General features: G+C 35.3%; 1 pseudogene; it reads left to right on the top strand.

The window, feature by feature from the left end:
* The first annotated feature begins 34,786 nt into the window (after positions 1-34,786).
* Positions 34,787-47,368, top strand: LOC137768298 (mitochondrial inner membrane m-AAA protease component paraplegin pseudogene; annotated as a pseudogene).
* Positions 47,369-72,089: the final 24,721 nt, after the last annotated feature.

The following is a 72,089-nucleotide window of genomic DNA, read 5'->3' as shown; positions in this document are numbered from 1 at the left end:
AGAAGAAGAAGAGAGAGAGAAAGGACCCGAGAAAATATTTGAAGAGATTATAGTCAAAAACTTCCCTAACATGGGAAAGGAAATAGTCACCCAAGTCCAGGAAGCGCAGAGAGTCCCATACAGGATAAACACAAGCAGAAACATGCCGAGACACATAGTAATCAAATTGGCAAAAATTAAAGACAAAGAAAAATTATGGAAAGCAGCAAGGGAAAAACAACAAATAACATACAAGGGAACTCCCATAAGGTTAACAGCTGATTTCTCAGCAGAAACTCTACAAGCCAGAAGAGAGTGGCATGATATATTTAAAGTGATGAAAGGGAAGTACCTACAACCAAGATTACTCTACCCAGCAAAGATCTCATTCAGATTCGATGGAGAAATGAAAAGCTTTACAGACAAGCAAAAGCTAAGAGAATTCAGCACCACCAAACCAGCTGTACAACAAATGCTAAAGGAACTTCTCTAAGTGGGAAACACAAGAGAAGAAAAGGACCTACAAAAACAAACCCAAAACAATTAAGAAAATGATCATAGGAACATACATAATGATAATTACCTTAAACGTGAATGGATTAAATGCTCCAACCAAAAGACACAGGCTTGGTAAATGAATACAAAAACAAGACTCATATATCTGCTGTCTACAAGAGACCCACTGCATATCTAGGGACACATATAGGGTGAAAGTGAAGCGATAGAAAAAGATATTCCATGCAAATGGAAATCCAAAGAAAGCTGGAGTAGCAATACTCATATCAGATCAAATAGACTTTAAAATAAAGAATGTTACAAGAGACAAGGAAGGACACTACATAATGATCAAGGAATCAATCCAAGAAGAAGATATAACAATTATAAATATATATGCACTCAACATAGGAGCACCTCAATATATAAGGCAACTGCTAACAGCTATAAAAGAGGAAACTGACAGTAACACAATCATAGTGGGGGATTTTAACACCTCACTTACACCAATGCACAGATCATCCAAACAGAAAATTCATACGGAAACACAAGATTTAAATGACACAATAAACCAGATAGATTTAATTGATATTTATAGGACATTCCATCCAAAAACAGCAGATTACACTTTCTTCTCAAGTGCGCATGGAACATTCTCCAGGATAGATCACATCTTGGGTCACGAATCAAACCTCAGTAAATTTAAGAAAACTGAAATCATACCAAGCATCTTTTCTGACCACAACACTATGAGATTAGAAATGAATTACAGGGAAAAAAACATAAAAAAACACAAACACATGGAGGCTAAACAACATGTTACTAAATAATCAAGTGATCACTGAAGAAATCAAAGAGGAAATCAAAAAATACCTAGAGACAAATGCCAATGAAAACACGACGAACCAAAACCTATGGGATGCAGCAAAAGCAGTTCTAAGAGCGAAGTTTATAGCAATACAAGCCTACCTCAAGAAACAAGAAAAATCTCAAATAAACAATTTAACGTTACACCTAAAGGAACTAGAGAAAGAAGAACAAACAAAACCCAAAGTTAGCAGAAGGAAAGAAATCATAAAGATCAGAGCAGAAATAAATGAAATAGAAACAAAGAAAACAATAGCAAAGATCAATAAAACTAAAAGCTGGTTCTTTGAGAAGATAAACAAAATTGATAAACCATTAGCCAGACTCATCAAGAAAAAGAGGGAGAGGACTCAAATCAATAAAATTAGAAATGAAAAAGGAGAAGTTACAACAGACACCGCAGAAATACAAAGCATCCTAAGAGACTACTACAAGCAACTCTATGCCAATAAAATGGACCACCTGGAAGAAATGGACAAATTCTTAGAAAGCTATAAACTTCCAAGACTGAACCAGGAAGAAATAGAAAATATGAACAGACCAATCACAACTAATGAAATTGAAACTGGGATTAAAAATCTTCCAACAAAAAACTCCAGGACCAGATGGCTTCACAGGTGAATTCTACCAAACGTTTAGAGAAGAGCTAACACCCATCCTTCTCAAACTCTTCCAAAAAATTGCAGAGGAAGGAAAACTCCCAAACTCATTCTATGAGGCCACCATCACCCTGATACCAAAACCAGACAAAGATACTACAAAAAAAGAAAATTACAGACCAATATCACTGATGAATATAGATGCAAAAATCCTCAACAAAATACTAGCAAACAGAATCCAACAACACATTGAAAGGATCATATACCATGATCAAGTGGGATTTATCCCAGAGATGCAAGGATTCTTCAATATACACAAATCAATCAATATGATAAACCATATTAACAAATTGAAGAAGAAAAACCATATGATCATCTCAACAGATGCAGAAAAAGCTTTTGACAAAATTCAACACCCATTTATGATAAAAACTCTCCAGAAAGTGGGCATAGAGGGAACTTACTTCAACATAATAAGGGCCATATATGACAAACCCACAGCAAACATCATTCTCAATGGTGAAAAACTGAAAGCATTTCCTCTAATATCAGGAACAAGACAAGGATGTCCACTCTCACCACGTTTATTCAACATAGTTTTGTAAGTCCTAGCCACAGCAATCAGAGAAGAAAAAGAAATAAAAGGAATACAAATTGGAAAAGAAGAAGTAAAACTGTCACTGTTTGCAGATGACATGACACTATACATAGAGAATCCTAAAGATGCCACCAGAAAACTACTAGAGCTAATCAATGAATTTGGTAAAGTTGAAGGATACAAAATTAATGCACAGAAATCTCTTGCATTCCTATATACTAATGATGAAAAATCTGAAAGAGAAATTAAGGAAACATTCCCTATTACCATTGCAACAAAAGAATAAAATACCTAGGAATAAACCTACCTAGGGAGACAAAAGACCTGTATGCAGAAAACTATAAGATACTAATGAAAGAAATTAAAGATGATACCAACAGATGGAGAGATATACCATGTTCTTGGATTGGGAGTACCAACATTGTGAAAATGACTATACTACCCAAAGCAATCTACAGATTCAATGCAATCTGTATCAAATTACCAATGGCATTTTTTTTTTAATTTATTTTTGGCTGTGTTGGGTGTTCATTTCTGTCCGAGGGCTTTCCCTAGTTGGGGCAACCAGGGGCCGCTCTTCATCATGGTGCGCGGGCCTCACACTATCGCGGCTTCTCTTGTTGCGGAGCACAGGCTCCAGACGCGCAGGTTCAGTAGTTGCTCCGCGGCATGTGGGATCTTCCCAGACGAGGGCTCGAACCTGTGTCCCCTGCATTGGCAGGCAGATTCTCAAACACTGCGCCACCAGGGAAGCCCCACCAATGGCATTTTTTACAGAACTAGAACAAAAAATGACCCCGAATAGCCAAGGCAGTCTTGAGGGAAAAAAGCGGAGCTGGAGTAATCAGACTCCCTGACTTCAGACTATACTACAAAGCTACAGTAATCAAGACAATATGGTACTGGCACAAAAACAGAAATATAGATCAATGGAACAGGATAGAAAGCCCAGAGATAAACCCACGCACCTATGGTCAACTAATCTATGACAAAGGAGGCAAGGATATACGATGGAGAAAAGACAGTCTCTTCAATAAGTGGTGCTGGGAAAACTGGACAGCTACATGTAAAAGAATGAATTAGAACACTCCCTAACACCATACACAAAAATAAACTCAAAGTGGATCAAAGACCTAAATGTAAGGCCAGACATTATAAAACTCTTAGAGGAAAACATAGGCAGAACACTTTATGACATAAATCACAGCAAGATCCTTTTTGACCCAGCCCCTAGAGAAATGGAAATAAAAACAAAAATAAACAAATGGGGCCTAATGAAACTGAAAACTTTTGCACAGCAAAGGAAACATAAACAAGACAAAAAGACAACCCTCAGAATGGGAGAAAATATTTGCAAATGAAGCAACTGACAACGGATTAATCTCCAAAATACACAAGCAGCTCATGCAGCTCAACATCAAAAAACAAACAACCCAATCCAAAAATGGGTAGAAGACCTAAATAGACATTTCTCCATAGAAGACATACAGATGTCCAAGAAGCACATGAAAAGCTGCTGAACATCACTAATCATTAGAGAAATGCAAATAAAAACTACAATGAGGTATCACCTCATACCAGTCAGTATGGACATCATCAGAAAATCTACAAACAACAAATGCTGGAGAGGGTGTGGAGAAAAGGGAACCCTCCTGCACTGTTGGTGGGAATGTAAATTGATACAGCCACTATGGAGAACAGTATGGAGGTTTCTTAAAGGACTAAGAATAGAATTACCATATGACCCAGCAATCCCACTACTGGGCATATACCCAGAGAAAAAAAGACACATGCACCCCAATGTTCACTGCAGCACTATTTACAATAGCCAGGTCATGGAAGCAACCTAAATGCCCATCGACAGACGAATGGATAAAGAAGATGTGGTACATATATACAATGGAATATTACTCAGCCATAAAAAGGAAAGAAATTGGGTCATTTGTAGAGACGTGGATGCATCTAGAGACTGTCATACAGAGTGAAGTAAGTCAGAAAGAGAAAAACAAATATCGTATATTAACACATATATGTGGAACCTAGAAAATGGTACAGATGAACTGGTTTGCAGAGCAGAAATTGAGACACAGAAGTAGAGAACAAACATATGGACACCACGCGGGGAAAGTGGCCGGGGGTGGGGTGGTAGTGTGATGAATTGGGCAATTAGGATTGACATGTATACACTGATGTGTATAAAATGTATGACTAATAAGAAAATAAAGAAAGAAAAAAAGAAAAGAAAAAAAAAAACATGTGGTGCACAGGATTTAGTCTTCAGGCAATAGTTTGCCCTGGTGTAGTCTAATTGAGAAGACTTGCTCATGAATATAATAGAATAATACTTGAAGATTATTAGAAACAAATGGGGAAATATTTTTCAACAGAGAGTTTAGAAATTACAAATGTATTGTCAGTGGGTGTCAAAGAAATAATGTTTAGTACTTAGATATCTCTTTCTAACCCCAAAGGAATTATAATTACATACCCAAACTTTTTCACACACAGAAGGCAAACACAATTATTCTCTTTATATATACGTCCTCTTAAAGTTTCTGAAGCTGTCCTTCCATTCCTAACAATCTCATTGTACAAAATCCCACTTTTTCTGATAATGTAAAGAAATACATTGGTTAGTGCCAATCTAATATTTTGCCTAAGTGAATGACATCATCCTTTGATTTTAGCTAAATTATAAGAAGGCAGGATGCTTTAGGAGTCAAGAAAAGGCATAAGGGCAGCTTAGTAAGATAATAAATAATTTCACCTTATAACAATATGGAACTGAAGTGTTTGCAAGATGGAATAATTTAAAAGAATGAGGGTTAGATGAGTCTTTTTGTAAGTGACTTTGTCCTAATTCTGGCCAATTATTTGTAAAAGGAAACCTGCTGGAGACTACCTGGAAAGGATTTTCTCATTAAGAAAAAAAAAGAAGGAAGGAAGGAAGGAAGGAAGGGAGAAAGTATTCCTTCCATGTTTCTTCTGTAGCATGTTAACTTTTTCCTCTTGCAAATTTTTTCATAGTCCTAAAAACAGTGTTACATTTCCAGGCACCAATGAAGAAGGCAAATTGAAATGTGTTTGTGAGGAAAAGAGTGAGGAAAGCCTTCCCAGAGGGTCTTCAGTAGTTTTATACCTAAAATGTTACATAGATGTAATACATATCACAACTGCAGCATAAAGGAAGAATGGTAAGGGACCTATCTGGTTGTAAGGCTCTATTTTACTTGAAGTAAAATATTATCTCAAGTAGAATATAGAAGTTAGGTGTGTATATTGTAATCCACTACAGCAATGCATAAAAACCACAGAAGAAATATATGAAAAATTCAATAGATAAATTAAATGAAATACTAAAGTAATTTAAATAATCAAAAGAAGACAAGAAAGAAGAAACAAAAAAAAGATAGTACAAATAGAAAATTAATAATAAAAAGGTAGACTTATATTTAACCATATCAACGATTTTATTAAATGTAAGTGGTCTAACACACTTTATTAAAAGAGATTGTCATGTTGAATTATTTTAAAAGACCAGAATATATGCCGCCTTCAAATATAAGTACTTGAAATATAATGATAAGAGGTTCAAGGGAAAAAATAGGAAAAGATTCATCACGCAAGCCCTAATAAAAGGAAGCTGGAGTGGCTATATTAATATCTGAAAAGTTGGTTTCAAGAAAAAAAGGGAAATTAGCAGAAATAAAAAAGGATATTACATAATGATAAAACTGACAATTCATCAGAAAAATCTAATAATACTAAATGTGCCTACAGCTAACAACAGAGCTTCAAAATATGTGAGGCAGTAACGATTCATCTAAAAGGAGAAATAGGCAAAACCACAACTTCAGTTAGGGATTTCAATGCTCATTTCTCAGGAATCAATAGAACAGGTAGACAGAAAATCAGTAAGAATGTGGAAGACCTGAAGAAAACTATCAACCAACTTGTCATTTGTAGAACACTCCACCCCATATCAGAAAGAATACACATTCTTTTCAGGTACACATGGAACATTCACCAAGAAAGACCATATTTTGGATGAGAAAAAAAACTTTATTAAATTTAAAAGACTGAAGTTATATTCCTTGACCATAATGGAAATAAAAACAAAATTTTCAAAAACAGAAAGGTATATGTTAAAACTCAAGTACTTTGATAATAAACAATATACCTCTAAATAATCTGCAAGTCAAACAATAAGTCACAAGGAAAATTTAAAAAAAAATTTGTACTGAATAAAAATGAAAATACAATATATCAAAAATTGAGGGATGTAGATAAATAATTGCATAGAGGGAAATTTATACTGTAAACTCTATGTTAGAAAGAAGAAAGAAATCAAATCAATAACCTAAGCTTCCAACTTCAGAAACTAGATATAAAGAGCAAACAAAACTCAATTCATGAAGAAGGAAGGAAATAATAACTGTAAGGGCAGAAATTGATGAAATTTAAAACAAAAAAATCATAGGGAAAAGCTATTAAATCAAAAGCTGCTTGACTGAAAAGATCAATAGGATTAATAAAAGTGACAGGCCTCTAGTAAAAATGAGGAAAAAAAGATGACTCAATTAGCATCATCAGAAACAAAAGGGAGAATATTACAGACATTAATAGGATACTAAAAGAATACTATAAACCATCCTGTGAGTACACGTTCAACAAATTAGATAAACTGGACCAGTTCCTTGAAAGACACAAATTACAAAAATGATTTCAAGAAAATTTAAATAACTGGAATTATCCTCTATTGAACAAATTGAATTCATAGTTTAAAACCCTCTGAAAAAATAAAACTCCAGGGCTTCCCTGGTGGCGCAGTGGTTGAGAGTCTGCCTGCCAATGCAGGAGACACGGGTTCGAGCCCTGGTCTGGGAAGATCCCACATGCCGCGGAGCAACTGGGCCCGTGAGCCATAATTACTGAGCCTGCGTGTCTGGAGCCTGTGTCCGCAATAAGAGAGGCCGCGATAGTGAGAGGCCCGCGCACCGCGATGAAGAGTGGCCCCCGCTTGCCATAACTAGAGAAAGCCCTCGCACAGAAACGAAGACCCAACACAGCCCTAAATAACTAAAAATTAATAAAAAAAAAATGCAAACCTTTAAAAAAAAAAAAAAAGAAAAAGAAAATGGCTTCCACCTAGGAACAATGCACAACTTCATTTAAAAAAATAAAAAATAATAAAAAAAAATAAAACTCCAGGCACAGATTGCTTTATTAGTAAATTCTACCAATAATTTCAAAATGACACCAAGTCTACAAAATATCTTCCAGAAAACAGAAACAGAAAAGTCATTTCCCAAACCATTTTATAAGGCAACCATTACTTTAATATCAAAACTAGATAAAGACAGTAAATGAGAATAGTGCAGTCCAATATCCCTCATGAACACAAAAATCTTCTATAAAATATTAGCCAAATGAATGCAACAATATATAAAAAGAATGCTACATCATGATCATATGGGGTTTATCTCAAAAATGCAAAGTTGCTTCAACATTCAAAAATAAATCAGCATATTAAAATCACCATATTAACAGATTAAACAAGGAGAAGACACCTAACCATCTCAACAGAAATTGATAAAATTCAATATCCATTCATGATAAAAACTCCCTGGACATTAGGTATAGAAGGAAAATTCTGAACCTGATAAAGGGAATCTACAAATATCTAAATCTATCTTCATACTTAATGGTGAAAATTGCATGTTTTTTACCCAAGAGCAGGAATAAGGCAAGGATATCTATTCTTTTTATTGCTCCTCAACAGTGTATTAGTGGCTCTAGATAATGTGATAAGACCAAAAAAAAAAGTCAGTTTTCCCTAAATTGATCTAGAGATTTCACACCACCCAATTAAAATCTTGGCAGATTTTGTAAATATAATCAAACTAATTTTACAATTTATATGGGAAAACAAATGTATGAGAAAAGCCAAACTAATTTTCCAATAGAAAAGTCTGAGGCATCACATTACCCATTTTAAGACTGACTGCTGACCTACAGTTCTTAAAACATTGTGCCATTAGTGAAAAGATAGACACAGAAAGGACAGAACAGATAATGCTGAGTTACACCCACACAAATAGAATCAATTGATTTTTACCAAGCTGCACAGACAATTTAATAGAGAAAGGATACTTTTTCAACAAATGATACTGGAACAATTGAATATCCATATGAATGGATCCAAACAAAAGAACTTCAACCTATATATTTCATTCAGTACAAAATATTTACTTCAAAATGGAACAAAAGCTTAAATATAAAACATAAAACTAAAAATTCTTAAAAGAAAACATAGGAGAAATCTTTATAACCTTGGATTAGGCAAAGAGTTCCTAAATAAGACAACAAAAGCATGATTTGTAAAAAGAAATCATTGGTAAGTTGGATTTCATTGATATTTAAAGTGTTTTCCCCGCAAAAGATTTAAAATTCTAGCCACGTATTGGGACAAAAATATCCAAATCAAATATCTGACAAAGGACTTGTATCTAGAATATATAAACTCAACAATAAAAAAATTAAAATTAAATGGGTGAGAGACCTAAATAGATTCTTTACAAAGATATAGAGAATTGCAAATTTAAAAATATGAGGAACCACTACACCCTATTAGAATAGCTAATTTTTTTTTTTTTTAAGTAACAGAGAAAACAGAAAAAAGTTAACAATAATATGGGCTGCTGAGGATGCCTTTTGTTGGTGGGAATGTAAATTGATACAACCATCCTGGAATAAATACAGTTGTACCATTTTTATTAAGTTAAATATACACTTATATGACTCAGCAATCCACTTTTAGGTATTTATCCTAGAATAATGTTCATGGAATATTTATCAGTTTTGAGATATTTTTGTTTGTCATACTTGTGGGTGTTACTGGCATCTAGTTGGTAGAGGCCAGGGATGCTGCAAAACATCCTACAATCCCCAGGACAGTCCCCTATAACAAAGAATTATCCAGTACAAAGTATATCAGTGCTGAGGTTGAGAAACCCTGTCCTAGAAAAATGAAAGGTTTGTTACACAAAAACCTGCATACGAATAGCATTATTCATTATTGCTCCAAAACAGGAAACAACCCAAATATCTTAAAATTGGTGATTGTAAGAATCACAAATTGTGATTCATCCATACAATAAAATACTACTTAGAATAAAAAAGAATGAACTATTTATACATGAAACAACATGAATGAATTTCAAATGCATTATGCTAAGTGAAAACGTCAGTCTCAAGATTATATAATGTATGATGCTATTTATATGACATTCTCTTAAATAAAAACTAAAGGGGCAGGGAAGTATCAGTGGTTGCCAGGGGTTAGCAATGGAGGAAGTGTTTGACTATGAAGGACAGTATGAGGGGTAACAGAATGGCCCTGTATCCCTTCTTTGGTGGTGGTTATACCAATCTATGAATATGTTAAAATTCATAGAAGTGCATAATGAAAAAAAAAGAAATTTACTGTATGTAAATTTTTTAAACAATTAAAAAAGCAGACAAATCTTAAGAAAGAAACTGACAAAAGTGGATATTATATACATATATTTTAAATTATTACACTTCTTAATGAGATATTGTGTTAAAAGAATATACACTGGAGCAATGATACCTGGGTTCAAATTCCAGCTCTGCCACTTAGCCCTATGATCTTGGACAATTAGCCTAACCTTTCTGAATGTTAGTATCCTCATCTGCAGAGTGTGAATAATAATAGTTTCTACCTCACAGATTTGTTATGAGTTAATATGCAATTACATACTAAAAATATTGCTTGATGGACCATAAATACACTAGGAAAATTAGCAATTTTTTATTATAAATGACACAAAATTTATAGGGTACATACTCTTACATCAATTGTTGTTTAACCTGGAAGAATTTGAAAGACATGCTTAATAAGTTAATAATTTTAATACATTTTAATCAAATTTAAATCAAGAAAATACTATGTTGGAAATTATTAAATATGTTACATCTTATAATTTTCTGTCTTAATTATTCCAGGTTGATAGACTTTCATGAAATCCACCAATGTCTGCATTTTCCACTTACTACATCAAGAATATCTTTCCATTTCAGTAGTTTGTATCTAAAACATCCTTTGAAAGGCCTGATTTTTTTCACATAGACATTGTATAATTTATTTAACTGACACCCCACTTCTGAACATTTAGATCATTTTCAGGTTTTCAAAAACCATATTTTTTCTCTATAGAATTAATTTTCTACTAAGTTGGAGCTTTTGGCTGTTGCTTCCCCAAGACATTGTATCAACATCTTTTTAAAAAATCAAAGCTCTATCATTTTGTAGTTGCCAGTTATTAAATATCCTTAGCAAGAATTCCCATTCCACCTTTAAAAACAGTATGAGAAGATAATGTGGTAAGTAATTTCGAGAATACAAATTTATGTTTTCAAGACCATAAACAAGGCAAATAAACAAGGCAACTTGCCCCAGTTCTACCCTCTCTGAAGAATAAATTTGTAACTTCATCTTAAAAAGCAATCTCAGGCTCTATGTTCCACTCATTCACCTCTGATTCACAGGTCCCAGCCTAGACAGCCATGGAGGATAAGTCAGTTACCTGCTCTGAAAGTGGACTCTTCTTTGCCAGAGACAGCATGACTTTTATTATTTGCAGTGGCCCAGGTCAGGTTTCCACCATGAATCTTTAGAACATGTCAAAACAATCTGAGCTAGATTGATGCAGCCACTGTGGAGAGCAGTATGGAGTTTCCTTAAAAAACTAAAAATAGACTTACCATATGATCTAGCAATCCCACTCCTGGGCATATATCCAGAGGAAACTCTAATTTGAAAAGATACATGCACACCAATGTTCATAACAGCACTATTTACAATAGCCAAGACATGGAAGCGACCTAAATGTCTATTGACATATGAATGAATGGATAAAGAGGATGTGGTACATATATACAATGGAATATTACTCACCCATAAAGAAAGAATGAAATAATTCCATTTGCAGCAACATGGATGGGCCTAGAGATTATCATATTAAGTGAAGTAAGTCAGACAGAGAAAGACAAATATCACATTGTATCACATGATATCACATGATATGTGGAATCTAAAACAATGGTACAAATGAACTTACTTACTAAACAGAATTAGACTCACAGATATAGAAAACAAACTCATGATTACCAAAGGGGAGATCGGGGAGTGGGAGAGATAAATTAGGAGTTTAGGATTAACATATACACATTGCTATATATAAAATAGGTAAACAACAAGGACCTGCTGTATAGCACAGGGAACTATACTCAGTATCTTGTAATAGCCTATATTGGAAAAGAATCTGAAAAAGAATACATATACATGTATATATATGTACAACTGAGTCACTTTCCTGTGCACTTGAAACACAACATTGTAAATTAACTATACGTCAATTATATATATATATATATATATAAACAATTTGAGCTATACCTCATTGGTTTAGAGAATATGAGTTTTTAAGGTGTCTGAATTGCACACTTCCTAATTGTGTTATCTAAGAAGGGAAACAAAACACCTTGTCCAACAATATATATTTTCCTCACTAGACTAAAAGCTCTTCAAACCAGGATTTGTATCCTACTCATTTCATACTCCCGAAACATGCATAATGCTCAAATGTTATTAAAAATTGCCTAGTGGAGGTATTTTTAAATTAAAGGTATATGTACATGTGTTAGATGCTTAGATTTACTGAAAGCAAGATGGTATAAAAATCTTCTAAACCTTAAACTTTGCTGTATGAAAATGTGATCATATAACCATATAAAGAAAGAATTGTTCAAATAAGCCACAAACTCTTCCATTTTTCTCATCTGTAGTTGAAATGTGATATCATTATTGCCCTTAAAATGAAGTATATATATCAAATATATATATATCAAAACTTCCACAAACAAGTACTAAACAGCAAGGAAAATATATTAACTTGAGGGAGTTAGTATATTTATATATAGGTTATCAATCATCCACATTAAGGGAAATTTCTACTTTCTCAGTTACAGAATTTCTAATTATCTTATTTGCTTTTGTGCAATTTTGAAATTTGTAACTTAGGGATTATGTAAACTCTACTATCTGACATTAATTACTTGTACTCAAGGTGATGGCCCCAGCTGCTAATTTAGTTAAATAGCTATTAAAAAATTTAAAAGGAAACCAGATGGATAATTATAACTCTTCTGTTGGAAAAACACTTATTATTTTTGATAGTTTATGTAGCTTCCCCAAATTCTCATTAGAGAATACTAATCATTCTAGGTTAATCTGGCAATCAAAAATAAATATTTTAAGTCTTTTTTTTTAATTTGTCAGGTGATCATATGTTAGGGACAATCATGAAAACTGAGCAGGAACATGTTGGGAAGCATAACACCATAAATTTACAGCTGGGCTTATGTTGGCTGAGAGATTGATGACCTGCTTGTTAATGTGGGAGAAATATACATAGGGCATATTGAGTTACTATAGTGTGGGTAGTTTGATGTGCTGTGATGTGTTATGTTAGAACCACTCTGACCTCTGCTCAGTGATGCATTAAAAATGTAAAGTATTGTACTTCCTTAGAAAGTAGACTCAATGCACTGCAACCCCATGCTGGTTGTTACCCAAAGCAAGCATGGTTAAATTATACACATCTCTTGGTTTTAAAGGAAGGAAAAAATAGGAGGAGGAGACACATTTCTCATGGATTAGCATCTTCTGATCTATTTTTGCAACTAACCTAATACAAATTCAGTAGATCATTTTTTTCAGGGTTGAAAAGAAAAATCTTTTATGTCCGTGCTTTTAATGTTGAACAGATCTGAAAAAAAAGTGCTAGCAAATCAAGGGTCTCTTTAAATATAAATGTTTCACATCATATGAGCATACAAATTATGTTTATTGCAAAAGTAACTTTGAGATTCTTCCCAAGGATTTTTAAAGCACCTCTTTTATATCTGTATTCTTCAACATAAACATACCCACAGACTCTGTGACATGTGTTTGTTCCTATACTAAGTTCCTAATGGTTCTGAATCATGTAAGTTCTGGGTAAAGATCCTGTCTCCATCTCCCATAGTATTTACATAGTCATGTATTTAAAACAGCAGATTCTAAATAAATGGTGAAAGCACAATGACTGTAAAAATGAAGAAATAACGTGAGTAACTTGAATTCTATCATTCTACGTAACCACTTGAGTTTTTACTTACATTTAAATTTTTTAGGTAAAATAGACTGTGTACATGAAAGGGGTAATGTGCTTTGGGGAGTAGCAATAAAGTATGTATTTCAAATAATATAAAATATTTTATTGAATTTGAATAATATTTTTAAAGTTCAAATGTTATTCTCTTTAAAATTGATGTTTGATTTTGAATTAAAAGATGATTTAAAATTATTAGTGATTGTTACAAGATTATTATTGATATACTTTTGTTATGGAAATATAGGAGGTATTTAAAAATTATCTGCTTGGGTATCAATTATGCAATGTATGCTTTTGTTTAATCAAAAGGGGAGAAGAAGCTGGGGTGGAAAATGTAGAAGGTGTTATAGTACCTAACAGTTTCTATCACATCAGAACATTTCCATTTCTTTAGTATTTTTTTAAATACTAAAGTTGCTTCTTTTTCCTCTTTTTTCATGATTAAAGCATCTCATTCAGACTGAAATTATTATTTATGAGGCTTGATTAAAAATGTTTTATTTTTCAGATGCACTTGTTTCAGGGCTTGGGAAATAATAAATTCCTCCTGGTTTGAGTTATTAACATTGAACCATGTCTTCAAATTGACACTTAGACTAGACTATAAAGGACACATTTTTAGAATGTCTGTAAGTTGTGCTTTTTGGAAGCCAACAGAATGTAAAACCTTGCTTACATAAAATTCAATTTACTGTATATTTAAAATATAAATAGTATTATATATTTCCATACATGAACCCCTGAGGCTGAAGTTTCTATTGAACTTTTGACTTGTCTTTGAAATTTGAGAGGAGCCATTAAGAAACTGATATTGGGCTTCCCTGGTGGCGCAGAGGTTGAGAATCTGCCTGCCAATGCAGGGGACACAGGTTCGAGCCCTGGTCTGGGAAGATCCCACATGCCGGGGAGCAACTGGGCCCGTGAGCCACAACTACTGAGCCTGCGCGTCTGGAGCCTGTGCTCCGCAACAGGAGAGGCCGCGATAGTGAGAGGCCCGCGCACCGCGATGAAGAGTGGCCCCCGCTTGCCGCAACTAGAGAAAGCCCTCGCACAGAAATGAAGACCCAACACAGCTAAAATAAATAAATTTAAAAAAAAAAAAAAAAAAAGAAACTGATATTGAATCATTCATTATGGAAAAACTCAGTAAATTTAAAAAATGAATTAAAAATATCAACTCAATAAATGTAACTGTTAATTGGAATTTGTTTATCTAACATGTTATTAACTAAAATGACATGTCTTGTGGAATCCTGTGATTTTCTGGGTTACTTCTCATAGGAGGTTGGTGGTGGTTGTAATTGGAAGTTTTATAGGAAGCAGAGAAGAACACTAGAAATTGACTGGAGAATAGAAAATAAATCAGACTCATGAGAGATAAAAAATCAAGAAAATAATTGAAATAAAATAAAATAAATTATAAAATAAAGAATTAAGATTTGTTTCTAAATAAAAAACAGATCAGGCATAGAACAATGAATACAGTATTAAATTGTTAAAATGAGATTGATGTTAAGAGTCCCATTATATTGCTGATGTCAAACAAAGAATATTTATGTAAAGCTCTAGTCTTTTATGGTAACCAGAGTTAAAAACACACACACAAATATTGCTATTTGGGAGTAGTACTTCTAAGAATATAATGATCCATCTTTCCATGACCTTGACTATCATGTTAACTTTAAAGTTTTATTCTGGGGCTTAGTAAAATGAGCCACACATTTCCCCACATCAACGTGGGCTTGCCTCTCCTCCATTCCTTTCTTTTCCTTGGTTTTAGACTCCCTCATTTGTGATCAATTTTTCTTCTTCATTATTCCTGTTTCTTACCTCGTCTTTTGGTCTAAGTTGGTTACCTAAGCATTCCTCTCCACTCCCTACTTCAGGTGATATGGAATATTTGAGTTTTCAGGAACAAATGAGTAACCTTTGCGTGACAATGTAACTAATAGTAGAATAGCTCTGTGTTTGCTTTCAAGTTAGCTATTCAATGTTGGTTATTCATTTACAAGTTCTCTTCCAGAGTAAAGCACTTGGAAAGAACTGGTTCAGAATGTAGTCTTTGTTTTCAAGTCTTCCTTTTATCTTGGTTTGTTGCCTATGTCCTCATGCCTGAAGCAGTCACTCTGTTCTTATATGTCAAACTGTTACAATTACCTTCACATTCTACTGGAAAAGTCATCACTCACAAACTCCCACCCAGTGTCTCTGTATCACTGGGAATGAAGCATAGTTGATATGATTTCCCACCAATTCAGCACTAAAGTCAGAAATATAATGCATGGCTTAAAAGTCTCAGGCTTGCAGCCACTTCCATTGAAGGATACAAGTTCAAGGACTAAGTATACATGCGTGCAATGATGTTGTGAATATATGGAGCCCTGAAGATTTAAACAGGCAAGGCAAAGAAAAATAGAACACATATTATAAAAATGTGCTGGAAGAGAGATATAACAACCTGTTGTGACAAATCTGGAAGGAGTTATCTATTTACTGATTCAGCTACTAAACATTTTTCACTAAAGATTAAAAAATATGTGGGCAACATTAAACCACAGTTTGAGATTATTAACAATATTGTTACATAATGAATACATAAAACATTCCAGACTTTCGTTTTTCAAAAAAATGTGTCTTTTAAAAATATCAAAATAATATAAAAGCAATATAATATTACTTGGAAGGAAAAAAAAAAAGAAAAAAAAATCATCCATACGTTCTCTTATGGGTTATGTCCCCTCAAAATTCGTAAGTTGAAATCCTAATTGTCAGTCCCTTACAATGTGACTTTATTTGGAAATAGAGTCCTTGCAGATGTAGTTATAGTAAAATGGGATCATGAGAGTGGGTCCTAATCCAATCTTACTGGTGTTATTAAAAAAAAAACAAAATTTGGACACAGGGGCATGCACACGGGGAGAATATCACATGAAGAGGCATAGGTGGAAGATGGCCATCTATAAGCCAAGGTGAGAGAGCAGAAACAGGTCCTTCCCTCATAGTTGTCAGAATGAACCAACGCTACTGACACTTTGATCTCAGACATCTAGCCTCCAAAACTATAAGACAATAAGCTTCTGGTGTTTAAGCCACCTAGGTTGTGGTACTTTCTACAGCAGCCCTAGCAAACTAATGTATCTTCATTACCCAGACATAATTTCTGTAAACATTTGTTATAAATTCTTTAATCTGTGACCTCTTTATGTTTGTTTGTCAGTACGTATTTTCTTCCACATAAAAATAAATTGTGAACAAATATTTTTAGGCTACAGCAGTGAGTTTTTGTGTCCTAGTATTAAGTCTATCATCTTCCCTCCACTGGTAATGATACACCAATTTTAGTGCTAAGCTAAACGATAACATTTCCCAGTCTCCTTCGTACAAAGGGATATTAGCCAAAAGACTGTGTGAGACTGTCAAGAACTGCAAAGTTTCTGAGATTTTAAACTTCCTGCAAGCAAGCAAGTTAGCCTACTATAGTCTCTTAGAAGCTAGCTGAAGATATGAGATTCCTGCGTCAGAGATAAAGGACTTTATTTCTCACAGCAACAGTAGTGGTCAGAATACCAGTATTTTCTTGTCCGAGAAAATAGTTTTCCGAGAGCCAATTCTAAGCCCTTCCCCAGGGCTACAAGAAGAGGGCCAGACAATACTGCCACTGGTGGAGCTGAAATTTTCATTAACAGTCAGTAAGCCTAAATACTTCTGCCTAGGAAGGAGACACTATCTGTTTCTTCTGAGCCTGCTTTCTTAAAAACATTCTTAAAAAGAGAGACTAGCAGCTATGTTCTGAGGTGCAGTCATGTTCTGAGCCTGGCAGCCATGTTCATAGAATGACAGCAGGAAGAGAGGAAACTGAAGTCCACACCAGTACTGGTCTGTCTGTTCCCAGGGTTCTTTTATGAATAAGAAAGTTTAATTTCTATAACTAAATCCCTGTTCTTTTAGCATTTTCTGTTTCATGATCCAAACCTAGTTCTAACTGATATCCAGTCAATAAAACTTGTATTTAAAACATCATTTTTCGTAATTGTAAAGGAATTCATCATATAGTTATATCATCATTTATTTATCTAATCCCTTTTTACTGTGCCCCCTTATTCTGCCTTCATTTTTCTTTTACTCCAATAAAAAGAAGCTTTGATGCACTTCGTTATCATTAAAATTATTTCCTTAAGATTGGTTAAGACTTTTCTTTTTTGTTGTGGGTTTTGTTTAGTATATTTTTATTTTATGTAAATATGTGCATATGTAGACAAAACAACAAAATCTTAAGTTTATAAAATCAAATCACCATACCCATCTCTGCCTTTTCTCTTCTCTCTCTACATATATACAAAATACCAGCACAAAATTTAAGTCTTAAGAGGTAACAGCACTTGAACATTTCTATTCACAGTTCTTCTGAAGTTAAACTGTATAGCTCTAAATGGCATGCTTTTATTATATCATAGTTGACTAAATTTAACCCATATCCGATGAGATCCTTCACTGAATTTAAAGTTATTTTACTTTATTTACTCTTCTCCTCTTTCCCTTCTTTTTCCAAATTTGGTTACATGCATGTATATTTGTCTTATTTTTTTTTAATTTAATAGATCTTTATTGGAGTATAATTGCTTCATAATACTGTGTTAGTTTCTGTTGCACAACAAAGCGAATCAGTCATATGCATACAGATGTCCCCATAGCCCCTCCCTCTTGAGCCTCCCTCTCATCCTCCCCATCCCACCCCTCTAGGTCATCGCAAAGCACCTAGCCGATCTCCCTGTGCTATGCTGCTGCTTCCCACCATCCAACTATTTTACATTTGGTAGTGTATATATGTCGATGCTACTCTCACTTCGCCCCAGCTTCCCCCTCCCACCCCATGTCCTCAAGTCCATTCTCTATGTCTACCTCTTTATTCCTGCCCTGCAACTAGGTTCATCAGTACCATTTTTTTTTTTTTTTTAGATTCCATATATATGCATTAGCATACGGTATTTGTTTTTCTCTTTCTGACTTACTTCACTCTGTAGGACAGACTCTAGGTCCATCCACCTCACTACAAATAACTCAATTTTGTTTCTTTTTATGGCTGAGTAATATTCCGTTGTATATATGTGCCACATCTTCTTTATCCATTCATCTGTGGATAGACATTTAGGTTGGTTCCATGTCCTGGCTATTGTAAATAGTGCTGCAATGAACATTGTGGTACATGTCTCTTTTTGAATTATGGTTTTCTCAGAGTATTGCCAATTGCTAATGCCCATAAAACCAACTTCTTTTATCTACCCAATAGATGGGCTTTTCTACTAACAACAGACAAGCTTAATCAACAAAGAGAGGTAAATGAGCCTATTTGGATAGAATTAATGTTGATAGGTCTTCTTATCGAAGTTGAATAATAGAGTTGTATTTATTAATTTAAGACTATGTTAGTGTATTTGATAATGCAGAAAAGACCAGGTCATATCCCCTGAGTAGCTTCTATCTTAGTAATTCACAGTGCTTTTACTGCTTCAGATAATGATTCAGGATGTTAGTGTATTAAATGTAATGTATCTTGATAGATATGCTGCATAGAAGGCATAGAAAATTTATTTTAAGGGTTAATATCCATAGGCATAATTCATATACATAACATTTTTTCTTTTTGTCTTTTTTAAAATGGTGAATTCAGGCCTCTTGCTCCTTATAGTTTCCCTGCACACAGCTCTGCTTGTAACTAGCAGATGAATAACAGAAATAGCAGCTCTATGTGTGTGTGTGCCTGTGTATGTAAGTGTATGTTTTACATGCCTGTACTAACGGCTGCACAAATGCATTTAGGCATGGAGAGATAATTATCTGGGAAAGAGATCAAGAAAAATAATAATTATGTGCTACATTTGCTGATATGCTAGCAATAATACTGTAGAGAGAAACAAACTAGGTCTGAGAACAAATGGCAATTTTCTTCTGTCTGTGTATCAATAATACAGTCTTAGTCATAATTCACTAGTAACAACTATACCATACCTAACACCTAATAAAAGAGAGACTCTCTAATAAGATACTAGTTCAATTTGTTCACCACAATTTAAACTAAATGCAGTAGAGTTAAGGTCATCTTATGCAGAAGACATTGCCTTGGTGTAATTCAACTCTTTATTACTGATAATGAACCAAAGCTGAATAAAAAGCTGAAATAGAACCTAGAAATGTTTAGGAAGAATAATTTGGCAAAACAAAATTACTGGTAATAAAGATCATCACCAGTGCCTAAGAAATTCAGGTAAAGGTATAAACAACAGTTCAGATAAGTTTGATCATTTAATTTGGGAAACATATAATTGAGGCTTCTATGTGGCCAAAGAGTAGAGTCACAATAGAGGCAGGAATCAAAATCAACAAAAGACAAACAGTGAGATAGATATTGCTTGCTTTTTGGTTAATTTGCATTGAAGTGGTCCTCCTATGGGTTAGGCAGTCTGACGCTTTGGAAGGCCTGGTGAAGCCTTTCTTCTGAAACTGAAAGGGCCAGATCCATGTTCTCATAAACCCTTGGCAGCTCAGACATAGGCATGTGACTCAGCCTGAGCTTGGGATCTCTGCTTTACCAGTTAGATTCACCTGCCCTAGACAACACTTCTGGTGGCAGTAAACATAGCCAGACACCAGTGACCACAGTGGCAGCTCCACTGAATTCCAACAACTCAGCAGGGTATGTCCAGTGGTCCACGCACCAGAGGCAATTTTCTAACCAGACTGAGCGCAAGATGTGATGGCGGCTTTCTTCCTGGCTGCCTGGTTTCCCTTTCATCCTGCTATTTTTTCTCAGTCCAGTTTAGCAGCCTTCCTGCTGGTTCTGGAAGGTACCAGGTATCTTTCCAATAATTCATTTTTCTGTTAAACTAATCAAAGGTGGTTTCACTTGTTTGAAATTAATAGCCCTTGCTTAATTACATTAATGATATTCATTCACACGATTCTAATCCTCATTAGTAATCCTGATGATTTTTTTGAAAATCCAATGCTTTATACAGTCTAAATTAGTCTAATCGTTTGATAGACATATCAGAAGTTTTAAAGTACACCTGAAATCTACAGAGCATTAGTGTATGAATACATCAGGTATTTACAGAGAAGGTGAACTTAACCTAAATAATTGGGAGAATTTTTATATTACTAAATTCTTCAGAATAAGACCTTAAGAAATTGCTGCTAATAGAAGTTCCTTAATTTGGGAAAGAAAAATAAATCATTCATTTTGTTCATTTTTATTCTCAAGATATATAAATATGCATATCAAGAATATATTACGTATATGTGACATTATATGCAGGTCATTGAGAATATGTGAAACAAACTACGGAGAGAATAAGGTGAAATATTCTCAATCTTTTTTCTAACCCAATATCAGAACCTGACTATTCTTATTAATAATAATTACTGACTAAAAGTAAGACTTTTTGTTGATGTCTATTTGATATAGTTGTTTGATATAATAAATATGGATCTGTTACAATATAGAATCATTTTTTTATTACCCCAGTAATGTATGAACATACATCCCTGGCATTAGCTCATTCCATTACCTTGACCTTAGTTCTGGCCCCCCTTATCCCTGGTTTCTAACCCAGATAACCTTAGCCTTAACATATCCATGATACCAAGAAATGGCAATCACTGAGATCAGAGAGCATGTTTAAGGACAGGACTGAGGAAGTCTATATCACACGTTACTTAGTAATTTTAAAAGCTTAACATTTAACTTTTGTTAATGTTTAGTGAAAACAGCTGTGTCAAAATTGCAGTGTGACATATACGTTGGCTCACGATTGTGGTAATTGGAGAATGGGAGGCAAGGAAACCTACTGGACCGTATCAGCATTTTAGGAGTAGAAGATGTGTTGTTTGTTCTCCATTCAAACAACTGTGACTAAAGCATTCCAAGAATGGGTAATAACATGAACAATGAAATAGAGCCAGCTCTGAATGTTGTGTGCATGTATTTATGTGTTTGCTGAATTTCAAGGTCTGAAATGTCTAGATGTAAGAAGATTGATCTGAATGGGAATGCTTATATAAATTACATTAGAAACCTTGCCCCTATACTATGGACTGAATTGTGTGCCCCTAAAATTCATATGTTGGAAACTTAACCCCCAATGTGGTGGGATTTGGAGATGGGGCTTTTGGGATATGATTAGGTTTAGATGAGGCTATAAGGGTGGGGCCCTCATGATGGGATTAGTGCTCTTTTAAAAAGAGATACCAGAGAGCTTGCTGGCTCTCTCCACCATCTGAGGACACAGTGATATGCAGGCCATCTGCAAGCCAAAAGAGTCCTCACAGAACCCAACCATGCTGTCACCCTGATGTTGGTCTTCCCAGCCTCCAGAACTGTGAGAAATTAATTTTTGTTGTTTAAGCCACTCAGTCTATGGCATTTTATTATGGAAGCCCAAGCTGAATGAGACACCCTACATGCTAGAATTTTAACTCTATTATGGAACTTATAACAATTCTATCACTGATTAAACATTCATCTTTTTTTTTCATAACACTATTGTGTTTGTTTGGAAGGGGTTAAAGAAGACCCCAAGATCCTTGTTTTCAAAAACCTTAGAACTTGGAGAAAAATTACATGTACATGTGAGCAGCTGTAGAGCAACTCTGAAGATATAGAAACAAGTATATAAAGGGCATATATAATAAATGCTAAATGCAAAGGGATGGAAGGAGCATCACGGGCCGGGGTCAGTCCAGCTTCCTGGAAGAAATTTGGCCAAATAGCTGTACAACTCTAAGGAGATAGTTTAAAGTTTTTGGACCTCACTCACCACATCTGTGAATGAGGAGCTTAGTTTACATACATTTCAGTCTGTTTCCAGTTCTCATGATCTGTGAAATCATGATTCTGAGCTTAACTCCACTGGAATGGAAGCCACATATTGGCAAAGAGCAAGTACCTCTTTCTTGAAAGGCAAGCACAAACTTCACTAGTTAGACATTTGTTCAATAGATTTTACAAGACAGGTCTCAGAGGAGATTTGAGGAAATGGACCTACAACTGTACATTTGTTTGTTGGCCAGACTGACTAAATCAGTCAGCTAATTTGGAGTCTTCTTACTTACACAATTACACATACTTAATATAAACTGTCATTTATTAAGTATCTATCATATACCAAGAATCCTACATATTTTGTCGCTGACCTTTACTACAGCTACTAAGACAAGTACAGCTACACTCATTTTATAGCTGAAGAAACTGAGGCTCAGAAAATTTAACATAACTAGAAGTACAGAACTGGGAATTAAGGACAAACCTGTCTGGTTCTGATGCACATTATCTTTCCACTTGTTATAACACAGAGCTCTCTAACATTTAGTAACAGTTTATCGAGGCCCTGTTCTAAGGGTTTTACAGGTTTTAATTCATTCACTTCAACAACCCCATGGACAGGTACACTTTTTATCCTTGTATAATAGATGAAAAATCTGAGGAACAGAGAGGCTAAGTAACTTGTGAGTGATTACACAGCTAGCAAGAGGCCGAGTTGGGATATCTCTGTCATGACTTCTCACCTATATAATGCAATGTAAATGCCAGCCAGATGGGTATGCTCATCACTAATAATACTAGCTGGGGAAAATAATCCATTTTATCACATCTTAGTTATTTCTTAACTACTGGGTAAAATGAATAAAATTGTGCACAGTAAAGAGTCTGACCAAATATTAGATAAACCTTTCAATCTACCAAGAATCAAAGCAATTACTTGTGGAGAAAGCCTAATCAATTTTCTTATCAGGCTTATATTACTGCTAATAAACATAGCCAAAATTTTGTTTGCAGTTACTACATAGCTCGAGATTGTAGTTAAATTCAAATTTTAACTGCAATTACCCTATAGTAGCAGGGGGTATTTTTGGCAAGTAAATTATATTTTATGTAGCTATTATTGTCCCATATGAGATTAGTCAAAGAAAATTCTCATTTTATTACATGAAAGAGCCAATGACAGTGTTGGAATGTTTTTAGATAAGAATGAAATAAGAAGAAAGGAAAATCTTTAATCTTGCCTTTAGAAATAAATAAATCTATCTTGAATGAAAAATAGTATTATGCATCAATAGGAGAAATATGAAGTTTCCCTTAATGAAATAAGCAAAAAAGAGATATGTATGGGACTCATCCCTAAAGAACTTTCCTCTTTATTTAGGTCCATAAAACAGAAAGATTACTTTCTTTCTACATCCCAGATGCAGATGTCAGGATAATGATATTCTCTGTGACTTTTATTGAAAACACTACTGGATTTTTACTGTAATGTCTTTGTGGCTAAAATTTTATAAAACTATTCAGGAATCTAGGTCTAGGAACTTCTTTTCATTGTCAAGTTACTAACAAATTCCTGAAGAGATTTTCATTCAAGTTTTGCAATTCAAGTAAAGGAATATATGATTGAAATAACATAAATACAGAAGAGAGGAGGGGTAAGGAAGAGGAAAGTGAAGAGGGAAAAGGATTATAAATGCTCATGTAGCTAGAAAATCATGCCAATTACCAACTGCTTAGAAGACAGGCTCTAGGTCAGCGTTTGGCAAACGTTTTTCTGTAAAGAGTAAAGTACTAAATATTTTAGGCTTTATGAGCTATATAGTCTTTCTCCCAACTATTCAACTCTGCCATTTGGTGAGAAAAGAGTTATAAAAATGTAAACAAATTGATGTGGACATGTTCCAATAAAACTTTATTTACAAAAACAGGTGGAGAGCCAATTTGGCCCTCAGGGTCTACTTTAAATCATGCTAAGATTATATCTTAATGCTAAGATTATATCTCAGTGCTTTCTGACAGAACTTTCCACTTTGAAGGAAACGTTCTACATCCTTGCTGCCCAATTTGGTAGGCACTAGTCACAAGTGGCTATTGAGCACTTGAGATGTGGCTAGTGAGAGTGAAGAAAATTAAATTTTACTTAACTTTAATTATTTTGCATTAAGTAGTCATGCAACTAGTGACTACATTTTGGACTTCACAGCACACTTCTTTCTTTTTAATCTGAGAATGCAACTTCAGAATTTCCTTTCATTGTTAATAAACAAAGAGAAACTTTTGATATTTTGAAGATTTTCAGAATGCAAAATTTGGAAAGGTGGAAAAACTTTTCACTATAAATATAGAAAAATTAAACTAAAAAGGCTAATCTCACTTTATAATATATAATATGCATATACATAAATATAAATATACAACAGGTATCTGTATTTATAGAATAAAGTCTCCCTTGTCTCAAGAGAAATTGTGAGAAAGATACAGAAATCAGGAAAATATGGATAAAATAAATAAAACATATTTGATTTTGCTTCTTTTATATCTTCTGATTAATGGATAAACAAATGGATTTGATGTCATTCTAGACAGGAGTTTTGAAAATGTATGTGGTGTCATTATATTATGAAGCATTTTTCTAAAAGAATGTCAGTGTTATTCGATGAAAAGAACCGAAGCTTTGTAATCAAAAGTTGTGAGTTCAAGACTCAGTTTCATCACTTACTAACTGAATAACATTTTCAAATTACTTCAGTTCTTTAAGTCACAGTTTCCTTAATAATAAAATTGGGATAAAAATATCACCTACCATAACAAGTTGTGGTGGAGTTTGTGGGATTTAAATAATATGTACTCAGTACATAGATAAAAAACTCGTACACAGGTGGCTGCTTTTATTATACTTGGTAAGATAAAAGGATAAATATATATTCTACATGCACTCTGCCTGAAAATGTCTGAAATTAGTCATTCTCAACTCTCTCACCAGTGACTTAATTCTGCAATTAGCAATCTCTGTGTTTGCTTCTTAAGAAACAGTTATTGTATCAAATAAATTCAGGGAAAAATGCTTCTTTAGTCCTAGATTTTTGAAATCTCTTGTAGTAAACTCTCTTTAGCTGGTGATAGATGGAAAGAAGGAGGAGGAGCTTCTTAAGAGACAGAAAATCCACTGCAGCCCAAAGTAAGTTGGTTAGGAAATGGCTTTAAAAAAAAACCTGATTCTGCTTTACATTTATAGAGCAGGTCCACTGTCATCTGAAAGAAAGGTTAATGTTTATGAGTGGACGTTTCTGTCCCATTCATGAGTGCTCTGCCTTCATCTTGGGGACCTAATCACCTCCCCAAGACCCCACCTCCTAATTAACATCACCTCCTAATTAACATTGGGCATTAGGTTTTCAACATATGAATGGGGAGATGGGTGCAGGGCACACAAGTTCACACCATAGCATTATTCAAAAAAAAAAAAAAAACTGGCTAATTTATTCTAATTGTTCAAATTCTAGATAATTTATTCTAAGGAATCTGCACAACAGGTTATTTCACATCTAGATTTGAATACTGAGAATATAATTTCTTGCTAATTGGAAGTTATTAAATCCCACTGCAATCAAGAAATGCAGCTATCCTACAGAAATCTTTACAATGGTATTATTATTCTATAGACACAAATGGTTATTACTAGTCGGTAGATTACCTGTAATATACTTATATATTCTTTGTTCCTTTACTGCATCAAGTGAAAGGATTGTGTAGTGAGTCAGCTTACCACCAATACTGATTGTCAAAGCTCTTTCCTTACAAAGGAATGAAACACACACAGAACGATAATAGAAAAATATTAAAAGATATCAACTTGAAGTCAAAATGCAGGAAGGACAGCCATGTCTTATGCAGAAAGCATGGGAGACAATAACACATTTCCTCTTTCTCTCTTCTGGGCTATATAGATTTTCCATTTCTGATGCTCTCAGCCCGTTAACGCTATTCACTTATCAACAGTATGGTTTTCCTACCCAATTAATAGTTTCTCATCCCCATAATTCAACTTGCAACTGGTTTTCCTTTGCCAGAGCACCAAACTGACAATGTTCATGACCATTCAACTTCAGAATCCACCATCAACTTATTCAAAATTCTTGGAAAAGAAACAAATTCTCTCTTTCACCTGTAGTTTGATGAGTTTATTTGAGTCAGGTGCTCACCCTCAGACCAATCAGCTACAGCCTAGAAAAACTGTATGTGGTACAAATCTAACAAACCAGACTCACTCTGGGCAGGCATGAAAAAACATACATGCTACAAAGGACATGGACTCTTTGTTCATCAGCAACTGAACATCTGAAAGATGAATAACCATACATATCAGGCTTGTATGAATGAATCTGGAGTATAAGGGACTTATATTCAGTTAAAATACAATTCTAGAGATAGAATTTCTGTAATATATTCTGAAAGAAAGAAAAACGGTGAAATTCAATCTAAAAATCAGAATAATAGTTTTATAATTGTTTTTTTGCTTATCTAAAAGAAGGACATAAATGATTGAGTAAAATCACACGAATGCTATAAAATTCTAAGATTTATATAAATTTTATTTGAGGCATCTTCTAAAATATAAATTATTTTATTTGGAAGAAAACTGTCCTAATATAAATCTAGCTAGAATAAATATAATTCGAGGTAAGTCTGTGTGTAACAGTTATTTCATAAAATAATTTTCCAAGTCTACAAATTAAATATGAAAATAGCTGTCATTTTGATCGATTTTTTAATTAACCATTACATACAATGCCATACATTTCTTCAGTTCCATAGATGTAGCACAGAATCATAATTAAGAATTTAGTTCATTTTCTTTCTATAAAATTTTTTTACTACAAAAACTAGAATGCAATTAGGCTATTAGGTCTAAAGTGACTGCATGTGGATTATGGAAGCAGCAGTTTTGAAGGGAACAGTTTATGGGATAATTTAAACTGTCTCATAATGTAGGAATTATGACAGCTGGTATATATACATATGTCCTTCCCAAATACTGTTTCACAAAGAAAAATGCATATAAATTGAAATATTATTGGAGTTATATACTCAATGGTTAATACATTGTGAAATTTTTATAATAAATACAATGTATGGCTTTGCTTCACTCATGAAAATGAACTTGTTTCAGAAAACACTACACTGAATTGTTTAAACAGAGGAAATGATCACTGACTGACAAATAAAATTTCTTATACTTTAAAAGGATAAAAAAGGAAAAAGTAATCTACTTTCCATTATTTATTATATTTATGGAGTTCTGAAGAGTTTATGTTTAAATAAATAATATTTTAATACACTGAAGAATTATTTAATTTCTATGAATGAATTTCACTCATTCATCTATACTATACTGAGACCAAACAGTATGCTAATGCTATCTCATAGCTCACTGAGCATGTGTTTAAAAGATGTTGGGAATACAAAGTCCATATTTGGCATACACACTAGGGCGCTTCTGTTTGTTACATTACCTTGGAGACTGACATCACTTGCTATGTCAGATACTATTGCCATTAGGAGAAAGCCACCTGAATATTAGCTTCCAATTATTTATTTATTTATTTATTTTTAAACGTGATTATTTATTTATGTATGTATGTATGTATGTATGTATGTATGTATGTATGGCTGTGTTGGGTCTTCATTTCTGTGCGAGGGCTTTCTCTAGTTACGGCAAGTGGGGGCCGCTCTTCATCACGGTGCGCGGGCCTCTCACTATCGCGGCCTCTCTTGTTGCGGAGCACCAGCTCCAGACGCGCAGGCTCAGTAATTGTGGCTCACGGTCCTAGCTGCTCTGTGGCATGTGGGATCTTCCCAGACCAGGGCTCGAACCCGAGTCCCCTGCATTGGCAGGCAGATTCTCAACCACTGCACCACCAGGGAAGCCCCCCAATTATTTTTTAAATTATTTGCTGTGAACATGCAAGTTTCAAAAAGTTAAAGAGAACTGGTTTTAAAAAACAAGATAAGCAAGTTAAATTTTTCAAGTTACTTTCAAATAAATAAATAAATAAACAAATGAGTTTCAAAACTAAATGAGCTATATATTCACATTCTTCCACTTAGTCTCTCAACAAAGGAGAAATTTCCTTCCTCTTGCTAATGAAAATTCCACACTTCCTTTAAAATACAGTTCATTCAACATCTACCTCAAAATCCTGACTATTCAAGTCTATGTTGATATTTCCTTTTTAGAATTCCTAGATGATTTGTGCTGAAATATATTTACACATTTTCCTTTCATTTTTCTTTAATTGGTAATGTAGTCCTGTTTCCTTCACTAAAATTTTCTCAATAACATTAAGTTGTTGTTTTGACTTATATAAACTTCTTGCGTAGATAACTAGTGCCTGATTTAATGAGCTGGGAGTGACTTAATTGCCTAATATCCCCAAGAAAGATTGTATGTAATATAAAAGCCAACTGTAGCTTATGTAAGTGGCTTTTAAAGTTGTTGTTTTTAATGCCAACTCTTAGAAAGCAATAAATGTTCCTAGTAATCCTGTATATACAGACATTTTTACATAAATATTAGTGGGAATGTAAATTTGTGCAGCCACTATGGAAAACAGTATGGAGATTCCTCAAAAAAAATTAAAAATAGAACTACGATACTAGCCAAGACATGGAAACAAACTAAATGTCCATCAACAGATGAATGAAGATGTGAAACACACACACACACACACACACACATGCACACACACACACACACATACACACACAAAGAGGAATACCACTCAGCCATGAAAAATAATGAAATCTTGCCATTTGTGACAAAATGGATGGGTCTAGAGGTCATTATGCTAAGTGAAATAAGTCAGATAGAGAAAGACAAATACTGTATGATTTCACTTATATGTGGAATCTAAAAAACAAAACAAATGAACAAACATAACTAAACAGAAACAGAATCAAAGATACAGAGAACAAACTAGTGGTTGCCAGAGGGAAGGTGGGGGGAAGAGAGAAATAGATGATGGAGGTTCGGAGGTACAAACTTCCAGTTACAAAATAAATGATAAATGAGTCAAAGGTATGAAAAGTACAGTGTGGAGAACATAGTCAATAGTTATGTAATATCTCTGTATGGTGACACATGGTAAATAGACTTATCGCGGTGAACATTTTGAAATGTATAGAAATACCGAATCACTACGTTGTATACCAGGAACTAACATAACATAATGTTGTAGGTCAATTATACTTCAAAAACAAACGAACAAACAAAATCACAGAAAAAGAGATCAGATTTGTAGTTACCAGAGGCAGGGATTAGGGGGAGAGGGAATTGGATGAAGGCAGTCAAAAGGTTCAATCTTCCAGTCGTGAGATAAATAAGTACTAGGTGTGTACTGTACAACATAACTATAATTAACATTGCTGTATATTATATATGAAAGTTGGTAAGTAAATCCTAAGAGTTCTCATCACAGGCAAAAAGTTTTTCTATTTATTTAATTTTGTGTCTGTACGAGATGATAGATGTTCACTAAATTTACTGTAGTTATGATTTCATGATGTATGTAAGTCAAATCATTATGCCATATACACTAAACTTATATAGTGCTGTATAGCAATTATATCTCAATAAAACAGAGAAAAAATATATAACTGGAACAAAAGGTTTTCATAATAATACTTACCCTAACTATATGCAGTACAATCTGATATTGTCTATTCTCTGTTTATTTAAAAATAATCTCAGTCACAAAACATTACCTTGATTTCATGACCCACTAATGGATTTATCAGACCCAAAATTTAAAAACATTGCATGAACTAATTCTCAGTGAGTAAGTTCACATGATAGAAGCATCAGTGCAAAAGTTTGTTTGAGTTTTGTGCTGGTTTTTCTCTGTGTTATTCCAAAGTATTATTGTTGGCATTTTGGGAAGGATAGTCTTTTGTTATAATGGAAGTCTCCCCTGCATCCTGGGATATTTACTACTCATGACCCCTACCCACTAAATGCTAGAGGAACCCCTCAACTACTGACAACCAAAAGCACCCCACACATTTCTAAGGTTTGGAGAGGAGCAGTGCTGTGGTGTTGACACTGGTTAGGAACTCATGAAAACAGCGCTTAGTATGAAATTCAGTCAAGCCAATAATATTGGGGAATATGTTATTAGTGGGTAATTATAGCAATCAAATAAAAACTAAATCAATTCATTATTTACTGACAAATAATTAAGTTCAAGAGCCTGTAAAACCCTGTTTGTTCTTCACTTTCAAGAACTGAGAAAAGTTTGGATCTCAGATCAAGCACTTAACTAACCCTTAAATTCCTCACCTGTAGTGTAAGAATAGCATGAAATTAACAGTGTTGTTATGAAAATTACATGAGTAGTCTACGTGCCAGTGCCTGGCCCATGGTAGGTGCTCAATATACTTACATTTACAGAATGAAATAAGGAAGAAAAAAGCACACACATGAAAGAAAATATGTAATCAATGCTGTTAGGCTGAACAGTGTTTTGAGTAACAAGTGGTATCAGTACTCAAAGCATCTTCCCTTGTACAGCAGCAGTCATGTGAGCAGGAGGAAATAAATTTTTTTTGGAAAATTTTTTGCCAAAAATATGTGGAAAGGACTACTTCTATTTTCTTCATTCATTGTTAAAGAATATGGCTAGAAAAAGTACCTTGCTTGCCTCTTGCATCAGAAGTTTATTCAAATGAGTATTAACATTAAAAAGTATAATATCCCTAAATTCTCATTTTGGCCTCATGGAAAAATAAAGAAAACAATAATGAACTTTTTAAGAAAATTATTTGGAACTATTTCTTTCTTTTTAAAAATGTTCTATAAAACTCAAATTCACACATATGTGATATGGACATATGACTTAGTTAAATAAAAAAAAACCTCAAATACAAATTGTGTAAAGTTATTTATGTCGGGTTGTAAAAAATAATTCAACGAAGTGTGGTTCACAGAAGAAATTATTTTTCATAATTTCAAATGATCTATGGTTTAATCCCTCTGAAATTTGTAGACAGCTGAATTTGTTCATATATTAGGAGCACACCATCTTATTTACTTATTTAGGATGTCTCTAGGAAATATAAGTAGTAGTAGAAAATAACAAGAAAAGTACACAGTCCAATATATCTCCTAAAATTACTATCTAAGCCTCTGAACAAAGAAATATTTGTAAAGTTCCTAACAATGATCAAAACTTTTGAATCAATGAACTCTCCCTCTATGGATTTTTTTTTTTACTACATTACTTTGTTGAATAAAATGTTTCCAACCACCTCTAACCACCAAACAGTTTTAAAATGTTTTGCACTTTATTTGGATATAAAAGGTATGTACATGTTACACCAACAAAGAATACTTTCTTGACTCAAAACGTAGTTTTTTTATTTCCAGGAGATTAATGAGGCCTGTGTTCAAGCAAAGTATTTCTAATACTTGGAACTGAGATCATCTCAGATAAAATCATTCCCAATAAGACATTACTTTTACTCCTCTGGAAGAATTTTTCCACTGATTTATCATTTTTAATCACATCAGTGTTCCACTGATTACAGATCATTCAATAGAGCTTCAAGCTCTATACTCTTAATGTGTTGTAAAAACAGGACCTTCTCTCCACTCCATTTGGGGAATGTCAGAGCCAGAAATTGAGAGTGGTTTCACAAATCTCAACCTCCCCATCAGGTTTCAGGGCCTCTCAGATAAAGGACAGATTTAAATGGATCCTAAGGTTTTTAAAAAGTAAATAAATATTTGTCTCTCATTTGTGAAGCTATTTCATTCTACTGTCACACAAACATAAGAAAACAAAAACAATCACCAACAAACTAGGTAAATCTTGTTTTGTGCTAAGAAACTCTATAAATGTGATTTATATTGAGCCAAATATTTACCTACATATTTTTTCTTTTCTATTTAACACACAGAAAACTTTGTGCAGAATAAATGAAAAGCTCATAATTGCCTACTGTGTAACAGAAACAGACATAAAATTTTTAAAAATACAAAGACAAGTTAGAGTATTATTGAAAATGTATCTAGATACATACATCTTCAGCAGATAAAAATTAGTAAAAATACATATTTTAACATTGTATATTTTTCATTAATTTTTTTTTTATTTCTTAACATTTTCTAGAATGAGAGTACAGGTGTCTTATAGAATTTGGGGATTGTCTTGAAGCACAGCCAGGGGAAGTGGAGTGGTGGCAGAAAGGATGACAAGGCAGTGGGGTAGTATAAAGGTCAGAGTACTTTGGTCAGGCAAAATGATCCCACTTGGGAGGGGAAAGCTGATCTAGTGCTCCTGGGAGACACAATGATATATTGATATGTCCCCAGAGCACCCTGCTATAATTGTCAGAGTCGTGTGAGAGAGCCTCAAGGGACACTTTTGCTTTATCTTCCTACGGCATGGACACATTTATTGAATCCTCTCTTCTTTTTTATTTTTATTAAATGGAGAAGTGCTGCTGAAACTCTTAGGTCAGAGCAAAATAGAGGGAATCTATACTTCTGGTAGATCATTGGTAGGTATAATCAAAATTCTTGAATTTTTATAGTTAAAAAAATGAGCAGGGCTTCCCTGGTGGCGCAGTGGTTGAGAATCTGCCTGCCAATGCAGGGGACACCAGTTCGAGCCCTGGTCTGGGAAGATCCCACATGCTGCGGAGCAGCTGGGCCCGTGAGCCACAATTACTGAGCCTGCGCGTCTGGAGAGTGTGCTCCCTAACAAGAGAGGCCGCGATAGTGAGAGGCCCGTGCACCGTGATGAAGAGTGGCCCCCGCTTGTCCACAACTAGAGAAAGCCTTCGCACAGAAACGAAGACCCAACACAGCCATAAATAAATGGATAAATAAATAAATAAATAAATAAAAATTAAAATTAAAAAATGAGCAAAAGCACGAACAGCAGATACACTACATCCCTGGTTGCAGCCACACATTTTATCTCTCCTTTTGTCTAACCAGGGACCTGTGGGATTGAGAGATTGTACATCAATTCCCAAGCAAGGGAATTTTTGTCTTGAAAACGTAGAAACATTCCTAGTTTTACTTTATGTTTGTTAACACCTAGTGCTGAAAAGAGGTAATGCTTTCACGGTCTCAGACAAGGTAGGAGACAGAATAACACATCCTTTTGAGCGTCAATAGAATTCTGGTTTATAGTTAATGGAAGAGAACTGAACTGTTTAAGGCTCAAAAATAATTTGTCAAGCGGAAGTCTTTTTTTTCTCACAAATACATCATAGAACATCATACTTTCAAGGAAATCTCCTAACTTTAAAAGAACCACAATCACTCTCCAGTGCATAAAAGACTACACAATGAGTTCTTGTTCAGCATAAGGACCTGAGGAAAATGTATGCTAATCAGACCTCAAATGAATAGCACTGGAACAGAATCATTCAAAATACTCTCTCCTCAAAGACTACAAACTCTACCTTCTTCTTTTACCTTCTCATCCCTCAAGTTTCATCCCTCAATTAACAGACCCTCTCTATCCATGCTCCACAAACACCTGCAAATCAACAAGAGAAACTCTTTCTTTTGTATTTTTACCTTGATGAAGAACACTCCTATGCACTTTACTCCATGCAAAACTTGGAAGTTCATCCTAATTCCTTTATTTTTTTTAATATCTCCTAACTGTAATGTTTCCAACTTTTGTGGATTCTAGCTCCAAAATATTTTTGGAATCCTTTATTTCTGTCAATCTGCCCTGTAACTACCTTACTTCAGGCTCCTAGGACCCATCTTTTTACCTCTGAATAACTCAAAAACATCTCCTATCTCAAAGAATCACCTTCAGTGTAACCCAGTAGTTCCCCAAATTTACATAGAACCAAAATTATTTAACAGAGTTTGTTAAAATGCATATTCTCAGACCCTGCCTCTTACCTCACCTCTTGAGATTGTGACTGAGTGAAGTATGGGAATCTGCATTTTTAATATGGGGCTAGATGGTCCCAACACAAGAATAGACTGGAAGCAAACAGACTGAAAGGGTAGTAACTGCCAAAGAAGCCATGAGCCTGAATTAGAAAAGCCTGTGACTCTTTGGGAATTAAAGTAACCTGTGGTTCCTCAAACTTCAATGAGCAGGAAGTGAGCTAAGAAAGTTACATAGCCTCAGTTTAGAACTGGTCAAAGAGGATAATGAAAAATAAAGAAGAGGAACAAAACAGCTCTCCCAGGAGAAGCATACCCTACCTAAAGAACCTCCTGACCTCCAGAGTAAGTAAGAGGCCTTCACAGTAAGCTCAGAGAAGCTATAGATTTTTTACTGTTTTTTGACTTCCATTCTTCTCTTTCAAGTGGGACTATTTTTGTGTGGGTGTGGTTTTCTGGCCATGCTCTACCATCATATATTGGGTGTGTATGGGTTCAATAAAGTGTGTCCTCTTAGTTTTAGGTCTCAAGGCCAAAAGGAGCCACAAAGAATCCCAATGCAGTAATTGCTGCTTATCAACTGTGGATTCTGGACTCTGAGCTGCATTTATTCACTGAGTATTACCTTTGGTTGTCTCCTAAGAAAATCAGTTCTGCTAAATACATTTCTATCCACAGATTCCTTGAGTAACTTTGAACTCCAATTTGAGAATCACTGGAAAAGATAAAAAGATTAGTTTAGAGAGCTCCCAAACCTCTTTTCAAGCCTTATCTTCTTACTGGTGCAGATATGCCCTGTGCTCTAGCCAAGCTAAACTGCTCATTGTGGGCTCTGGGGTTTTACTGGCTGTGTTTTTCAGAATTCGTGGTGGCAAAGATAATTTTTTTCAAAAAGATAACTAGTTTAAGCACAGAGCAAAATTATCCAATAGACGTTTAGGTTCATATACCTAAAGGAAGGCTGGAGAGTGAGACTTAGATCGCAGGCATCAACAAAGGAATTCTGGATGGCTCACCCACAAGAATTACGATGAATCCAACCAGTAGAAATAATTAGATTGGTCCAGAGAATCCAGAAAAATGATTTAAAAAAAAGCTTTCTGAGCAAAGATGCATAGAAGGCCACAAATATATACATATATTTTTTTAAAGGAGAGAATTAAAGAAAGAGAAGCTGAGAAACTGGCATTCTTAGTGAAGTTAGAGAACAGATTTAGTGGGTGTATGGATATGGGAAACAAACGAGGAAGTTTTGATTACACATGCCAAGTACAGAGTTTGAGTTGTTGGATGTGGATGTGCTGATGAGGTTCAGAGTGGGGCTCTATTACTGGGTGGTCAATCTAGAATAAAGATAAGTAAAGGTCAGGGTTATTGAGGAGAGTAAGATGACGTGGACTTGAAGAGTTGCATTGATAGCCAACATCAATTTGGAAATCATGAGAATGAGGTCAGTTGAAGTTAGTTGGAAAATACACATATGAATACTCAACTGAAGTTATCCACAGAGATACAAGTGATTTATCTGGGGTTGAATGGTAACACTGATTATATAAAGAAGGTTGTAGACTCAAAGTGTATAGCATCTGAATAAAAATAAAAGGGAGACTTGGTATTCTGGTTCAAAAGTGGTGCTGGGAAGGAAACAGCACAATATCTTCGTTTAGGCTTTCAGATGAGTAGGAAAAAAAACAATTCAATTCAACCCTATCATCACATGATGAAGAGCCTTTTCTAGAGACATGATAAAGTGGGTAGGGCAATAGGTATCTGGAGTAAACCCTATCATCATTATTGTGTCAATTATTGATCAAAGACATACTAAGTACTACACTTTGTATGTTATTTTTATTGTAAAAGTCATTTTTAAAAAATTAAAATCAAATGAGGTATGTCAAGTAAAATATAAATGTTGCCCAATCCTCTTCTTACCACCACCAACACCAAACACACATATGTAAACCCCCAGGAATCTTCACGGTTAATGATTTTGTGTGTTGTTTGGATTTTATAAAGCACCAGCTTTGTGCTTATTTTGTTTTAGCAGCAGAATTACTGCCCCTTTATACTTTATATATACTAAATATTGTACAAGATGTGAACAGTTTATCACTCAACCATGGACAGAAAAACAGTGGTACTTTGAGGAGTTCAATTAATGCTTGAAAAATAAGCATTCCAGGGGATCTCCCTGGTGGCGCAGTGGTTAAGAATCCTCCTGCCAATGCAGGGGACACGGGTTCGAGCCCTGGTCTGGGATGATCCCACATGCCGCGGAGCAACTAAGCCCATGCGCCACAGCTACTGAGCCTGCGCTCTACAGCCCGTGAGCCACAAATACTGAGCCTGCATGCCACAACTACTGAAGCCCACGCGCCTAGAGCCCGTGTTCCACAACAAAGAGAAGCCACCGCAATGAGAAGCCCCCACACTGCAACAAAGAGTAGACACCGCTCGCCGCAACTACAGAAAGCCCGTGCACAGCAACAAAGACCCAAAGTAGCCAAAAGTAAATAAATAAATTTATTTTAAAAAATAAATAAATAAAATTAAATAAAAATAAAAATAAGCATTCCAAGGAAAAGTATTAGAAAAAAATCCACCAAGTGTTGATACAGGTTATCTTGGGGAACTAGGATAAAAAGATCAAAGTTTTCTTTAAATTTTTAAAGTAATGCATTTATATGAAATTTGAACTCAAGATATGTTTATTGATTTTGTTTTCATAAAAAGATTTTAATATTAAACAATGTTAATAAAAACTGAAATTGTGATTCAGAAAATTGGAAGTAATTAATTGTATATTTTCAAAAATGTTTGGCAGCTAATGCATCTTCTTGATTTTTACACTGGCTCAAGTATATCCTTTGAACTGCTACAGAAAGAATTATTCTGACACTTGTTAAATAATAAGGAAGAATTTATTCAAGACTATTGCTATAGGTGTCAAAATTATTGCAAAAGGGGGGAGAGTTTAAGCTCAACTCTAAGTACAGCAGGGACAGGTGGGGATTTATAGCCAATGAACCGCAGTTGGGGAAGGTGGTATCAGCGGACGGAAAATGACTAAGAGAAGACATCAAGGGTAGAGGGGATTTCTGCTAAACCTACTTAACAGGATTCATCGTGAAAGCAGGCCAGGGTGATCAGATATTAAGAGTAGGGATTCTCTCTACAATGACTTAGCAGGATTCTTGCTACAACTGAGCTAGGAGGGCTTGAGGACAAGGCCCAAGGACAAAGCAGAGTCTAAAAAAGGGCTCAGAGGAGTCTGACTAACGTTTGGTTAAGGAGTGAGTTTTTGTCAGAACCACAGCACTATATTGTAGCTATAATTTTAATTGGTACCTAGTTTAAAAGCAAAGGGTTTAAACTACAAACTTCTCATACTGTAGGCCTGATAATAACTTTAATGATGATTAATAAACTTGCATATTTCTTTGAGCCTAATTTGATGTTTAGCAGCAGCTATTTTATTACTTGTACCATTTTACTGCTTTTTTAACCCCTCAATGTAGGACAAAGTATAAAAAAGCCTCAGTATTGTATTTTGTTGTTAACAAGCTACTAAATTTGTGTTTCCCATATAATGTTGCTATACTTGCTGTTTGCTTGGAAAATCATAGCAGTAATTTATTCTTAACAAGTCATTAAATTTATGTTCTCCATGGCCAACTTGAGGCAAGAATGGTAAATAATATAAGCTTTATCCAAAAACTTAATTAAAATTAACACTTCAAATTATTTTTTGGTTTTGTTAAATGTACTAAGTCATTTTCTGAAATTTGTTCCTATCGACTCTTAGTGATTTATTTGGTACAAACGCTAAATCAAAGCTTAATATCTACACACAGTAAATCACCTAGGAAATGACAAAACTATTCTGAAGTGACTAATCTCATTTTCTAGGTACTAGCAAAATACAAAACAAGAAAAATTACACAAGCAATTCTCAGACTAAACTTCCTATATTTACATCACTTTAATAGGGATATATATCATACTTGAGCTCAGTGTTATTAACATAGATGAAGCAAACCAGAAACAGTTTGGTAACCCATTCTTATGATATGGTGTTGTACATGTTTAGATTGGCTTTTATGTTAAAAGACTGAGCCTTTAATCAGACAATGTTAAAAAATTTTGTCTTTTGCTTTTCTTAGGTATAACTGCAATTTACCTTTAATTAAAATACATTAAATTGCAAGTCCCATGCATCAAAATTGAAAATCAGTAAATACTGGCATAACACCACGAATATATTTATAGTATGATACTTGTGAATTTGTAAAACACTTTTAACTATCACCTATCTTTCAAATTAATGATTAATTCCATTTTGCTAAAGGGCTTCCCAGAAAAGAAGAAAATCGATTGTATAGTTTTAACTTAGTGGCCATCCAAGTGCTAAGATTACTTATATTTTTATTTAGCATTTAGTGCTCAATACCCATTCATTAGGCAAATTAATATGGCTTTTCTAATACTTTGAAACTGATGATCTGGAAGTGAGAACTTCACTTTAAACAAATTAACTCTAAACCCCTATAATTAATGCTCCTTATTCTTACTTTATCAGGATTGTTTTTCTCACTTCTATCTCTATTCCAATGGGACAAGAACAACAGATCATGCACATGATATTTCACTTACCCTTTGGGAAGATAAAGAGAGTGTCGATGTGGTAAATACGGGAAGTGGAAGATTTACCAATGTGAGTTTTCAGTGTAATAATTAAAGCATTTATTAGATGGAAAGTTAGAAAACTGGCAGGACCTGAGGAGTCATTATACCGGACAACCACTGGAAAATTGAAAAAGCAAGTTGAATAAATAACATTTTGGCTTTTCTCTCATTTTCTCCTCAATTTACAGGTGTATGGCATTTTTAAAACATGGTTCCTAAATTGTAATTTTAAATACAATATGAACCTGGTACATACAGCCAGGAAAAATTGTAAAAGACTTTAAAATGGGCAAAAATGAGTAGTAGATGTCCTAACTTGGCCCTCCAGGTTATCTTCACCAATTCATAGCATTGCATATTATTATTTTCCATATGCAAATGAATTATCAAGTGACAGGACAATTGACTTCCCTTCCTTCTTGTGGAAAAAAGCCAATTTTGCATCTATTTGTAAATTCATTTTGGCATTCTTGCTTTACCTATATGTGCAGTACTTTGAATTCTCCTTTGAACTACCCTTTGTAACATCTTACACGTCCCCTATTAATAAATGAGTTAAATAAAATATTTGGTACACATTCATTTCATATTTCTATGAGAGCAATGATTTTATCTGGTAAAAATATCTTTCACAAGACTCAAGTACAGTATTTACAGATGTAGCCAACATACAGTCAGTTACCCTTATGAATTTTCTCAAAAATGCCAAATGGGGATACTCAGCATAACAAACTTTCTTAAAAGTCTACTTTCTCTTTCTTACATTCATACACACAAACACACACAGTAGGAGAGAGAGAGAAACAACTGTCATCACCTCCCAATTAATTCTTCATCCACTCTCCAAACTCTCCTATCTCCATCCATTATTTCTTGTCTCACTCTTCTTTCCCTCTCCTTTTAGGTTATATTCTTTTATCTGTACTTTACTATGTATTTTAAACATGGGGTCTTTGTTTCTCACACTACTACACCTCACTTTTTAACCAGAGTTTTCCAGGACAAAAGTCCTCCAGTTAATCTAGTAGACAATTCTCTTATGTTGAAATCAGAGAGGGGATGCTATGCCTACCCAAGCGTGAATTATTATACACTTTTATGTCATAGAGATGACAAAAAGTGTGGAAAATGCATAGAATATGAAAGTAGTTATAGTCTTATGTTATGGTTGTCAAGGGCAGGGACACTCACAAGAGAACAAAGGGGCTTGTCATGGGAATTTAAAATCCAATGAGGTATATACAAGTCCTGCTGTATTCACAAAATCCTTTTGATCACATTAAGAGTTTTGGAACAACACGGACAAGAAAATTAAGTAGTTTTGGTGAACTTCTGTCACCCTTGCAAATTCTATTATATTCTACTTGGTGTGCACATATAATAACAGAGCAAGGCAGCGCCTGTTTTCTTTTTTCTTTTCTGTAAATCCACTATCTTATGTGCCTACTGCTTACTTAATCATACTAAATTACTCAAGTCTCTCCAAAATTAAGAATGCACTACTTTCATAGATAAAGTTTTTTAAGTGCCATGTGCTCTGTTTTGAATATACTCTTTCTAGTCAATCAATCCTCTTCCATAAGAAGTACACGTCAAGTCCAAGCAATACTTTTATTCTGAAAACTCACATCATGCAGATATTTAACTGATTGTACAGATATTTCTCCTGTTGTAAACCTTCCACATCCTCCCACCCCCTTCCCCATGGTCTATTAGGCAATGTCTAGACAAGGAGGTTATTTTGCTCAGTTAGCTCTGGATGTTTGGAGTGCAAAATAATAATCTTCACAGAAGGAAAGAAAGCTTAATATATGAAGGAAAAATCTCTAGTGAAGCTAAGCTAATCCTATTTGATGGCTAGTTTCTAGCATTTACTTCCTGAACTTGATATTGCTTCTCTTTATATAAATATGTTCTACCTGTGTATGTTTTAGTGATCTTCCCATAACCAAAGGCTGTGTTTAATAGCTAGTCATCAAGCGGAAACATAAATCTTTCTTTAGTGTATATGTGTGTGTGTAGCCATGTACATCTGTATGTCAGCGGTGGGGGTAGAGGAAAGAGAACAGAGCGGATTTGTGTGGCAGGAAACAGACTAGTATAAATACGCATTGCTGTGTGGTTAACATAGTTTACATAAATGAGAACAAAATAACTGTAACATTCGCCTCTAAGATCTGTGAAATCACATGGGTCTGAGGAATACAGAATGGTGGAGAGCATGCTACAATGAGACTCTCAAAAGTTAGATTTCAATTTTCCTTAAGTAACTTAAAAGGACCTTGCTCTAATAATTTGGAAACACATCAAGAGTTCAAATAATGAGTTCACATTATTTTCATTTGCAGTATCCTTTAAAGGGGCCTTCCTGACTATGGGCTATCACACCTTACATTCATTCTTACCATCCTCTCTTGAGTTTTGGATTATCTTTCTTACTGCCACACACACACCCTGTATGAAATTCAAGTAACTCTAAATGTGTCATCCACTAGGAATCCTTCTCCTGCACTCCACTAGACTTAATGGCTTGGCCACTACAACTGAACACATCACATGTGCATTATATTTAGTAATGCAGGTGTCTTTCTTACTAGACTGTTAGCTACTTAAGAGCAAAGAGTGTGTGTTATTTATGTTGATATATCAACCCTTTCATGACCTTTCATCCTGTAATTGTGTAAGTAAAATTTCACTAAAATGCCTAAAGAACATTTAAAGTAATTTATCACATTTAAAATAATTCCAACTTTTTATATCTCCATTACTGATTCACACCTTTAATGGTCTCCAAAATAGTACTTTTTCTTAAAGTACATGTATGTGAATCCCTGACCAGCTTTTTCTAGAAATACATTTTAACTGTCTATATTGTTGGAGAATGAGAACAGAATGAGAATACCTGGCAATACTCAAATTTAGGGACATAGTTTTAAACTCTAGATCCTACAGAAGAGCAGCCCTCTCTTTTTGGAAAGAGAGACTGAGGATGAATAGTTAGTAGAGTGACTTTTGACGCTTCTTTCACTGTATTATTGGCAAGTCATTTGTTGCCATTATAGGAATTGCACCTGAAAGAATAGAGCACTTAAGAAAAGTATAATTTATGTTGTTGATGTTTTCCCTTTTACTGTTGCTTCTTATTCTCAAGCAGCTCTAGATCACTTTCAAGATGGGAGAAGCAATCTTATTCTTTTTTTTTTTTTTTTTTGGAGCCCTCCTCCACAACAACTAGGAAGTCCTTTACACAGAGTAGATGCTCAATCCATACTATTGCTCTAAATTCCTCCTAATCTTTTCCCATAGCCTCTCATTCTGGCTTGCTCTTTTATCATCCTAAAGAAATAAACTTTTCAGATCTACACTGTAAGGCCCAGTGGCCACCCTTGCCAAATTACTCGGCATATCCTGTCATACATAGTTCCTAGAGATAAATATCTCTGCTAAACTTGTGTATATTACTGACACACTGGAACATGGCTCCTTTCACCAACATTGGGAGGAAATCAAGAGACTGAACAAATGAATTAAGATACTATTATATTTACGCAAAATAGAAATCAAATTAATAATGTACTAGTAAAATAAGAAAAGATATTTGATCTGCCTTTTTTTACATGTAAAAATATTTTTTTAATCAATCTCAGGTTGTCCTTAAATTGATCCAGAAAATTAAGTAAGAAATTAGTCAGATATTCATGATACAGAATGATATTAACTTATGGTAGTTCTATTCCTGTTGCACCTATATAAGGAAATTTTTAAAGTTAGTAATACATTTCTCTTACCAAAACAGGCATAGGATGTTGTAAATCAACTGTACTTCAATAAAATAAATCAGAAAAAAAAAGGCCTAGGACAAACTCCTTTAAACAAATTGCTCATTTCAGACACTTCATTAATTAGAAATGTCATGTTTGATTATAAAAATTATGGTTTTGTTACCAAAAAAATTCCCCAAATCCATTGAGACTAAAATAAGAGCAACTTGAACATATGGATTTTTATATTCACTTTAACACGTTTGTTGAAAAAAACATTAGAACTACAAACAGTATACTTAACAAACTGGGGAAAAAAATGGAAATGGTTAATTCCAAATGGGAGATGTGAAAATCTATGGTATGCGGGAAAAGGATGGGAATAAATGAAAGGATGACAAAAGTTCACTGGAAAAATACAATTTAAAGAGAGGATGAAAATATAAAACTAAGGAGGGGGGTCTAAAAATAGTATAGATAGAGATACGATAAGGTATCGGAAATTTGAGATCAGAAGTCTACGTACCTAAAGTGTGGAGAAATGGAACACTTGTAGATCATTGGTGGGGATGTAAACTGGTACAATCATAGAAAACAGTATGCACTCTTTTTCCACTACAAGAAGCTACAACTTGAAATACATTCTATTATAAAACATGCATTTTACTTATTTTCTTAAGTTGTTCATGTTATATCTCTAGGGAAAAAAATGTATTTTAAATAATAAGCCTATGAGATGTCAAATTAATATTACTAAAAAATATTCATGTTTAAAAAATCAACTACAACTAAGCAGAACTGGCAATTAAAAAATTTATTTAAACATTTTTCCCCATAATTTGGGATTACAAAATGCTTTCTTTTATTGGTAAATTATATTTAAATGTGACTAGCATAGTCGGCCACTTTTTTCAGCAGGTAAAATATGTATTTTTTTTTTATTCTAATCAGTCTTTGCAAAAGAACAGTTATAAAAAGGTACAAGCAGATCATTCCTAGAGTGTTCCAAGAGAAAAACACATCCTGTTCAGCATTTCCCCACTATGTGACAGCTTAAATTAAAAATGAGGTAATTATATTTTTAAAAATTAAAACTGCCAGTAATTAGATAATGACCTGATCACAGTTAGTATTTTAAAATCTGTACATATTTTGAAAGTACAATTTTGGATAAAACACGTATACTCTGCAGAAAAATTTACCTTCTCTTTTTACCTCTGAATAAAATGCAATGGCCGAATCCTTTCTTACGGAATTTACAAATGTGGTAAAAACACACATATAACCCTGATAGTTTCATTTTCTTATACAGCTACAAAATAACTGTCCTTTCCAAATCAATAACCCTGCCTAGGAAAGAACGACCATGTATCACCAGTTAGCAGTGATGGTTATCTGAATATAGAGACTTTTTTCCTCTTATGACTTGATTTCCCTTTGAATAAATTAAAGTGAGTAGCACTACAGTAGCTGTCCTCTACATCAAACTGCCACTTCAAAATATTCCCAGGTGATGCAAGTGTAATTTTGTTAAATAGTACTTAAATAACAACTCAATCTAGATATTGGTTTACCTAGGCCCTTGGGTATTCACTCAATCTAAATCTTCAGTAGTGTTTCTAAAACTTGTACAATGTGAGTCAAATAAATCCCTAGAGAAGAGTCAAAAGCCATGCATCATATGCTAAACAAAATGAGGGAAGGCTTGTTATTCATAAGCCTTGGGAAGGATGCAAAAGCAGTAGCTGCTATTAATTAACATCTTACATAGAAATAGGAAGGCTGAACATCTAGTGTTTGGGTCTCTTAGTAAACATGTAACAGGCTTTTATTAATTTAAATCATTTCTACAAGTTTATCAAGTTGTTTTCATTGCACTGTACTTCCATTAAAACAATGAAACTAAGAAATAATCTTCAAAAAAATGCAAAAACAGTAGGAGTCAATGAAATGAAATTCGTATTAGTATACTCTAAATCTATATGTATATACAATTTGAAGGTTGATAATATTGATATTTACAGAGCGGCTCCAGAATTTCTCTAAGAGGCAAGCTCAGAGACAACTATTTGGTTGGAAAGGTAGTGAGGCTTGAAGATTCATTAGAACAACAAGTATACCACATTTTATGATGTTTTGAGGAGTGCTCTAAGGCAGAAGCCTGATGGAACATAATTTCCATGCAAAATAGTTTCCCCTTCAAAGGTGAAGTGGTTAAAGTCTAAAATTAAAAAAAAAAAAAAAAGGGGCGGGGGGGTGGGGGAGGGGGAGTGTGCCCTCAGCCAGGGCACCGGGCCCAGGTGGCTGCGCGGGTCGGCGAGGAGACAAACGTGCTTCACAGGCCTCTGCAGGCCTGGGCAGGTCTCCCCCGCGTTGGAGGCCGAGCCCCCGCAGAGCTGGCAAGGGCGTCAGCTCACCCTGACCCCTGACGGGACCTGCGGATGGCTGCTGACACAGCACCTGGTCCAGAATCCGGTCAGACTCTACAAACTTTTAGATGGTACTTACTAACTTAACACCTCAAGGATGAAGCAGAAACTAAAGCCACTGCTAAATCCAAGAGGAGGAGCCCTGAAGACCAAGGAGAGGAAGAGGAGGCGCAAGGGGAGGGAGGATCACCTGTACCTTGTCCCCGTCGCTGTGGCGGCGCAGCCGCTGCACTCCTCAGCACCTGCGGGGCCAACATTCCGGGACCGACTTTGTCTACGAGGCGCTGGCCACGGGCGAGGCCCCACGGGTCCACCTGGTGCCCGGGAGGATGTGGTGGGAGTCGGCCTGCACCCAGAGCTGTAGTGTTCGGCGTCCTAGGCTGGCCTGGGTGTACTGAATGCAGGTGCAGATATGGACAGTTCAAAAGAGAAACTCTGGAGGCTGAAGAGAAGCTGAACACGGAAGGCAAGGCCCGGACCCCCAGTTTCCTACGGCTTCTTAGGGAATGCCCCCTCCGCCTTGGGGAAATCAGCGCTGGGCTTGGCTGTGCGTTGTTTCCATTTGACTGGAGAGACGGGGAAGGAAGCAGGATTCAAGTGTTTTTAATCAGCTTAAAATGCCTCGTTTCATGATTGTGGGCAACAAGGTGCGGAAAAGAGTCAGCCTCAAAAGACTTGGTGGGAATGCAGTCACAGGGTTTGTGATTACCTGAAGAGCCCGGAGTGCTTCCTTCAGCTCGGTGCCAAAGTTCTGAAGGGTGCGCTGCTGTTTGCCCGGGCTGTGGGAAGACGCCGCTGGCCAAGGCGGTAGTGACATAGGCCGTGCCTTCCTTGGCGCTGGCCGGTCCGGAGTCTGTGGAGGTCTCGGCCCTGCGCATTTGTGGAGCCTCTTCAAGGAAGCCCACGCCCTGCCCCGGAGGGAGTCGCGTACATTGAGGAGACTGACTCCGTGGGCAAGCAGCGCCCCACCACCAGGTCCGGCTCCTGCAACACGGAGGAGGGGCGGACTCTGAACCAGCTTCTGTGAAAATGGTTGGACCGTGCGCCACCGACCACGTCAGAGCCCTGGCGTCCACCAACTGAACTGAGATTTTTGACAACGCTCTGCTGAGTCCAGGCCGACTTCACCAAGCCTTCATCGACCTTCCCACGCTGCGGGAAAGGCAGGAGGTTTTCAAGCGGCACCTGAAAAGGCCAGCGCTGACCCGGGCCGGCAGCGTTCACCTACACTGCCTGTCAGCTGAAGGCAGGTCTCAGCTGTGCGGGTGTCGCCGGGCTCTGTAGCGAAGCCTCGCGAGAACTGCAGGAAGACCGAGCGGCCAACCTCGAGTTTTCCCTCTCGCGCTGTCTGGAAGAGCAGTATCGTCTCAGAGGATGACAGGAAGTGGGTTGCGTTTCACGAGTTAGGCCATGCTTTGTTTGGCTGGTCGCTGGAGCACACGGAGGCTGTGGTGAAAGGCTCCATCGCGCCACAGACAAACGCCGCACTGGGCTTGGCTCCGAAGCTTGTGAGAGACCATCCCCTTTTCACCATGAAGCCGCTGGTGGAGAGGGTGTGCAAGGCCCTAGGCGACCGCATGTCGTCGGGGACCATCTCCTTCAACAAGGTCCCTTCCCAGGCACAGGACACGCTGAGGAAGGTCACCCGCACCGCCCATTCCAGGGGGAAGCAGTTTGGTGTGGCACCGAGCATCCAGCCCATCTCCTTCGCCGAGGCGCCGGAGGGCCTCACAGTTAACGGTGCCTCTTCAGCCAGGGCCTCCAGCAGATAATGGACCGTGAAGCAAAACTGCTAGTGGCTAAGGCCTACAGGCATACCGAGAAGGTGCTCCAGAACAACCCGGAGAGGCATCAGGTGCCGGCGAACACCCGCCGGAAGAGGAAGTGTTAAGGTGTGAGGGCCTGGAAGGTTTCCTTGCCCGCCGCCTCACCGGCCTAAGAAAATAGCGCCTCAGAGGTGGAGCGACACCTGAAGGGGAGAAACAAGATGCTGGCGGGGGAAGCCTGAGAAGGAAGAGCTGGCCCGGCCCACACAGTTGGACTTCCCTGATGGTGCCAGTGAGGATGCGGTGTTTCCACTGGATCCAGTAAGTGAACTTCTTTTTTTTTTTAGTTAATTAATTGATTTATTTATTTTTTGGCTGTGTTGGGTCTTCGTTTCTGTGTGAGGACTTTCTCTAGTTGCGGCAAGCGGGGGGGCCACTCTTCATCGCGGTGCGCGGGCCTCTCACTATCACGGCCTCTCCTGTGGCGGAGCACGGGCTCCAGACGCGCAGGCTCAGTAGTTGTGGTTCACAGGCCCAGTTGCTCTGAGGCATGTGGGATCTTCCCAGACCGGGGCTCGAACCGGTGTCCCCTGCATGGGCAGGCAGATGCTCAACCACGGCGCCACGAGGGAAGCCCCAGTGAACTTCTTAGCTGCCCCTCAAGTTTCTTTTTACTTGCGGTTTGTACCTTCTTTTTGAGCCTTGGCTGGTCTCTGCCGAAGGGCTTCTTAGATCTATTAATTGATTTTCCTACCCGTGGTTAGCAAATATTTTTGCAGAGATGAAAAATAAACAAAATAAAACAGGTCTTTTGAATTAGTTTCTAATGGTCCTTCTTACCCACTTAGATTTCTCACACGTCTCTCCACAAAACATTTTGGGGTGAAGGAAGATGTTCCTCCAGAGAGGCATATTCACACTGGACTGAATTCCTCAGAATGTCCTATTTTCCCTCACATAGGAATCTTCCTGAAAAGAACTCCCTCTGGCTAGAATACTCATACAACCCATTACTCCATCTCTGACATGTGTTACATAGCTAATAGATTCACACTTCAGGTACCAGTGTCTTTCAGAAGCTCACTAGATGGGGTGCCCCTCCTGTTAATGAATGCATGTGCTTCTTTTCACATCTCGCATTACATTGAAACAACCGTACAACTAATTCTTCATTGGACTGTGAGCTTCTGGAGGAGAGGTGACATGCATTTAACCCCTTTAATAAAAGGATTGGATCCAGTGAAGTTACAGATAAGAAAGTGGCTTTTTTTCCCCTCCTCCAAACTAGTGCTTTAAAACATTTCTGATACTCCCTAGTTTGCCTGGAATCTTTTGCTACAAAGTTCAATTGTTGGAATCTTTTGCTGTAAATTTCGGTGGTAAGAACAAGTCTCATTTTTAGATATTGACTCCTTTTGGTATTAAAAAGTCCGGTCCAGTTTAATTTAAAACTTAAATCTCACAACACAAAGCTTTTCCCCACTTACCAATGAAGCTGTGACCTCACTTGGCTTGGGAACTAGTAGTGGGAAGGCAAACATGGTCTTTTTCTCTTTCCTCTCTACTTCTCACCCTTTGCTTCTGGGTCTCATTTCCTCCTCCAGTGTATTTTGAGAGAAGATGGGAAGATATCTTCTGTGATTGGTTTTATATCATCTGAGCACTCTGTGTTAGGCAAATGTGAATTCTTTCATTGGTTGTATTAATGGGTACTTCTAAGGCTCCTGTGGGTACCTGCATATGTCATAGTCCCATTCACTTTCCCACTTTCTGGAAGTACACTCCATAGAGTTACATTGCTGGAATCCTTTTCTCCAACAGGGCACCCTCTTATATAGGGTGCTGTCAGGATGGTTTGAGCCTGGCCAGTTGTGCAGCATTTTCACTAGGCCAATGGGTAACTCTACATCTTTGCCAGATGTTGCTTATGAGTGTGCAGGGTGCTTGTACTGCTTTCTCCTTACCCAGTCCTGTGGACCCAGAAGATATTTAACACCAGATGCTTTGTTCATTAATATTCCCCAGACTATGGAGATGCATGTCAAGCTTGCTCAAAATTTATCTCAATATGCTCTGGCCTGGTAGCCCCAGAGGTGGCCTAGTGAGTTTCTGCTGTTTAGAAAGCTTCTAACAGTGGAGTCAGTAGCAGGAAATCCTTCTGGAGGACTTCTCATTTGTATTGAGATCGTAGCCACAGGAAGAAAGGGAAATATCACAACACTTTGCCTAAGCTGATTACTCACTGCTTCTGTTAGTCATTCATTCAGGTTTCTAGTCTTTTATATATTATGGACATGGGTGAATTGTGTTTGCTAATTTAGTAAGTCCAATTGGATGTAACTAGAATCTCTATAATGTGGAGGCTCTTATTTCCTCATTAAAAGGATGTATATCAGAGACTCAAACTTATTTTCTTAAAAATGGGAAATATTAACACAGCTATCTGAAAATGAGAAATATGTCTCATTTTAAAATTCTATTTTGAAAAATTGCCAAAGATTTTAATTTATCCAATGGAAATTCACTATACAAAGGTTACATTTTTAATGTCCTAGAAAGTTGGGCTTAACACTTATCTGTATAATCAAATACAAATATATACGTTTCCCATTTAATTAATTTAATTAGAGCCTTATGAGGTAATGTTTTAGAAAGTAGTAAATTTATATATATATATACACACATATATACATACATATATATTACTTATAATCTATTTTAATTGCAATTTAAAATCAGTTTATTTATTAGTGTCAAAATATGTTTTTTTAAAAATAGGTAATATTAACAAAACCTGAATTATATACACTTAATTTAAAAAAAAAATACAAAATGAGAATAATGATGTATAAACTACATTTAATTGATTTCCTCTTTAAAACGTAATTAGTGGGACTTCCCTGGTGGCGCAGTGGTTTAGAATCCGCCTGCCAATGCAGGGGACACAGGTTCGAGCCCTGGTCCCACGTGCCATGGAGCAACTAAGCCCATGCGCCACAACTACCGAAGCTCGCGTGCCTGGAGCCCAGCTCCGCAACAAGAGAAACCACTGCAGTGAGTAGCTCCCACTCGAAGCAACTAGAGAAAGCCTGCACACAACAATGAAGACCCAACGCAACCAAAAATAAATAAATAAATAAAATTGATTATTAAAAAAACCCCAACATAATTAGCATTCCGTAGATAACATGAATAATACCATCCAAAGTAGTTGCTTTAGCAAACATTACAATACAGAACTGTGGGACAGTCAGTTCATGGGGCAGTTGCCATTCCAAAAAAAATATATTCACAGTTCTCTTTTAATTGCATTTTAATCTACTTTCAGGCCTGCTAGAATGGAGTACTATTCTTTTATCATCAGGTAACATTTATGCTAAAGCAACCGACATTTTATATAAAGTTTTATTAAAATCTTACAGGTTTTTTCTTTGATATTCTTTTATAATGTAAGACTGAGAAAAAATTTGTATACATGACAGAGTTCTCATAAGAGAAATTAAATTCTCTTATTATAGGACTAAAATCAAGTTTAACTATAAAGAAAGAATGTTTATTAACCAGTCCATATCAGAAATATATGTTTCATTTACTTATAAGTAGCCAAGGTAGAACTGAATAGAACAAAGCTTAAATATCTCTGTGAGGAGCATGATAGATATGCCCCCAAAGAAGCTATTCTTATATTCAAAACTATCCTTGTATTTAAACATCATCGTTCCTTCCTAACATATCTAAATTTATACAGTTCTAAAAGGAAGTATTTTACAAGTAGATAACCAACTTCTATCTAGAGTTATGCTCTGACACCACCCAAATCTAGGAAATTACTCTTTCCTGGTCCATGGTACTGATTCTTATAATGGTATCAGACCATTCCTGACTTTTTAGTACAATGAAGTATTTTTTGTTTTTAATGTTACTATGATCTAATTTTCTAAAAAGTTCTTTCATATGAATATACTACTACACTTTTAAATCTTTTTAAAAGAGAGCACAAACATCTTTTATAATGTATTATTTCATAGAATTAGAGGATTTAATAGAATTAGAGGATGTGACAATTTTTATATCACTGGAGAAAATATGATACACCCCCCGCAAATATTCTGGTTTCAGATATTTAACACTAATCTGTTTGCTCCTTAATACACATATCACCAAAAACTTAGTGTAAATTGTGGAAAGAATCTGAAATATATAGCAACATATCCTGGCAGAGAAGGATAAGGGAGCTAGGGATAGGGGTCAGGGAAAAGAATGAATAAGACTGCCTCATGGATATTTGTAATCATTAGAGAAAACTTTTACTCCAGAAAGTTAATGGTGCTGAAAAGCAACTGCATCATTTTGTAAAGTTTGAAAACAAAATTGAAAGAACTGCACAGTTATCCCCCAAAATACCATTCTGTAGTTGTCTAGACGGGAAATAGCAAAGTCAAGAAGTAAAAGATTGGCCCTTTATCAAATGATAAATCCTAGAGCTAATTCACAAGGATATCTTTAAGAGTTTATGATTGTGTAAATGTGTTTGGGCAAAGAATTGGTGTCAAATGCTTTATTGATCAATCAAAATGTCTGCTACAGAGTAAGAAGATCGAAAATGAATCTATCACCACAACTGAAAAACTTTGATTTATGTACTCATAGCAGATAATTGCACTGAATATTGTGAGGTTTCTTATGAATGGCGAATTAATAAACATCACTGCAATTTACATTTATACAAGGTAAAAATAGGACTTTAACTCCTTACTCCACCTTTCAAATAAAAAGTGATTTGCTGCTTCAAAATGAGCTCAATTATTTTGTAACTGCTGAGTTCAATGAAAAAAAAATCATGGATTTCAGACTTACATCTTTAATTATCTGTTGCTTTGGACAAGTCACTTAAACTCTGAGTCACTATTTTGCTGTCTTTAAAATGATTGTTAAGTAATATAATGTTTATGAAATCCATTTTGAATGCTGTGCTTGATCTAAGTGTAAGGGCTTGGTTTTATTTTACATTTTTTTCGTTATAGTGGGGTTTGTGGTGGATCCACCTGAAGAGGTTCTTTAGATCAGTATTTCAAGTGCCATCATCCATCCATTAAAACATCTTTAGAGTAAGTCGCTTTAGTAGAGGCATCCTTTAAATGTAGTCAATTCCTCCGATATATTATTTATATTAATTGGTACCATGCACATGACTCTTTCTGAGCACTGAATTAGTTATACCCATTCCTAGGCAACAGGCCATAGTATGTTAAATCTATAATGAGAAAAGTGCAGAAAAACAAGCACAGTACAGAATGAGGCAAAATACATGCTACAGTGAAAAGTTCACACTTTTCCAAATAAGATGTGTAGAAAGTCAAGATCAATCTAGAAGCCTAAAGTAGAAATATGAGACAGTTATTTAAACTGTATAGCTTTTATCATAATCATAGTAATTAAACTCTCAAATTAGTGTAATTTTTAAAGTTCACTTTAAAATGGAGGAGGTTATTACTATTTTATATTTGGGTGAAAACTACATGTTTTAGTTTCTGAAGAAAAGGACAAAAATCTCACATCTTTGAGTGATTTTGGCCAGTCATTTTTCTAACTTTGGAGTTGGTTTGACTGCAGGATAAGAAGTTTTTACTTATTCCACAAGAATTTACTGTGATTGTAAACATTTTCTTCCTATTTGTTTCTTATTGTGAAATGTTTGTTGTTCAAACCATTTATTTGTCTGTTTGTATGTATACATGCATGCATGTATGCATGCTACTAGATAGTTTACCGGGTAAACTCTTTTTGAAATAAGAAGTAAATCATGGTAGTAGACTAGGATAATATAAGCTTTGGACTTCTTTCCTCCTCATCTCACCCTTCCTCTTTACCTCAGTTTTTGCTTTTCCTTTCTTTCTTTATTTTTAAAGGCTAAAACAAATGTGACTTGTCATGAAGGAATCAGAGCTAGTGACCAAATTGTAAAAGAGATTTTTGCCACGGGGCTGTGAGAAATTTACTCTACTCCTTTGATAAAACAGGCAGGTTTTCCTTAATAGAGTGACTGTTTGAGACCAAAAAAATAAATTGGTAGTAAATAAATTACATGGAAAATGTTTTAGAGTAAGGTTAAAAGGATACTACTAATTCCAAGAGGCAGTAAGGTGTCAAATTATTTTTCATATAGTAATTACTTCTGATATTATCTTGGGCAATGATCGGAGGAAATTGAAGTATGCTTTTGGCTCTACTTCTATAGCATTAATTCTGAAGCACATTTGCTCCTACATTTGCTAATAAAAGGATTTCATTGCACTTAACCTGTTTCTTCGTGAGACAGTATGACCTGTTGCAACTTCCAATATTTCTTTCCTTGACATTTCATACAAAGAAATTATCAAGAAATTAGACTCCAAAGTAAAAACAAAATTATTTTCCTAATTTTGGATAGCACTACAAATTAAAATCACAAAGAATACAAGTGACTTCATAGATTGTTAGACTGTTTAAGATAATAAAGTTCAGACATACTAATAATGAAATCTAATCTCTCAGTACATGGGCTTGGTCACTATTCTATCTGCTCCTAGACTTCTACACAGAGGGCTTTAAATGAAGATTCTGTTGAGGGTGGGAATTGTAAAATGAAATTTCAATAATATTTGTCATGGTAAGTATATCCTGGCTTATAAAAAATATAGTACAGAATTTAATATAATGTCTAAGAAAGGAAAGAGATCAAACAAACAACCAAATTTAAATAAAGAGTATATTAGCACTCTTCTCAGTTTTCAAAGTAACTAAAAATAGCAATAGCTTTTTAAAAAGAAGAAAAATCGTATCCCTAAATATAAACGTGACAGTCACTTCTCGACAAGCTCCATGATTCATCATGTTTAAGTACATAAATTAATTTGAGAATTTACATAGTCAAAAATTAGTGATTTAGCTGATTAAAGTAAAAAATTAATTTAAGGAAACAAAAAGCAAATTCTAATTGAAATTCTTTTCAGAACTTGACTTCTACATAGTTTGTTCAATAAATATTTGCTGTAGGTTTGATGAATGAATTAAAGAATTAATGGATAAAGCAAGTCAAACAAAAAAAATCTGAGAATTCTTTGCTTGTCTTAGAGAAATTTACACAGACCAACCACATCTGTATAATTGTCATTTTTTTTACATTTTCTATGATAATTAAAAACTGAATCATGATTAAATATGGTGAGGTAGCCAGGAATTGAAAATGTACACAGTAAATTCTAAAATTGAATGACTTCAAGTCACAAATATGGGTTGTATATAAAAATAAATGGAAACAACTGGTCTGCTCTTTGGAAATGCCACATTCACAACCTCTTATGTAAAATTTTCTCTGGAAAGTTTTAATATGGACTTCTGATTAGCCAATATGACAAAAAGGATATGTATTAATTTTATTACAATGAAAAACATTAGGAATATAGTATAGCTTTGAACTTTAAAATTTTTCATTATGCTGTACTCTGATTTTAAAAATAGTTTAAAAAATACTTAAAATGCAAAAATTTTTATTTGGTTTTTATTATGTAGTTCTATTTTTTTACCTTTGTTCCTATCAAATATATTATTCCATATATCAGCTCTCTTTTATCATGTTGATAGAGACCATTAGCAACTGTCTGCATGTATTTCTTTCCAAGTTTGTCCACACCTACAAATGAAACCAAATTTTAAAAAAAGAACAGAAAAGTGAGTCCATGTCTGTTACTAATTTTTCATAAGGGTAGTTGTCTAATTTTTAATGGAATTGTGTTAATCAATTAAAACATCATTCCTATTTAAAAAAATCATAACACTTGCTACATTTACTCAACAAACATGGAGTAGGTCCAACTTATTTTATGAGATGTGTTAAAGGTTTTTTTTCAGCATCAACTTTGCCAAGAAAGTTACTGTAATTTAAATTAAAACATATTTCTTCTTACAACTTTTAATAGATTATATAGAAGTAAAAAAAGGTTATACTCATATTAAGAAATTATCTGTAAAGAAAGTGATTTTAAATCAATAATGTATATATTTCTAAATATCTAAGGATCTGAGATAACGAAGTCTCACATGATTAACTTTATCGATAATTTCTATCATAAATCTTGAGAGATATATATATATGTATATATAGCTGCTGGCTTCTTGCCGCTTCACAAAATACTTCTGAAAAGCTTATCATTTAGTGAGTAGAATTTCTGGAAAGTGAAGAATATGATGTTGGGATTATATTGTTACAGTCTAAAAGTTATCCTAAATATACTTTTGCAGACACAAACTATAATTATATATATAAAGCATAAACACACATAAATGCACATATACACACATATGTCATAAAAGTCAAATAATGACTTAGGTGGCAGCAGGAAAGAAACAGTTCCTAAGAATATGTACAACACAAAAAAAGATAACTTAAACCTTAGACAGTTTACTATGGAGAATTAGTCACTGAATTCTCTGATGCTTTTTTATCAATTGGGAAAATAAGGAAAACTACATTACCTAACATTTAAAAAAAAAGCGACGCTGAATACTTCCTAAAAATTCTTCATATACATTTGATACTCAAAACACCTTAATAGTTTAGAAGTTAACATCTTTAATTTTGTTACATTACACATACGATTTTTGTTTCAAATTTTAAATGAAAAACAAAATCCATTAACTCTTTAAACTACTTGGGTCTACCATCTAGCTTATCATTCAAAATATTACTTTATATTAACATTAAATCTCATGAAAAAGAGGGTTGTTTCTCACTGTGTTAAAATATGCATTAAGACTGACTGGTAAGGTAAGATGACAACATGGTATATTTTTCCTTTCATTATGAATGCTTAGGAATATTATGAATAATTAGGAGTGTGAAGAAATATTTTAATTAAAAATTTACCACTCTACTTCCCATAACAAAATTAAAACGTTTCTCAGTTATTTTTTAACATCCTGCACTTTCCACATTGGACAAAAACTCATCCAAACAATTTTATTTTTATCCATGTGATTTTTGGTATGTTCTCTGCTGATAGCACCAAAATTTTGCAACTGTCCATTCCATTGCTATTTCTGAAGCAGACTCTAGTTGGGTTTCTACTCTTAATCCAGAAGGTTAGAAGAGTTAAAATAGAAATACCATTGAAAAAAAATGTGACACCAGCGTATTGAACACACACCAGTAGTTCAATTTTAAAACAAGTTTAGGGGGTCTTTATTGGATCCCTACTCTTTCCTCTAACAAAAATATGAATTTTTGATATGCTGATGCTGTTTGGCTGTTTGGTTGGTTACTCCTCCTCCTTTATATGCATATAAAAAGCTTATATATATATATATATATATATATGTATGTATATATATATGTGTATATATATATATATATATAAGCTTTCTATCTCAAACTAATAGGAATTTATTCCTTTTCTATAGAAATTATTTTTCTTTCCTCCCTCCCTCCCTTCCTTCCTTCCTTCCCTCCCTCCTTCCTTCCTTCCTTCCTTCCTTCCTTCCTTTCTCTCTCTCTCTCTCCCCCTCTCCCTCTCCCCACCTTTCTCTCTACCTTCCTTCCTCCCTCCCTCTCTTTCTTTCTTTTGCTCTGACTCCATCTTTGTTGATAACTTATATTAATTTTATAAGCATATTCACTGAAACATGTCTTCTTGAAAGGCAGCATGGCATAAAAGGCTTTCGATTAACAAGATTAGGATTAGACAGTTTACTCTCTCACTAGTCAGGTACCTCCCTTTCAAAGTATATTCTCTGAGTCTCAGTTTTCTTATCTTTAAATAATAAATAATATCTATGTTATAATTTCATTGGGATAATTAAAAGTATTCTATGTAAAGTACTTATATATAGATAGCTGTTAAAATATTAGTTTAAAAATTATCCCAAAATTATATAAGATGAAAAGTAATTTAGAAAATACTTTCCTCTGTATGGGGAATACAGCTAGTTGAGGATAAAATCTGAAGCCATATATAAACTTTACACATTGAGCAAAACCAGTAAAAAATATTGTACTCAATATATCTCTCAACTGTCTTATTTTATCAATATAACATTTTAGTTTCTCTTCTTCTATCATAGCCCTTGTTTATGGAGTCTCCAAGCATATCAAATTCTATGTCTCTAAGACCACTCTTATTTCAAAGTATACCTATACTTGCTTATTGTACCTAACTTGAAGGAGATATATCTATCTTCAAGTTAGACATTATTAAGAAACAATTATTCAAACTTATTTTAAAAACCGCAGGGAATTCCTGACCTCTTGAAATATATGAACCAGTGGTTTATGGTATTGATTATTTTAGTAAAAGTAAAGGAGAATAAACATTTTTCAGTTAGCATAGTACATCAAAGTTGAATTCAGTCAAATAATTCAGCCTCTAGTATTTCCATCCTGAAAGAATTATTGAAGGCTTTGATCTCAAATATTCATGTCCAACTCTGATCAAATCAATTTATTTTTTTCTTTTCTTCCTTTCTTCTTCTTCTTTTTTTTTAATCCTGAGGGATATACATAGCCCTTGCTCAGTGTTGATCTGAAGGCATTAGATAGTTCTGATAAGTGAGCATTTAGAAATCTGTTAAAGCCTTACTATGATCTTAAGGGGCAATACAACAAAAAAGTGTAAGTTTCTATGTATGTTGCTATGACATATATAATATATTTTTTCTAATCAGAATAGGCTATTAGCTCCCTATATCTACTGGGGTGGGGTGCAGAAAGGAGACAAGTAACCTATCTAGATCCCACTCCCATCCATTTTTATTCTTTATTCCTTATTTACTTTACTTTAGACTGTGTGTGTGGCAGGGGTAGGTGGATGGGAGAGAAGATTGAATTTTTTGGCAACCAAAATATCTCTCTCATCATAAAACCCCTAGTCTAGAAGTTGTACCACAATGAGCCTTGTGCCCGGAGAGAAATTCTGGACATTAGCAACGTTTAGCCGTCAACAGCTAGTCCAGTACTGTTTATTTTCAATTTTATTGTGTCATAAAAAGGCATCCTTCACCATGTCAGAATTAAAGTTTGTCTTTTTTCTTACCTAATCTGCTGAGGCTGAATCATTTGCAATTAAATTTGTCAAAATTAGTTTTCAGCTACTTTTTCATTTTTGCAGAGACAAACGTGCAGCACCCCATGTCTGCTACCCTTTCCTCTTTAGCTGATGCTGATGTATTTGCTGAAAAGATGAGAAAGGGGGACATAATTAAAACGACAACTTGAGAATGGTCAATTTCCCTTTTTCTGTAATTATTCCTAAAGAAAAGAAATAATTTCTATAGGAAAAGGAATAAATTCCTATTAGTTTCAGATAGAAAGCTCATGTATATATAAAGGAGGGAGGAGTAACCAACCGAACAGTCAAACAGCATCAGCATATCAAAATTCATAGGTTTATTAGAGGAAACAGTAGGGGTCCAATAAAGACCCCTTTTCTAAAGGAAGGAAAGGAGGAAAGGGAAGGGAAGGGAAGAGAAGGGGGAGAGAGGGAGCGACGGAGGGAAGGAAAGAAGTGCCAGGTTTTAGCATTTAAGTACCACAAGCTTTCTTAAGCAGCCATTGAAATAGGGCAACCTTAACAAAGAGAGAAATGATGGTAATTACAAATCATGTCTAATTGTTAAAAATATTTCAGGGACTAACTAGGAACTGAAAACGTGTAAAAACTTGCTAGAGATTCGTGACCGTGAGACACTGAAATATAGACTCGGTTGCTTGATTAACAAATAAAGAGCCACAAAGCTATCAGGTTCTTCCTTCTAATCAAACTGATGACATTTAGGCAATATTAACAAATATGATTTTTGATATTGGATAATTTTAAGGACCTAAATGTGTCCCCTCAAAATTCATATTTTAAACTCCTGACCCTCATTACCTCAGAATATGACCACATTTGGACATAGAATTTTCAAAGAGGTAATTAAAGTTATATAAGTTCATTAGAATGGACCCTAATTCAATATGCCTGCTGTCCTTAAAAGAAGAGGAGATTAAGACACAAACACACAGAGGATAAACTGTGTGAATACATAGGGAGAAGGCAGCCATCTAAAAGCCAAGGAGAGAGGCGTCAAAAGAAACCATCCACGCCCTCATCTTGATCTTGACCTTCTACCTCTGGAATTATAAGAAAATAAATTTCTGTTGTTTAAGCCATCCAGTTCATGATACTTTGTTACAGCAGCCATGGCAAATTAATACAGTAGTGAAATGTGTCAACATTTGGAAGATCTGCAAATCTCAGTGATGCGATATTTTCCAATAAAATCCAATAACAGTGTAAGATAGGGCAGTAGATTTTAATATCACAGAATATGAAATAGTTATTGATATTGTTTCAGTTTCATTTTTTTACCACCATGCAACTAAACTTTAGCTAGGTTGTCGCTAACATTTTAGAAACTATTTGTGGAATTTTTGTGTGGTATCAAGAAAAGAATATCTACCCTTACTGAAAAGATTATTAAAATATCCTTTTTTTTTTTTTAAAAAACATCTTTATTGAAGTATAATTGCCTTACAATGGTGTGTTAGCTTCTGCTTTATAACAAAGTGAATCAGTTATACATATAAAATATGTTCCCATTTCTCTTCCCTCTTGCATCTCCCTCCCTCCCACCCTCCCCATCCCACCCCTCTAGGTGGTCACAAAGCACCAAGCTGATCTCCCTGTGCTATGCGGCTGCTTCCCACTAGCTATCTATTTTACATTTGGTAGTGTATATATGTCCATGACAGTCTCTTACCCTGTCTCATCTCACCCCACCACCTCCCCATATCCTCAAGTCCATTCTCTGGTAGGTCTGTGTCTTTATTCCCGTCTTGCCACTAGTTTCTTCATGGCCTTTTTTTTTTTTTTTTTTTTCCTTAGATTCCGTATATATGTGTTAGCATACTGTATTTGTTTTTCTCTTTCTGACTTACTTCACTCTGTATGACAGATTCTAACTCCATCCACCTCATTACAAATACCTCCATTTCATTTCTTTTTATGGCTGAGTAATATTCCATTGTATATATGTGCCACATCTTCTTTATCCATTCATCTGTTGTTGGACATTTAGGTTGCTTCCATGTCCTGGCTATTGTAAATAGAGCTGCAATGAACATTTTGGTACATGACTCTTTTTGACCTATGGTTTTCTCAGGGTATATGCCCAGTAGTGGGATTGCTGGGTCGTATGGTAGTTCTATTTGTAGTTTTTTAAGGAACCTCCATACTGTTCTCCATAGTGGCTGTATCAATTTACATTCCCACCAACAGTGCAAGAGTGTTCCCTTTCCTCCACACCCTCTCCAGCATTTATTATTTATTCTAGATTTTTTGATGATGGCCATTCTGACCGGTGTGAGATGATATCTCATTGTAGTTTTGATTTGCATTTCTCTAATGATTAATGATGTTGAGCATTCTTTCATGTGTCTGTAGGCCATCTGTATATCTTCTTTGGATAAATGTCTATTTAGGTCTTCTGCCCATTTCTGGATTGGGTTGTTTGTTTTTTTGTTATTGAGCTGCATGAGCTGCTTGTAAATCTTGGAGATTAATCCTTTGTCAGTTGCTTCATTTGCAAATATTTTCTCCCATTCTGAGGGTTGTCTTTTGGTCTTGTTTATGGTTTCCTTTGCTGTGCAAAAGCTTTTAAGTTTCATTAGGTCCCATTTGTTTATTTGTGTTCTTATTTCCATTTCTCTGGGAGCTGGGTCAAAAAGGATCTTGCTGTGATGTATGTCATAGAGTGTTCTGCCTATGTTTTCCTCTAAGAGTTTGATAGTGTCTGCCCTTACACTTAGGTCTTTAATCCATTTTGAGTTTATTTTTGTGCATGGTGTCAGGGAGTGTTCTAATTTCATACTTTTACATGTAGCTGTCCAATTTTCCCAGCACCACTTATTGAAGAGGCTGTCTTTTCTCCACTGTATATGCTTGCCTCCTTTATCAAAGATAAGGTGACCATATGTGTGTGGGTTTATCTCTGGGCTTTCTATCCTGTTCCATTGATCTATATTTCTGTTTTTGTGCCAGTACCAAAGTGTCTTGATTACTGAAGCTTTGTAATATAGTCCGAAGTCAGCGAGCCTGATTCCCCCAGCTCCATTTTTCGTTCTCAAGATTGCTTTGGCTATTCGGGGTCTTTTGTTTTTCCATACAAATTGTGAAATTTTTTGTTCTAGTTCTGTGAAAAATGCCAGTGGTAGTTTGATAGGGATTGCATTGAACCTGTAGATTGCTTTGGGTAGTAGAGTCATTTTCACAATGTTGATTCTTCCAATCCAGGAACATGGTATATCTCTCCATCTATTTGTATCATCTTTAATTTCTTTCATCAGTGTCTTATAATTTTCTGTATACAGGTCTTTTGTCTCCTTAGGTAGGTTTATTCCTAGATATTTTATTCTTTTTGTTGCAATGGTAAACGGGAGTGTTTTCTTAATTTCACTTTCAGATTTTTCGTCATTAGTGTATAGAAATGCAAGAGATTTCTGTGCATTAATTTTGTATCCTGCTACTTTACCAAATTCATTGATTATCTCTAGGAGTTTTCTGGTAGCATCTTTAGGATTCTGTATTGTGTAGTATCATGTCATCTGCAAATATTGACAGCTTTACTTCTTCTTTTCCGATTTGGATTCCTTTTATTTCTTTGTCTTCTCTGATTGCTGTGGCTAACACTTCCAAAACTATGTTGAATAATAGTGGTGAGAGTGGACATCCTTGTCTTGTTCCTGATCTTAGTGGAAATGGTTTCAGTTTTTCACCATTGAGGACAATGTTGGCTGTGGGTTTGTCATATATGGCCTTTATTATGTTGAGGAAAGTTCCCTCTATTCCTACTTTCTGCAGGGCTTTTATCATAAATGGGTGTTGAATTTTGTCGAAAGCTTTCTCTGCATCTATTGAGATGATCATATGGTTTTTCTCCTTCAATTTGTTAATATGGTGTATCACATTGATTGATTTGCGTATGTTGAAGAATCCTTGCATTCCTGGGATAAACCCCACCTGATCATGGTGTATGATCCTTTTAATGTGCTGTTGGATTCTGTTTGCTAGTATTTTGTTGAGGATTTTTGCATCTATGTTCATCAGTGATATTGGCCTGTAGTTTTCTTTCTTTGTGACATCTTTGTCTGGTTTTGGTATCAGGGTGATGGTGGCCTCGTAGAATGAGTTTGGGAGTGTTCCTCCCTCTGCAATATTTTGGAAGAGTTTGAGAAGGATAGGTGTTAGCTCTTCTCTAAATGTTTGATAGAATTCGCCTGTGAAGCCATCTGGTCCTGGGCTTTTGTTTGTTGGAAGGTTTTTAATCACAGTTTCAATTTCAGTGCTTGTGATTGGTCTGTTCATGTTTTCTATTTCTTCCTGGTTCAGTCTCGGCAGTTTGTGCATTTCTAAGAATCTGTCCATTTCTTCCAGGTTGTCCATTTTATTGGCATAGAGTTGCTTGTAGTAATCTCTCATGATCGTTTGTATTTCTGCAGTGTCAGTGGTTACTTCTCCTTTTTCATTTCTAATTCTATTGATTTGAGTCTTCTCCCTTTTTCTCTTGATGAGTCTGGCTAATGGTTTATCAATTTTGTTTATCTTCTCAAAGAACCAGCTTTTAGTTTCATTGATTTTTGCTATTGTTTCCTTCATTTCTTTTTCATTTATTTCTGACCTAATCTTTATGATTTCTTTCCTTCTGCTGGCTTTGGGGGTTTTTTGTTCTTCTTTCTCTAATTGCTTTAGGTGCAAGGTTAGGTTGTTTATTCGAGATGTTTCCTGTTTCTTGAGGTAGGCTTGTATTGCTATAAACTTCCCTCTTAGCACTGCTTTTGCTGCGTCCCATAGGTTTTGCGTTGTCGTATCTCCATTGTCATTTGTTTCTAGGTATTTTTTGATTTCTCCTTTGATTTCTTCAGTGATCACTTCGTTATTAAGTAGTGTATTGTGTAGCCTCCATGTGTTTGTATTTTTTACAGATCTTTTCCTGTAATTGATATCTAGTCTCATAGCGTTGTGGTCGGAAAAGATACTTGATACGATTTCAATTTTCTTAAATTTACCAAGGCTTGATTTGTGACCCAAGATATGATCTATCCTGGAGAATGTTCCAAGAGCACTGGAGAAAAATGTGTATTCTGTTGTTTTTGGGTGGAATGTCCTATAAATATCAATTAAGTCCATCTTGTTTAATGTATCATTTAAAGCTTGTGTTTCTTTATTTATTTTCATTTTGGATGATCTGTCCATTGGTGAAAGTGGTGTGTTAAAGTCCCCTACTATGATTGTGTTGCTGTCGATTTCCCCTTTTATGGCTGTTAGTATTTGCCTTATGTATTGAGGTGCTCCTATGTTGGGTGCATAAATATTTACAATTGTTATACCTTCCTTTTGGATCGATCCCTTGATCATTATATAGTGTCCTTCTTTGTCTCTTGTAATAGTCTTTATTTTAAAGTCTATTTTGTCTGATATGAGAATTGCTACTCCAGCTTTCTTTTGATTTCCATTTGCATGGAATATCTTTTTCCATCCCCTCACTTTCAGTCTGTATGTGTCTCTAGGTCTGAAGTGGGTCTCTTGTAGACAGCATATATATGGGTCTTGTTTTTGTATCCATTCAGCCAGCCTGTGTCCTTTGGTGGGAGCATATAATCCATTTACATTCAAGGTAATTATCGATATGTATGTTCCTATTCCCATTTTCTTAAATGTTTTGGGTTTGTTATTGTAGGTGTTTTCCTTCTCTTGTGTTTCTTGCCTAGAGAAGTTCCTTTAGCATTTGTTGTAAAGCTGGTTTGGTGGTGCTGAACTCTCTCAGCTTTTGCTTGTCTGTAAAGGTTTTAATTTCTCCATCACATCTGAATGAGATCCTTGCTGGGTAGAGTAATCTTGGTTGTAGGTTTTTCTCCTTCATCACTTTAAGTATATCCTGCCACTCCCTTCTGGCTTGCAGAGTTTCTGCTGAAAGATCAGATGTTAACCTTATGGGGATTCCCTTGTGTGTTATTTGTTTTTTTTCCCTTGCTGCTTTTAATATGTTTTCCTTATATTTAATTTTTGACAGTTTGATTAATATGTGTCTTGGCGTGTTTCTCCTTGGGTTTATCCTGTATGGGACTCTCTGTGCTTCCAGGACTTGGTTAACTATTTCCTTTCCCATATTAGGGAAGTTTTCAACTATAATCTCTTCAAATATTTTCTCAGTCCCTTTCTTTTTCTCTTCTTCTTCTGGGACCCCTATAATTCGAATGTTGGTGCGTTTAATGTTGTCCCAGAGGTCTCTGAGACTGTCCTCAGTTCTTTTCATTCTTTTTTCTTTATCCTGCTCTGCAGTAGTTATTTCCACCATTTTATCTTCCAGGTCACTTATCCTTTCTTCTGCCTCAGTTATTCTGCTATTGATCCCATCTAGAGTATTTTTAATTTCATTTATTGTGTTTTTCATCATTGCTTGGTTCCTCTTTAGTTCTTCTACGTCCTTGTTAAATGTTTCTTGCATTTTGTCTATTCTATTTCCCAGATTTTGGATCATCCTTACTATCATTATTCTGAATTCTTTTTCAGGTAGACTACCTATTTCCTCTTCATTTGTTAAGTCTGGTGTGTTTTGACCCTGTTCCTTCATCTGCTGTGTGTTTTTCTGTCATCTCATTTTGCTTATCTTACTGTGTTTGGGGTCTCCTTTTCACAGGCTGCAGGTTTGTAGTTCCCGTTGTTTTTGGTATCTGTCCCCAGTGGCTAAGGTTGGTTCAGTGGGTTGTGAAGGCTTCCTGGTGGAGGGAACTAGTGCCTGAGTTCTGGTGGATGAGGCTGGATCTTGTCTTTCTGGTGGGCACGTCCACGTCTGGTGGTGTGTTTTGGGGTGTCTGTGGCCTTATTATGATTTTAGGCAGTCTCTCTGCTAATGGATGGGGCTGTGTTTCTGTCTTGCTAGTTGTTTGGCATAGGGTGTTCAGCACTGTAGCTTGCTGGTCATTGAGTGATGCTGGGTCTTGATGTTGAGGTGGAGATCTCTGAGAGATTTTTGCCATTTGGTATTACGTGGAGCTGGGAGGTCTCTTGTGGACCAGTGTCCTGAAGTTGGCTCTCCCACCTCAGAGGTACGGCCCTGATGCCTGGCTGGAGCACCAAGAGCCTTTCGTCCACATGGTATGTGCAGATTCCTGGCTCAGGCAGTAAGGATACAACTGTGGAAAAGATACCACTCATTCAGCATGTGGTCTCCCAGCAGGCCTTGCGATCTCTTATTCCGTGTTCACGATTCGGGAAACTTCCCTTTCTCGCTCGCCCATTCAGCCTCCCCACGTGGGGCTTCTACCCTCTGGTGCGCTTATAGTTCTGTGATCGCAGGCCTGGCACCTGCGGTGGTGCATTTAGCTACTGCTCCACCAGGCCCGTGAACCGCCTGCACCTGAACCATCGCCGATGCCCCGCACCATCCACTGCGCGCCACAGGAGCTCCGGGCTCACGCCGGGACTGGAGCGACGGGGAATCGGTCCTCCGGGGTCGCTGCTGAAGAGCTGCCTCCGGTCACGTGACGCGCCGGTTGTCCTAAAATATCCTTTTTTAACTATGCATCTGTGTGAGGCCAGATTTTCTTCATAAATTTCAACAAATAAAACATATCACAGCAGACTGCCTTTTAAAAATTGTTTTGAAAATATTCATTTTGTAGCAAATATTGGGCTGGCCAAAAAGTTCGTTTGTATTTCTCCGTGAGATGGCTCTAGTAGTGTTTAGTTGTCTTTAACTTCATTTGGAACAGTTTTGTTAGATTGTATTGTGACAGCTGTCATATCAGTGTGCATTTAAAAAAAGACATCAAAATTGGTGAATTTTTGTATAGCCATTTTAATATTGAAGATGGAAGAAAAAAAAGGAACGTTTTTAGCATATTATGCTTTATTATTTCAAGAAAGGTAAAAATGCAACTGAAATGCAAAAAAAGATTTGTGTAGTGTATGGAGAAGGTGCTGTGACTGATTGAACGTGTCAAAAGTGGTTTGAGAAGTTTTGTGCTGGAAATTTCTCCCTGGATGATGCTCCACTATCGGGTAAACTAGTTGAAGCCGATAGCTATCAAATCAAAACAATAATTGAGAACAGTCAACGTCATACCATGTGGGAGATAGCTGACACACTCAAAATATCCAAATCAAGCATTGAAAATCACTTGCACCAGCTTGGTTATGTTCCTCACTTTGATGTTTGGTTTCCACATAAGTTAAGAGAAAAAAAAACTTCACCGTATTTCCGCCTGCGATTCTCTACTTAAATGTAATGAAAACGTTCCGTTTTTAAAACAATTGTGACAGGCGATGAAGAGTGGATACTGTACAATAAGGTGGAACGGAAGAGATTGTGGGGCAAGTGAAATGAACCACCACCAACCACACCAAAGGCCGATCTTCATCCAAAGAAAGTGATGTTGTGTGTATGGTGGGATTGGAAGGGAGCCCTCTATTATGAGCTCCTTCCAGAAAACCAAACGATTAATTCCAGCAAGTACTGCTCCCAATTAGACCACCTGAAAGCAGCACTCGACGAAGAGTGTCCAGAATTAGTCGATAGAAAATGCATAATCTCCATCAGATTACCACAAAACCACATGTTTCTTTGATGACCAGGCAAAAACTGTTACAGCTTGGCTGGAAAGTTCTGATTCATCCGTGGTATTCACCAGACATTGTACCTTCAGATTTTCATTTATTTCGGCCTTTACAAAATTCTAATGGAAAAAATTTCAATTCCCTGGAAGACTGTAAAAGGCACCTGGAACAGTTCTTTGCTCAAAAAGATAAAAAGTTTTGGGAAGGTGGAATTATGAAGTCGCCTGAAAAACAGCAGAAGGTAGTGGAACAATACGGTAAATACATTGTTCAATAAAGTTCCCGGTGAAGATGAAAAATATGTCTTTTATTTTTACTTAAAAACCGAAGGAACCTTTTGGCCAACCCAATAGTATTTATGTTAATATTTAATCAGTTTAGTGTTATTTCAAATGAACTAATAAATATAAAATTTTCTCAACTTTCTTTTAAATATATCAACAGCTATAATCCATATAAAATTCTTTAGTGTTCAGTAATTTTGAACACTGCAAACAGGTCTTGAGATCAAAAAGTTTAATAACTGCTGATTTGAGGGGGGAAAAAAACCCAATAAGTAGCATTAGCTATCCCATGTGGAATTGGCATTAATATGCCAGCCACTCGCTAAGTATTTCACATTTGCTTTCTCAGTTTATTGTTACGAATACTTGCAAGGTTAACATAATTATCTCCCTTGAGAGATGAGGATTTTGAAGTTCTATATGATATAATAATTTTTTAAAAATTTCACAACCAGTATGTATCCCATACTGAAAAACAAACCCAGATTATATGATTCCAGAGCAAGAATGTTTGATTTATTAGACCAAACACTCAATTAATAAACAAAAAATACATTAAAGAAATTATTTTGGTGATAAAGAATCAGGTAGGGATTTATCAGGATTTCTGCACAAGATTTAGAAACCAGGGGCCAATAGGTCTTTAGTTTATAAAGTAATTCCCCAATCTGACCTGGAAAATCTTTTGGGTCAAACATCTTTGGTGAAGCACACTATGTGATGCTTTTCAATATGCTTCACCAAATATTCAGCTTCAATATTGAGATACTATGCACATAATTTGAGGAAATTTCTTCTCTGATTCTCAAAGACATACTATAACTTCGTTGATTCCCAAAGACATACTATAACAAACTTGCGTGTCAAGTGGATTCAAGTAGACAGGAAGAATAAACATTTCTCTTTTATAAAAATGGAATTATCTAGATTCTCTTTTATTGCCTAATTCCACTCTTAAACTAAATATTTGACAGATTTTCTCAAGATTATGCAAGCTAGCACTAAGCTTATGGAAATTTTATATGAAGGTATTTCTGAACAAAATGATAATATAGTGAATAGAGATGATTATATGTATCTCAAAAATTAATTTTAACTACTATTAATGATACTTTACTTCCTGTCTACTGTTTTCTACTTATCTTTCAACAGAAAATAGAATATGTTGTGAAATGACCATTGTATCAATTTGACCAAGGAAAGATCAAAGCAAAACGCCTGAATAATAATTCATAAATTCTGGAAAGTTAATGATTATTAGAAAATGTGTTCCAAACATACTTATTCATTAATAAATGTCAGTGTATCTTCTGACATTTATTGTATTTGATCAGTTTATATTTCTCAAATTTCATGAATTTGTGCCAACAGTATTTTTCACTAGAAATGTGAATGGCTTTACATTCACAAAATAAATGGCTTTACTTATTGTCCTATATGCCAAGTGCTTCCAAAATGAAATATAGTGTTCAGGTAAAAAGTTGATTTAAACTTGATGTATGTTGTTGATTTAAATTTTGTTTCCAAATGCTTTCTTTCATCTGAGAGGGCTTTTAAAATAATTTTTAATGTAATTATTAATAGTAAAAATTTATAAAACTTCAAAAGTTCTAAAATTATTTTTTAAAACTTTTAAAGCAATCTGCTCTGTGCCACAAAGCTCTGCAAAATAATCTATCAACTTTCACAATATGAATATAAAATTGTTATATAATTTTGTTGGGAAACAATGTTTTAGGCACAAAGCTTTGATGGTCATCCAGTTTTCAAAATTAAAGCATTATTCTTTTGCAAAGGGTAAAGAAAAGTGTGAGAGTGGAAGACAGTAAGGAACAAAAATTGTTCATACTAAAATCATGTTTGTAGTGGAGAGCTTTTGGATTGATATTGAATAAGAGAGAATGTTTCTGTATCCTTGAAGCTAAAATATCAGTTAAAATTAGTTATGTAAATCAATGCAAGTCATAAAATTGTATTCTAGAAGTTCAGGAATGAGATTATGCTATCGCACACCTTTCTTAATTTGACAAGATTTATATACATATTTTAAATGTGAATTTGATTTAAAATTTAATCTTAATATATATTTTATTGTCACAAGATTAAAAATCTTAACACTTGCTGTTTGGGTATGAACCCTAAGTTTTACATTTAAATAACTATAGCTATGTACATTTTAAAACATCTTTTTAAAAATAGATAACAAACAATTCATATGTCATAGTTCTATTAAATCCTTAAGATACTAGAAGTTCGGCACACCTGTAATTCTTCTGCCTGTGTGTTGGATTACTTGATGGTTTTGAATTGTATAAAGGATATGGCATAAAAGGCTTTTGGTTAACAAGACCAGGATTAGTCAGCTTACTCTCTCACTAATTAGGCACCTCCCTTTCAATTTACACTCTCTGAGTCTCAGTTTTCTTATCTTTAAATAATAGATCGTATATATGTTATAATTTCATAAGCATAATAAAGGATGTATCTCCAGCAGTCATCTTTTTAACTCAAGGCCTTCGGGTCAGATGTGCGGAAGAACTTTCAGGCAATGAGATTTGTAGCACAATGACCTCTAACTGTAAGAGAGATTATAAAATCTCTCTGGGAAGCTTTCAGTTATTTACCTTATTTTCCTCTCTAGATAACACCCTGCCTAAAAGGAGGGGTTGGGGCTAGCTCAGTGAGTTCCAAATGTTAATGCACCAACTTCACAAGTTTTGCTATGTCTGAGTAACCCCTATAGAACTGTTTGCTCAAGATATTAATTTATTTTCTTTTAACTTTAGTCTTTAGTCTTCTTAAGCAATGATACAGGTATCAGTGAAATCATAGTTTGATGGGCTAATTATATTTTATTGATGTGAATTAAAATATATTGTTATAAAAAAATAACATTCATTTTTGTTGTGTCCTCCAAAATAATATAAATTCAAGCCCTAACCTTTAGTACCTGTGAATAGGACTTCCTTGGAAATAAGGTCTTTGCCAATGTAGTCAAGTTAAGATGAGGTGCTACTGGATTATTGGTCCTGATCCAATGACTGATGTCCTTATAAGAAATTTAGACACAGACACAGATACACAGGGAGAATACCATGTGATAACGGAGGCAGAGACTGGAGTGATGTATCTACAGAGAAGGAACACCAAGGATTGTCAGCTACCACCAGAAGCTAGGTAGGAAGCAAGGAAGGATCCTCCCCCAGAGCCTTCAGAGAGAGAGTATGGCCCTGCCAATGCCTTGATTTCAAACTTCTAGCCTCCAGAACTGTAAGAGAATACACTTCTGTTGTGTTAAGCCACCAAGTTTGTGGTAATTTCTGCAGCCTTAGGAAACTAATATGCCAAAGTACCACCTAAACTCATGCCCTGTCCCACTAGTGGGGTTCATTTAACACTTGGGGAAATGCTAGGCTGGATGCTCTCTGAAGGTCCTGTTTAGTCCTGTGGTTGAACGATGATGACCTTCATCATATCAGTCATTCTTACATTCAGTTATGATGTGTCAAGCACCCCTGTTTTTAAAGGCCAGGAAAAAGCTGTTTTAATTGAGTTTGAGCAGATTGGGCTCACGAATTCTGAAAGGCACCCTGGTGTGTGTATCTGAATGTCCTGTTCACTCCCAGTCTTCCCAGGAACTACAGGCTCTGCAGAGCCATCGCTGGGGCTTGGAGATCTGTCTCTGTGGTTGTCAACCAGGGCAGACCTGAGAATCACTGATGTATCTTAAATCTTACTTTTTTAATGCATTTCTTTTCAGCTTCAATGTTGAGATACAATTCACATAACCTGTACTTTGACTTACTGTATAAATGATGAAATGTAATATTTAACTCTTTTCATTGGATTCTAAATATACAGAAATCGATTTTGTAATAGGAATCGATTTTTAACAATTTGGAAAATGTTATCAATCATCTTAAAACTGAAATAACGTTATATAATAGAAAAGCAGTTATGTCTTATTTAGAACTATGTTTCAGATATTTAGGGAAGAAGGAATCCTTGTTTCCCATCTTCTTGTGTCTATAATTAAATATAGGTAGCTGACTGTTGTAGACATTTTTTTATAGTACTTTGCAATATAAAATTGGAAAATATTTCTTGGACATCATTAATAACCTCTAAAATGGGCATTTCCATACTTTAAATTTTTTTAAATATTATGTTTTCCCTTATAAAAATCATGGCACCTCACCTAAACAAGGTGCTGAACAACTACAGCTTTCCTACCTTAGAGCGTGTGGCCACAAAGCCATGGAAATTAATAGGGAGTTTTGCTTTTTCAGATATTTGTTTTATTCCTCAAACCTACAATTTAGAAGAAGGTAGACTTCATAACAGATTATCACTTAGGAACCTCTTATACTAATTAAGGGGAGAAATTGTGTTTTCATGTTCTATGCGAACAAATAAAATTAACAGACTACACTCACAGAATTCTACAATTTCAATTCATTGGTAATACCAAAACCTTTCTCTCTGGGAGTTCATATATACTTTGTTTCACAGGTTAACCTCTAAAATTTTATCCTGTAAATTTAAATATTTTTTACACTGGAAATTTTTATAAATTAAAGAGTGAAAAAATTTTTCTTGCACATGTGTTAGTCATAACTATTCAATATAATATATTCACCATCTGCTTAGATGACTTAATACCAGTTAAAAGACTGTAATGAGCTTGACCTCTCACATTTTGTGACCCTAACAAAGTTTAAATTGAAATTTCAGCAGCACAATGGTTCTTTGATTGATTTGAATTCTAGCTTTACTTTGGTAATTCATACTATTAATTTAATAGACTCTAGAAGTTTGCCTTCATGGGTATGTATTTTTTAAGGACAAAATTCTTATATGCATTCAGCTCTTGCCCTATGCATCTTTTTTCCTGAAAACAGAAAATACATTACTAAAAATTAGTAGTATAAAGAGTAAATCAGATTGTTAAAGATCTTAATTGCCTGGAGATAAAACTATACATTCCCAAAGGCCTAATTTAATATGAAGACTCTC

Source organism: Eschrichtius robustus, chromosome 8 (assembly GCF_028021215.1).
Source record: "Eschrichtius robustus isolate mEscRob2 chromosome 8, mEscRob2.pri, whole genome shotgun sequence".
NCBI lineage: Eukaryota > Metazoa > Chordata > Mammalia > Artiodactyla > Eschrichtiidae > Eschrichtius > Eschrichtius robustus.
The sequence above is the reverse complement of the archived record's forward strand: the minus strand, read 5'-3'. Positions and strand labels throughout refer to the sequence as shown.